Source organism: Corapipo altera, unplaced genomic scaffold, assembly GCF_003945725.1.
Source record: "Corapipo altera isolate COAL_440 unplaced genomic scaffold, ASM394572v1 267, whole genome shotgun sequence".
In the NCBI taxonomy this organism is placed as follows: Eukaryota; Metazoa; Chordata; class Aves; order Passeriformes; family Pipridae; genus Corapipo; species Corapipo altera.
In genome coordinates, this window is record NW_020884970.1 from 1,378,135 (window position 1) to 1,450,223 (window position 72,089).

Consider the following 72,089-nt stretch of genomic DNA (forward strand, 5'->3'; position numbering starts at 1 on the left):
AAACAACAGAGGTTGTCTTTTCAAGAAAAGATTAAATGAATAGTTCCCACCTTGGAATATATATTTACAGAGGCTTGTAAGAAACTGTACCCACATTCCAAGATCTGGCAACTATTCTCATTCTCATATGTAAACAGTAGCTCAACTGTTTAACAAGATCACAACCTGAGTATGTGTAATGGATTAATCACTGAGAACAACTCAGATCAAAGGGCAACACACCAGAGACAAACACAAATTATTTTGGCTGCATTAAAAATAAATTTCCTGCATCAGAAATAAGAATAGGAATAGAAATAGAAATAAGAATAGAAATGGGAGTGGAAATAGAATTAGAAATAGGAATCTAGAACAGAGAAAATGTCACCTAAATTTTGGGAATTGTTCCTGATGGGAATCTGAAGACCACAGAGTATCTTCACTGGAGAAGCAGTGGCAGTGTAACCACTTGGGAAAATGAAACAGGAGAGGACCTGCTCTTGAGAGCAACAGGGAGGTGACAGGAAAGCACAGACTGACCTAAAGGGTCTTTTCTCCCCAGTGCAACCACAGCTCTATGGAACAGACTTGCCAGCTGCTCAAAAGCAAAGCATGAGCTGAATCCATCTCAAAAAGCACCAACAACAGGGATGGCAAAACATCAAAGCCCCATTTCAAGGTGATATAAGTAGGAATGACAAAACGGGGTGAGTGCTGGCAGAGCTTCATGGGATGGAATACAGACCATAAAATGAGCAGCTGACTTGCACAGTAGTGTCACAGCAGTGTCACAGCAGTGTCACAGCAGTGTCACAGCAGTGTCACAGCCACCTTCTCCTGGGCTGCTGGGTGTGTGGAGAGTCATACCAGCAACAGCAGCATGACAGGGTGCTTAGCTCAGTATACCTTCCTCCAGGATAGTAGTAATAATAATAATAACAACAACAGCAATAATGACAGCTATAAAGATTAACAGGGGGTTTCACTCGATTGTGCCACTGCCGTTGCTCAAGGCAGCCTGATCTACCATCACCCCGCATGGTGTCAGTGGCACCGGGCAGGATGTAGTGGCAATGGTCTCTAATCTTACTTGGACATAGAGAATAAACATATTTTAACATGTCCAGTACAAAAAGAAATACATTGTTCAGCATTTTCCAAACAATGCCATTTAAATTCATTCAGATATGGAGGTGACCTAAAGAAGAGGGAAAAAAAAAAATAGCTGTATTTCAATTTCAGTCACAAAACTTCTGTTGCCTTTGCTGACAAAGAGGGAGAAATATGCCTTTGGTACATCCTGTAATTCCTTTCTTTATCTGAATAGAAACCAAAGACTAAGAGAACAATTCTGGTCCTATAAAATGCCCCTGTCTTCACTAGCAATTGAACTTGTCTCTCTAAATATTTTACAAGACATAACTTTTTCCTTTAATTTCTCTTCATCTTTCAGTTTCCTTCATTATTTTTCTACTGGGAACAAATGCCAGATTTGTTAGAAGTTATTACTTTCCCTGTGGGTCACCTCTAAGCTTTTTTATTGTGTACTTTTTCCTTATTCTGACAGAATATGAGACATTATCAGATATGCCCTCTGCTTATTGAGTTCTGCCTGGGACTGTAATTGTGATATACATGAGCTGGTACTTCATGCTTACATTGTGCCTCACATTCAAAGATCTCATAGTAATTCAGAAAGAGGTATAAAGTATTAATGACCTGTATAAAAGAAGGGGAAATATAAAATGAAGAAAAGAGTGGAAAAGGAAGTAAATTTTCTACCATGTTTTATTTTGGTTCTTCAGAAAGAAGAGAGTATTTCAGTTCAGTGGAAAAGAAAATAAAAATATGATTTTACTTTTAATAAAAAAAAAGGCAATTTTAAACTTGAAGGACTTTTATGAAATTTTTAATTTTAAGGTACTACTTGTTGGAAAGTCTGCAACCATCTGTATTTACACATATCATCCAATTCATGCACAAAAGAACATTGTCAGACAGTGTTATTCCTCAGGTTGCACAGATTTTGAAGACTGAATATATCAGAGAATGCACTAAGTCACACATTAAATTTGAGGCAAAAGCTGAACAAAGAATGTAGGACTCCTGAATACAAAAATCAATCTTCTCTCTATGCTACATCCAAGCTGACACACACATTGTTTGCTGCAGCCCCAAGAGATAATTCCAGTTATAGAGTGAAACTCGGTAGCCAATTTTGGAATTTGCTACTTGCAGTCCATTACCTGATATCTCCTTGAAAAAAAAAAGCACTTAAATAATGACTTGAGATAAAAAATAAAGCAAACATTCTGGCCTATTAATATCAACTTTTAAAATCTCTCTGGAAGTCTGTAAGTAAAAAGAATACTACATTTACAAAACTTTGTAATTGTTCCATTATCTACTATTTATAATATTCTGGAGGGTAAAAATGAATATCGATATCCATCAATGTGTTTGTCACCATGTAGGAGTTTCCCTTGATTTGGACTCCAAATAAAATGCCTGGTGGACAATGCAAGTGTTTTTCAATGCAAAAACATGTTGATTTCTAAAGCCATCAACTGATAAACTCTGGCTTTTTCTACAAAGTCTTACCACAGAGATGAAAATGTTTAGTACCACACAGGTATTGTTGAAGTGATTTTGACAGCATTTCACACCTCATTTGCTACCACAGTTATTAGATTTTAGTCAATGATCAAAGAGTAAATTGACTCTAAAGGGCTCCTTTAAAGCACTGAGGCATGAGATTAGAACAATTTAGAAATTATCTTGATCTTTACTTCATCTTGTGCTCAAAGTCGAGGTGCCCAACCCTTCTTCCTACCTTCCTACTCATTTAAAAGGAAACACTTAAGGTTAATGTAAGCCTTGAAATGATTTCATTTGTGTGTGACTTCTGGCAGTTGGATTATTCAGAGAGGGCACTTTGGCAAAGCAACTGTTTGAATGTAGATTGTCTGTCATTACTTCCAATGACAGAAACCTTGGCCAATCTGGAATGAAGGTTGATGAGCAAAAACTGCCTTTCCCAAGGATGAAATCATCAACACTCATACAACTTATAATAACAGTGAAAACAGAGTTCAGGAAGACACATCCTGAAGACCATCCTGTTATCGCCATGAACTGACGTACCCAGGAAATACCCTCTCACATTTTACACCAAGTACTATTGTGTTCTCACAGCTCATGTCAACTAATGCTACAAGTATATAAAATTTCTGCTTCAAAGCCCAAAGTACTTTCAGGATATTCACATCAGCTCCTACCAGGTTTAGGGTTAAAAACAAAAGATACTTCAACAGGTTACTGAGTGTTCTGAACTTTGAATGCATCCAGAGGCAAGACTGGAAAGGGCATAATTTATCTCTAGGCACCCACAATACATATGCTGTGTCTTTAGGTGATTTGGGATTGAATCATGGAATCATGGAATCATGAAGTTTGGAAAAGACCTCTCAGATCATTGAGTCCAGCCATTAACCCGGTTGCTGGGCCATCACTGAATCATATCCCTCAGCACTGCATCTGTATTTATTTGAACGCTTCCAGGGATGGTGATTCCACCACTTCCCTGTGAAGCCAGTTCCAATGCTTGATCACCATTTCAATGAAAAAAATTTTTCTGATATCTGATCCAAACCTCCCCTGGTACAACTCGAGGTTATTTCCTCTTATCCTGTCATTTGTTACCTGTGAGAAGAGAATGACACGCACCTCGTTACACTCCCCTTTCAGGCTGTTGTAGAGAGCAATAAGGTCCTCCCTGAAGCCTTCTTTTCTCCAGACTGAGCCCCCCCAACTTCCTCAGCTGCTCCTCATCAGACTTGTGCTCCAGACCCTTCCCCAGCTCCGTTTCCTTCTCTGGACACACTTCAGCCCCTCAATTTGTTTCTTATCGTGAGAGGCCCCAAACAGAACCCAGAACCTGGGGTGTGGCCTCACCAGTGCTGACAGGGGGACAATCCCTGCCCTGGTCCTGCTGGCCACTCTGTTTCTGATTCAGGATGGAAGTGAAAGTGTCACATGTCTGCTACTTGATTCCTTTCTGAAAGACTCACTCTTTCCTTCACAGTGAGGACACACAGCAGTATCAGTCTGGCTCCCATAAATTGAGGGAGGCATGTTTGTTTAAACTGTCTACACAAGGGGACAATTAGACCTCTAGTTTTCTTGCCTGTCTCCCTGTAGATATTTTATATTTCCTGGAGGAATTCCTGCAACTCGGGGCACTTTGTGTCAGCAATGACAAACTCCAGGCTCAAGTCACTGAGCCTCAGGGAAGTTGTCTCAACACCTAACCTGGTTTCATGAATTTGTGTTACCTGAAAATAAAGAACTCCAAAGTAGCTAAAAATGGTATGGGAACCCCATTTATCTTCTTTGTAGCACTGATTTGGCATTTGAGGACACATTTGTTCACATACAATCCCAAGCCACTTTCTAGGAAAAGTATTTCCATTCCTGATGGTTTGCTTATGGCAAAATATCTTTGATTTATTCTGTAAAAACTTCCCAGTCGAACTATTAGTTCTTTTCCTTGGAATGTAGAAACCATTGGAAAAGCATGGTTTTCATTGTAAAAGCAAAAAAAAATCAAATAAATCCCTTTTTTCACTCTTACAGATTTGCAGGAAACTCTTTAGTTAAATCAATTGCTGGTAATTAGAGCACTACTTCTAACTGTGCCTAAATCAGATTTGATTGGGGCTGTTGTGTTAGCTCTTGCCATGAACTGTATTTCATTGCATCTGAATTATTCTGAGTGATCCTCTAATCCCCTCACTTTCCTTCACTTCAGAGATGAAACTTTGCTTTCCACTACTGTATTATCAAAACCTCCTCTCCAGACTAATGCGTTAGCAAGAGTCATTTTTCATTGAATGTTAGGCCTGACAAAGAATTATTATTCTAATGTGTTGGGGAGATTAGCTCATTTTCACTCTCCTTCTGCCTTCCCATTCATCACTCTCCTGCTGTTGGGACTTCCAAAATGATTTATTCAGGCAGAAAACTTAAGTATTGTAGAGGAGAGCTGAAAATACACAAATGGCACAGGAAATGCTGTTTCTTTCCACCCCACTCCAATGAATGTGACTCATAAGTGTGTCTCTCTGAATTGCTATAAACTGGGACATTAGGGAGGTCTCTCTTCTTATTCCTTCTCATTTTACTACTAGCATTTCCATAATATATATAAAAGAGATCCTCTCTTCTCTGTCAGGTCAATCAAAACCATCTCTTTACTGTCATATGTTGTCAGCATCAGCCCAAATTGCTGATAACTCACTGTCCTCTAATTAGATTTTAGTTTCTTTAGAGCTGTAATAGAGCTTAAAATATGGCCCTGTTTATCCCATGAGTCATCTGGACAACAATGCTATGAAGACCTTAGAACTATGAATAAAACTGATGTGTTTATGATGACTTGGAATGGCTAATGGAAATCCCTGGGTTGTATTTAGTTGCCCTGGTCAGTGGTGCTGTGGGACTCTTTACTAACAAGGAGCTCAGGACTGGAAGCTCTGTCATGAAATCAAATGGAAAAGAAGTCATTCAGGATGATCCAGAGGGACTGGGATGCTATCCACAGGGACCTGGACAAGCTGAAGAAGTGGGCCACGGGGATCTCATGAGGTTTAAAAAAACCCAGTGCAACTGGGGGCAACCCCCCATATCGACCCAGGCTGGGAATGAGCAGAGGCAGAGAAGCTCTGAGGAGAAGGACCTGGGGTGCTGGTGGATGAGAGGCTGGACATGAGGTGACAACGTGCCCTCACAGCCCAGGAACCACCCGTGTCCTGGGCTGCATCCAAAGCTGTGTGGGCAGCAGGAGAGGGAGAGGATTCTACCCCCCTACTCTTCCCTTGTGAGACCTCACCTGGAGCACTGCATTCAGCCCTGGGGTCCCCAGCAGAGGAAGTACATGGAGCTGTTGGAGAAAGTCCAGAGGAGGCCACCAAGCTGATTAGAGGGATGGAGTAGCTCTACTGTGAGGAAAGGCTGAGAGAATTGGGATTGTTCAACCTGGACAAGAGAAGGTTTAGGATTGATTTAACTGTAGCCTTCCAGTACCTGGAGGGACCCTATGAGAAAGATGAAGATAGACTATTTACAAAGGCCTGGAGTGATAGGACAAGGGGGAATGGCTTCGAATTGTCAGAGAGTAGATTTAGATTGGATATTAGGAAGAAACTATTTTCTCTGAGGGTGGTGAGGCCCTGGAACAGGTGTGGTTCTACAGAGAAGCTGTGGCTGCCCCATCCCTGGAAGTGTTCAAGGCCAGGTTGGATGGGGCTCTGAGCAACCTGGTCTAGTGGAAGATGTTCCCATGGCAGGCAGGTTGGAATGACATGTTCTTTAAGGTCCCTTCCAACACAAACCATTCTGTGGTTCTCTGATACAGGAGTGTAAGATAAAAAGGCAAAATGTTGACACAGTATGATCTGAACTCACAAGACAGAGGGCATGAGACAAAGTGAGAGCAGAATGAGCCAGGTTGAACTGCAAAGAGTTTGGGAGGTTATGATAAAAGTAGTGAAGGAGACCAAAAAAAATCTTCAGATTCAGTGAAATTTGATCAATGAACAAGAGGAAGTCATCAGCAGTTGGTCAAAAAGGGCTTATTTAAGGAAAGAAGACTAGCAAAAAGCTAGCAAATATTCTGTAAAACGTGGATCTTAAAATTTTGTCAAGCAGAGAAAGGAAGCACAGCTTATATACAGACCAAGATATTTCTTGATATTCTATCCAGGTATAGTCTAAGTTCAATATTATTATTATTTTATTAGTTCCCAATATAAGGATCTGTCTCTGCAGTGTCAAGTTGTCCAGTACTGTTCTTGGTGGCAGGATTTGTGCTACTTAGGCTTCAAATGACCAAGTGTAAATGTCCCTGTGAGGTGACACAAATCACATAATAAATTCCATTTATTCTATTGATTGCACTCTTATTGACTGTCAAGGGAGCCCAAGGTGAGCTGTTCAAGTCTGTGCCATCAGTGCCTTCATTAAGGTGAATCTCAACCCTGAAGTAAGAGATGAACCCCATTCCTTGTACTAGAGTTCTTTCATCATCATCTTGAGAATTTCTGATGTTCTTCACCTCCCACAGTAGCTGAACCATGTTTTTATGCACAAACATTTTCACATCCTCATGTTTTGGGATAGGCTGTAAAGTTCAACTTTCTGCTACTCACTTGCTTCCTATTTTCTTCCAAATAAGACACATACCCTACCTCTTGCTCCACTGGTTTAAGTGCAATGTTGTCACCTTTCATTAAGGTGTTTGTGTAGGAGAGGACAAAGTATTCATAAATTAATTGTGAGGAAAAGGCTCCTTTAGAAAAAACCTCTATGGCTTTTTTTCAACTTTGCTTTCCTGATTAACTCTGGTGACCTCCTTATCATAACCCACTGGCTTCTGTGACCTGAGTAGAAAGTCCTGCCACAAGAATGCATTATTAGGATGGTAGGATCTGTATATTTTGGAAGAGGTTGTAAAGCTCAACTTTCTGATACTCTTCTTGAGGCACAGACTGGCTTGGAGGTATTTTTAAAGGATTGACAAGGTAAATCCAGTTCAGTGTAGTGTTGTAAATCCAAAGTTGCTCACATTTTGAGAAGACATTAACCTAATTCACCTCCAACCTAAATAGAATAAGGAATGAAGTCCTACATCTCCAAGGTAAGGGGGGAAAAAAGGAGAAAACCCTGCGGATTAGCACTTTTCAGGAAATTACAGAATCTGGTCATCTAAGAGTTACAGAGAAATTCTTCATGAGTACAAAGGTCTCTCTTCTCTCAGGGAACACTCTTTTGGCATTTGTACATTAGCTTCTGCATTCAGTATTAGAGTCCTACCAGTTTTCTTCCAGAGGCCTCTCTATTGCCACCAGCTGACATCAGAGTGTAGACAACCTTCTTAAATATTTTCTGTAGAGCAAGAAGAGAGGATTTCTGTAAGATATTCCAATATCCAGAAGAAAAAACCTGAGGACAATATCTTCTTCTTGAATATTTACAACTTACAAGAAGTTAGTGTAAGCATGGCAGTCAGCACAGAACATGAATATGCTGACCTTTCCCCACATACTTTTTTCTTCTGCTGAGTGATAGACCAACACAGAATAAAGGTGAGCTCCTGTGTTCACTAGATGGTGCTCCAACATTCAGATCCAGGTTTTCTGGGTCTTCCTGGGACATTCAGTTCTCCTGTTCACAAGACTGTTTCTGTGCCTGTCACTGTTTGTAATCACAAAGTTTCTGTGGGTTGGACATGCTCAGTCTTTACTGTAGCACAAGCAGTACCCAGAGCATGGCACAGGAGTCTTCTGCAGAGATGCTCTCCAACATCAGCATTAGCAATTTCTCTCAGTTTATCCTGTTCAGGTGAGCTTACTAGTGGTAAAATGTGGTCTTTCAATGCAAGATTTTGGGTTCTCTCCCAATAAAATAAGTCCTAGACATGCAGACAAGTGTCTCTTCTGAGCCTCAGGTGGTGATGAACCTCTAGTGGTGATGTAGAACGATAAAGTTCTTGTGTTTTCCCCACTTGAAGTGTCTGAAATAGTGTAAAGGATGTCACAACCCACCAGAGAGACATTATTAAAGCATAACATAAAAAGTTCTAAGGTGTTGCCTTAGAGCAGGGCATGAAGGCATCTGTTGGGTATTTGGGAGTCCAGCAGGAGGATTTTACAAGGTTCTGTGAGTTACAGCTGGTACAACCTTTACCATAATGCCTGTGGAGCTGCCTATTCCCACAATCAGTAGGAATTTTGTGGGAATTTCCCCCTCTTCTTTTGGGGGAAAATTATTTACTGCTGAGTGAACTCACATACAGGATGTGTATCTGGTGAGGGGACCAAGACCTGAGTGGGGAAAAAATAGTGTGGATGTATACTCAAACTTCTGCAGCATGTTGATCAAATATTTGGGAGGTGTGTCCCCTTCCATGCAAAAAAAAAGCTAATGGTATGGTGTTAATGATGAGGCCCATGAGGTTCATGCTGAGGTATTAAAGGATGTGAGCTGATGCAATCAGTGCTTACCTGAAGGAAGAGATACATGTCTGAGACTTCATTTCCTCTTTACTTATGGAACCTATACAAATAAACTACTGTTAAATGTTGTAAATGACATGTTCAACCCAGAATATCCTTATTTTCTTCCAGTTATGACTAATGTAAAATAGCAAATATCAGACTGGGAGTTCATCGTGGTCTTCTCAGGCAAAGACTGTGATCCCAGCTCTGCTGGATACAGGATCATAGAATTGTTTCAGTTGGAAAAGACCTCTGAGATCAGAAGTCCACCTTTAAACTCAGCACCACCATGTTCACCACTAAACCATGTCCCCAAGTGCTACATTTACATGTTTTGAACATTTCCAAGAATGGTGATTCCAACACTTCCCTGGGAAAGCTGTTCCATTGCCTGAACACCCTCTCAGTAAATAAATTTTTCCTAATACCCAATCTAAAACTCACCTGGTGGGTGGGTTCCATATGGAATGGAAACCACATCAATTCCACCAGACATCATAGGGACCAAAATTCCCCTGAACTGAGCTCTGAATCAGTATGAGTCTGGGTTGCTTCTAATGGTTGGACATGAGATTCTCTGAGAACTCTGCTTTACAAAGATGAAAATAGGAGCAAGATCTGTTTTACCACAACCTGAACAGACACCTCAGTATCTTCTGAATTCTAGAAAATAAGATTGCAGTCAAGTACTGAGGACTCTCACAGGGTATTCCTTATCTGCCTCATGTTTCCATTCATTCTGCCCCATTCCTCTCTTTCCCCCTCAAAATGAGGCCAAAGGAAACTAAAGCCTTGCAATGACAACATGCATCCTGGCATCTGGAAAAGTCCTGATCAGTTCAGAGAACATCCTTGCTGGCTGAGAGAAAGTGGAGGAGTTCACCAATTGAGTGTTTGTGGCAGGGATGTTTTCCTTCCCCTTGCCTGGATTCGGCTGATTAGATCAGAGCACAAACAGAAGAAAGGGAGCACATATAAACTGACCTTGTCATCCTAAGTGGTTGTGGCATTTCCAGGAATGCTCACCCCACTCCAGCTCTTTGTTTCAAGCTGCTTTCACTTCTTCTCTGGCAAAAGGTTTCTGTAACAGTAAACAAACAAAGAAACAAATAAATCCTATGGGAAAAGCTCCTTCAATTACCACACAACTCCCCAATAACCCTGTTCTCGTACCTGTCTTGTTTTAACGAACAAATAAGTATTTCACTACCTGGCTGAAATGTTTCTACTTCACGGAAAAAAAGGTCACAATCATGTAGAGGTTATAACTTACGACCCTGAACCCAAACCCACAGTAAGTGAGAGAGCAGAGTTGAGGTCACAGATCACAACAAGGTCACATGCCACACTCTGGAGGCAGTATCTGTGTCAATGTGTCTTTAATGAACTTAAATATTGTATATTTATTTGCACTGAGTTGGGAAAACTTGGTTATGTGTACAAAGAAAAACAGAGCAAGTAGTTCTGGTCACCCTTCTAGTTGTTACTTGGTTTTTAGGGAATTAAACCTTTCCCTTGTGTCTGCTTTAGCCACTTTTAAAATGAGTATCTTAAATAGCAAAGTTGTGGGATTCCTTAAATATATGTCCTCTGTGACTCCTACAAATCACACAGCCACAGGAATAATTCACCTGTTTTACTGGAAATACTAGTTTAATTTCTATTTTTCCTTAAGCAACTAGAAATTTATATTCTGTGTCTTAGTTCCTCCAAGAAATTAACGTGAGTGCCAAAACACTGTTTTTTGGTGCCATTTGAAATGTCTCAGTGTATCCTGCCTGACATCCACTTGCAAACTCAAACTCAAGGCAGCACTGCAGTTTCCATACTCATGTCTATGAGCAGATACCAAGGGCTTTTAAATTGCCTCTAGACATTTCTGTGTAGGCATCTGAATTCCACCCCAGATATGGATGAAGTTTCTTGGAACTTTCAGGGAACTCCAAGACATTGTTTTCAGATTAACATAAAACAAAACCAAAACTAAAAAGAAACAAACAAATAATCAAAACACCAAAACAAAGCAGTTAAATTTTCTGGGATATGAGAGCAAGACCTGGATAGACTGGAGAGAGACCATCTTTGCAGCCATTCAGAAAATGCAAGGTTTAGTTAAATTAGAATGTGAAGTGTGTTAACAGTCAGCAAGTCCCAATCCCATTCACAAATCTTGTTTACCCTCTGTGTCCTCATCTACACTCAAGAAGAAACAACAACAAAGCTTGTTTTAAACTGCAGAGAGAAAGAGTGCAAACACTCTCCACACCTCAGTCCAGAGATAAATTCTGGTTCGAATAATTTTCGTAGAAAGGGAACAGAAGGATTACTCATGGAAAGGAAAGGGTCAGATCCCAAACAGGACTTGTGCACCCCAGAGTTCCTCAGAACACAGCTGAGACACAGTAAAGACCAGGTCCTCACTAAATGCAGTCATGAGCTCTTTTTAAAAACACATTCAAATGCAAACTCCATGCTGCTACTGCTGCTCTGTGCCAGAGCACTCCCCCAGGCTCCTGTCTGTATCCTCCTGTTAGTTTATGGGCTTAAAACTCATATCCCCCACTCCAGAAGGTCAGCTAACAGCCAAGGTGGGAAATGCTGTGTTTTCTTCCCTTTGAATCCTTGCCTTTTTGGAGGAGTTCTCAGAGTACTCAGCAGGTAGTGCTCTGGAGCCTCAGCATTAAGACCACTCTGAAGGCCTTGCAAAGTCTCCACTCTCATAATATCATCTATTTGTTCTCTGAGGCCAGTCTTGATTGTTTAAATGCTCCCCCTCTGAGCAGACAATACATGAAGTCACAATTCAGATCTTAATCAAGCTCAAGGACATCAACTGAAATAATTGGACTGACTTAAGTACCTGATTCTCGTGATTGATGTACCCAGCAAAGGGCTGAGAGACCTGAGCTGCATGCTTGAAATTGCTTAGAAATTTAACTCCCTGCTCTCCACTGCTGCTAAAAAGGGAAATTTTCATTTCTCAGTGAGTCCTCAGGTGATCTCCCTTCAGGGCTGTCACCTGAGCACAGCCCTGGAAGTGCTGCTCTCCTCTCTGATGTCCCTGAGCTCTCCCACCCATGCAACAAGTTGCCCACATGAAACAGATAAAGAAGTTCCAGTTCAAATGGTTTATTTGATCCTTAGATTTTTTTTTTCTTTCTTTCTTCTCATCACAAATGGTGATTTAATTGTCTCAGAGGTATTCTACGCTTGGAACAATGTTCTTTAGTAAGATTTGTAATATTGCACTTGGTTCGCTGGGGAGTAATACTGCGAGGGCTTCATGTTCAACATCGTGATGTCTGAATTCCTGATGAGACAGGGGTCACTCGTGGCATTTCTGTGCTCTAATTATGTGTGAGAATTGCAGATGTACACCCAAAGTAAAGCAAGTCCTGCTTAAAATTCCTTGTTCTTGTTTTTTTTTTTTACGAGTTAAGCTTTAATATGAGCTGAACGTGGCATCAGCTCATAGAGAACGGGTTCAATGCTTGGAGATAATACTTATACAGCATTTACCATGTTATTTTCCCTCAGGCACTCTCAAATGATCCATGACTTTATAATGTATGTAAAGTGGTTGGAACACATACACAGAGCAAACTATGATTGCTGCCTTGTTATTAAATTTGGGTTATTATTACCACAAGTGCCTGTATTAGCGTTATTAGTAGTAGATGATGGGATTTATTACGAAAAATTGGTACAAGTTTTAGTAATTGTTAAAACTGCTCCCATAAGATGGTTTGTTCATCTGTCCGTTCATGCCAGGTCACAGAATATTTCAAGTCATATTTCATGTATGGGTTTTGTTTTCTACCAAGAAAAAAAAAAGAAGGAAAATAAAAAAGGAAGATATCACTTATTCACACTTTGAGGGATGATAAAGATGCTGAGGTGTTATAGAAGATTTTGACCAAACACAGATGTGAAATTTTCCCGTGAACACACCTGCCTTTGCATTTTCATGCTCCCATAGAGTTGGAAAGCAGTATTCTCAAACATTTTCAGAGGGAGGAGGGTGTCAAATAAGATGAGAGAAATGGTTTATGTCCAAACACCTCTCGCAGTGAATAAACCCGTATTTAAAATTTCATTTAAATTGTGTCAGTTCGCATTTCTCACCACCATTTAATTCCTAATGCTCTTCAATTTGCCACCACTGTGCTCCCAATATTTATCATTTTTTTCATCACTGTGTTTTTATACCAAGTATGGAAATATAACTTTGGTTCAGAGATTGCTTGTCGCTTGTCTTACAAAGAACAATCTCTCCATTGCTGTGCTTGATTACTTCTGATGAGACTTGGGCTGGAGTGAAGCAACCCCACTAACATCCACTACAGGATATTAGGTTTACATTTGTCTAGGATTAAATTGAGTGATTTTTTTAACCAGTATCAAACTCCAAGAGACACTTGACCCTGGCAGGAGTAGCCTTGGCCTTTCAAAGAGGTCAGGTGAGAGTTAGATCAATTACAAGAAGTAGAGTCATATATATACCTTACTAAAGAGACTTACATTATTTTATTAATTAATAACTCAATTATGAGGAAAAAAACCCAATATTTATCCTGTTATTTGTTATGACATTCATTCACTAAATTACCAATTAGGCATTTGCCTGATTCTGCTGGATTTCCAGAGTGGCCTTAAACATGGACTGGAAGAGGAATTCTTTCCTGAATCAATTTGTATCTCCACCTTTAAAAGAAATCCGAATTGGTTGTACTTCACTTCTCCAGGGCCAAGGACAGAAACATGTTCAGATCCGCACATTTCATGGAAGTTGTATTTACCTTCTCCTATCTCTCTCTGTACATGTTACTTGAATCTTCAAATTCCTGCTATTTTTTAAACTCCTCCCAGGTAAAGTCTCTGTGTAACACTGGCAGCCCGTGGCTTGGACAGGGGCACTCTGTGCTGGGCTAAGAACTGATTGGAGGGCCAGGTCCAGAGAGTGGTGGGGAACAGAGCTGCATCCAGCTGGGATCCGGTCACTAGTGGTGTCCCCAAGGGATCAGTGTTGGGCTCAGTTCTATTTAATATCTTTATTGATGATCTGGATGAGGGGATTGAGTCCAACATCAGCAAATTTGCAGATGACACTAAGCTGGGGGGGAGTGTCGATCAGCTGGAAGGCAGGAGGGCTCTGCAGAGGGACCTGGACAAGCTGGAGAGATGGTCTGATTCCAATGAGATGAGGTTCAACAAGGCCAAGTGCCGGATCCTGCACTTTGGCCACAACAACCCCCGGCAGCTCCATGGGCTGGGGACAGAGTGGCTGGAGAGCAGCAAGGCAGGAAGGGACTTGGGAGTTTGGATGGACAGAAAGCTGAACATGAACCAGAGTGTGCCCAGGTGGCCAAGAAGGCCAATGGATCCTGGCCTGGATCGGGAACGGTGTGGCCAACAGGTCCAGGGAAGTGATTCTACCCCTATACTGAACTCTGGTGAGGCCACACCTGGAGTACTGTGTCCAGTTCTGGGCCCTCAGCTCAGGAAGGACATGGAGGGGCTGGAGCAGGTCCAGAGAAGAGCAACAAGGCTGGGGAAGGGTCTGGAGTACAAGTGATGTGAGGCTGATGGAGCTGGAGTTGTTCAGCCTGGAGAGGAGGAGGCTCTAGGGAGACCTCATCACTCTCTGCAACTCCCTGAAAGGAGGGGGAAGTCGGGGGGGGGGGGGGGGGTTTCTGCTGCCAGAAACCAGCAGTAAGACAAGAAGACTCAGTCTTAAGCTGTACCAGGGGAGATTTAGGTTGGATATTAGGAAGAAATTTTTTACAGAGAGAGTGATCAGACATTCCCTGCTACCCAGGGAAGTAGTGGATTATCTGTCCCTGGAGATTTTTAAGATGAGACTGAATGTGGCATCTGGGAACCATGGCAGTGTTGGATGAAGGGTTGGACTTTATGATCTCAGAGGTCTTTTCCAACCTTGTTGATTCTATGATTCTAGGATTCTATAATTCTATGATCTACCAAACCACTCCAAGGGTTCCTATGGAAATTCCCTGACAGCCTTGTGGGTTGCCACTGTGATTGATAACTTCTTAGGCACAAATGACTCCTAAAGAGGGTTCTAGTAAAGAATTACATAGAATCATAGATTCATAGACTCTTGAGTTAGAAGAGACCCACAAGGATCATCGAGTCCAGCTCTTGGCCCTGCACAGGACCATCCCCAAAAGTCACACCGTGTACCTGAGAGCATTGTCCAAATTGCTTCTTGAGCTCTGTCAGGCTTGGGGCTGTGACCACTTCCCTGGGGAGCCTGTTCCAGTGCTCAACCACCTTCTGGGTGAAGATCTTTTCCTTAATATCCAGCCTAAACCTCTCTGACACAGTTTCATGCCACTCCCTCAAGTTCTGTCACCAGAGAGAGCTCTTTGTATGGTTTCCCCTCTAGACCCTTCACCATCTTCATACAGAAGCGCTTTCCATGTAGAAGTGTCTAACATTCATCTCTTCTGGTCTATTCATCTAAACTTTTAGGAAGTTTAGATGAGTAGACAAGCAAAGACTGATTTCCAAAATTATGCCCCACTTCAGTGGTCTCTGTCCTTTATTATGTTGTGTGGAAATGGCAAAAAGAGAAGCAGAAAAATACAAACCTGAGATTAGGAAGAACTGAACCTCCCTGCTTTTTCTGTATGAATTTTACCAACTCATTTTTTGATTTTGCTCGTGAGATTGTTCATTTTCTTCCACAAGACACTACAGAGCATTTTACTCTTGCGTATTAGTTGGTTGCAAAGTTTTGTGCTGATCTTACAAGACGGTAGTAATTAAGAGAAAGAGCAAAGGAAAAAGTGGAAGAGAAATTATGAGGAAGAAATAAAGGGAGAGGAGGAGAAGGAGGAGAAGGAAGAGAAGGAGACAAGAAGGCAGGAAGGGAAGAACTTTCATAATGAAGTTCTTCAGTAATTTACTTCTGAAATGATTTTTCCTTCTGAAATTTACTTAAAGACTCACCAACTCTAAACCAACACTAAACCAGATGCTTCTATTGGAGTCAAATAAAAATGTTCTGTGAAACCAGGAAGCTCATTTTGTGAGACTATTTAACAGCAAAGCCTTTTCTTTTCATGAGTCTATTTCAATATGTTTCCCCATTTTCCAATATTTTAATCTTGACTGGCGAATTAAGAACATTTGTTCTCACTGAACTCTATGAAATCTTTGAGGCACCCAGGCAGAAAAATAAGGCTCTATAAGTCAGCTTTCTCCTTATGTCTTACCTCTCAATACAACCTGCACATTAAATTGTCAGAGGTCTCTGAAAATATTCCCAGTTAGAGTCTGGGAAAGTGTTTATTTTTGTTCCAGGTGCAAGATGAGTCCCTTTTGCCTTAATTCAACTGAAGCCTGTATTACTGTCCAGGTGCCTCACTTTGTTTCAGCAAATCTCATCCACCCAGAAGAAACTTTTCATGGTGAAACACTACTTTTCATAGGATGAATCACTACACGATAAACTGTAGGAAGACTTTAAGCTTCCGCAGGATTATTTTTGCAGAGAGTAAATCAGTGCTTTCCAGTCTGTTTTAATTTCCCATCCCCAGCTGTATGTGTGACACGTGCCCACCATACCACTTCAGAAAGTGCTGTATTTTCTGCCCCAGTGCCTTTTTAACATTTTTCATCCCAGCAAAGTCAGTGACTGTCCAACAGATACTGCATCAGGGAGAACTTGAAACCTTTATTTGTTTCTTATAAACCAATAGTCTGGAAATCACAAGAGTTCCAAATAAGGATTGATGTGCTGTACAGGTTGGCACAGAAAGAAAAATGGTCTTGTATCAGGAACGGGAAAACATGGAATGAAGCAGAGAAGCAGAGGAGACACTTTTCAGAGAACTGGGACTGAAACACAATGTTATATCCCTCCCAAATTCTTTCATTGGCCTGGAGCTCTGACCACTTGAAATTTTGCCAATGAGATTTTACAAAGAAAAAAAAATTTTTTTTTTATAGTTATCAGCAAATATGAAGGAGACATGGGGGTGAAGGAGAAGTTTCTTTTTTAGTAAAATATGCTTACTTAAAAAAAAATAGTCTAATGTCTAGCTCTTGCAGGAACAGAGAGGTTTCAAAGCTTTAACTGTTTCTCCTTTTCTTATCTGTTGATCAAAGGAAAAGAGGTTTTCCAGGGAGAGATTTAATGGAATCATAGAATGCTTTGGATTGGAAGGGACTTTAAAGGTCGTAAGGGGTTTGGAACCTTCCACTATCCCAGGTTGCTCAGAGTCCCAGCCAAACTGGCCTTGGACACTTTCAGGAATGGGGCACTCACAACTTCTCTGGGCAAGCTGGTTGAGTGTTTTCACCTGCAGGAAAGTGAAAATAATAGTAATTATAACTAAAAAAATACTACCTGTTATCCTGATCCACCTGAAGATGAAGAAAGAGTTCTTAATACTGGAAAATCAGGAATTTATCCCAACGATCCCTTTCAGATTGAATCATGGAATCATGCTATTGCTAAGGTTAGAAAAGACCTTTAAGTTCATCAAGTCTAACCATTAGCCCTCACCCTGTTCCCTGCTAAACTGTGTCCACCACTAAGCTGTGTCCTCAGATATCATCTCCACACATTTTTTGAACACTCCTGAGGATGATGACTCCACTCCTTCCACGTGCAGCCTGTTCCAATGCTTTCCATGAAAACAATCTCCCCTGGCACAAAGTGAGGGATCAGGGTTTAAGAAGTGTTGTAACTCTCAAGCCTGGAATTGTTGTAACTCTCAAGCCTGGAAGTGTGAACTACCCTGGTCCTGAGGACTCCAGGATGCTCAAACACTCAGCTGTGAAGGTTGCAGAAGTGAACAGAGGTAGAGCTCGTCATGGGGACCTCATTTCTGTGTTGGAGGAGACGGGAAGGATATTTAATAATTAATGTTATAATATTAAGGGGAAGAACCCAGAAAGAGGTAAAGCCAAGGTTGTGTAGGAGAAATTAAAGTCTCTCCATCTACCATGGCAGCTAGGACAAAAAAAAACAAATCCAAATTACATGTATTACATAAAAATCTAACAGTAGACTTATACATAAAACAGTTACCTTGTTTTCATGGATTTCTCCAGTAGAGCTTGGTATCTTCCAGATCTCATGTAGAATCAGAGAATCATTAAGGTTGGTAAAGACTTTGAAGATCATCCAGTCCAACCATTAACCCAGCACTGCCAAGGCCACCACTAAACCATGTCCCCAAGTGTCACACCTTCTGAACACTTCCAGGAATAGTGGTTTCCCCACTTCCCTGGGCAGCCTATTCCGATGCTTGACCACACTTTCAGCCAAGATATTTTTGCTAATATCCAATCTAAACCTCCACTGATGCAACTTGAGGCTTTTTCCTCTCATCCTGTCACTTGTTACCTGAAAGAAGAGACCGACATTCCCCTCTCTACACCCTCCTTTCAGGTAGTTATAGAAAGTGAGAAGGTCCCCTCTGAGCCTCCTTTTCTCCAGGCTGAACCACTCCAGCTCCCTCAGACTTGTGCTCCAGACCCTTCCCCAGCTCCATTGCCCTTCTCTGGACACATTCTAGCCCCTCAATGTCCTTCTTGTAGTGAGGGTCCCAAAACTTAAATCAAGATTAGAGGTGTGGCCTCACCAGTACCCAGCACAGGGAGACAATCACTTCATGCAGCAAACACAAAATACAGCGAGGTATTTCCAATCAACTTGAAAATGTCCTGTAAGGACGATGCCTGCCCTCCACAGCCTTGTTTGGTAGAATTCTAGCAAGTAACTGCAAATAAAGCCAGTTTTGAGTTTTAAACACGTTCTTGTGTTTAAAACACAGACTCACACGCACATACCATTGGGCAGGAGGCCATGAATCTTGTTTAGTGGGTGGTTATAGTTGTATGTAAAGAGAGGAGATTAAATTAAGCATTGGAGGAAGGTAGTGCATCTTTTCTGGGCAATTACACATACCTTGTATAATCTAATGAGCTGTTACTGGACCCTAATGGAACATTTAAATAGAGTTATTGTATTTTTTCACAGTTTGGTGGATTGGAGAAGTTAATTGATTTACCAGGGAAAATGCCTCTCCCTTTCCCTGGACCCCACCTTCTTTTAAAACATACAGAAGTAGAAACACAGGAAGGAGAAAGACTAGAATGGGTATTAATTGAGTACAACATCATAAAAAAGGATCAGTTCCATAATATCTTCCCTGGTAGCAACCCACAGTGACAACAGCAATACTCAGTTCTGCAGTAGCTCTCTAAATCCATAGATTACAAAGTGCTTTGCAAGGAGGAAGATACAGAGCTTTGTCTTCTTTCAGCCTGTCATTAAAAATGTAAAAAAGGCCCCTGTAATATTCAAATGCAATGATCCCAAAGGTTTTTCTTTTATTATTCCACTGCTACTGGAGGACTTATTAAGCCCCAGAAAACTTTCAAGCACTATTTAAACTAAGAAGTTTTGGAAGTACATTTTCCCAATAATTTTGTGCATCATGTGTACAATATATGGAGCCCCAGAGTTCTTTTGGGACCAGGATTTGGGCTCAGATTAATAAAGATTGATAACTCCTTGGACCACTTACTTTTACATAAATATAAGCAATAACTTCCCTTGAGTTTAGTGGAGAAAACTAGAGCTGAACCCTCACGTGAAAGCAGAAAAAAGTCATTTCCCCAGATTGTGCTCAATCTTCTCCAGTCAAAATTGCTGTTTCTAGGACAATTAATCAGACTGATAATTTCAATCAGATGTTTTGTGTGGTGGCTTCTGCATGTTATCCAGGTGGGATTCAGGTTCTTCCAGGGCTCCACTGAGCCTGAGGGTGTCCTCTCTCAGTACAGACAGTGCAAACCTGTGTGGTGTCACTGGCTCAGCTCCTGTTTTGTGGGCAAACAAAGGAGTTCACATTCAAAGTTACCAGTGAAGTGCTTTTATCTTGTCTTTTCTTTCTTTTGCTTGCTGTGATTTCATTAAATCAGTAGGACAGGGGCTGACAGCAGAGGTGTGACAGCTTTCAAGCACTACTGCAAAGGGGATCTGTCAGCGGCTCCAAGGACAGTTGGGATCACTCCAGACCACTGTGAGTGGCTCTACAGAGAAACACCTCCCAGAGGGGCTGCCAGCACCTCAAAGCAAGTCTAGAAATCACAAAGTGGATGCCAAAGACAAACATGTTCTTTAGAAAAACTGTTGTCCCTGAGAAAGCCCTGAATGTCAGTGCTGGAAACCAGCAGGTGAAGTGACTCATTTCTTTCCGGTTCCTTTTCACTGTGTAGGTTAAAGCAGGGAGGTATTTCCAGTGTGACACCTCAGAGGCTGAAATGTTGAGTTTGAAGTGACTTTACTCCTTACAGGAGTCAGAATGACAACTGGTTTGGGGAAGGGCGGGAGAAAATCCTTCTATCTGTCCTTGTGTCATCCTTGGTTTTGCTTCTTCCCTTTCACCACAAATTGTTCTAAGAAATTGTGAAGATTGTTAAGTTCAAGAAGTTACCATTTCCCCTAGAAAATTATAATTCTACTTATAATAAGGCAGCTTGTCTTGTTCCATTTTAAGTTGCATTTTAGATTGCTGGTATTTTGTCTAACTTTCTCACTTGGGAAACATTTTTCTTACAACTTATCTACCTTTAATATTCCTAGAAAATTTGTACATAACTGTTCATGTATTTCTGAGACACTTGTTCAAGTCAGGAAAAAGGACATTTCATGGGACACCAATGACATGCTTCTCATGTTCTCTTGATATTTGTCCTCCCACATTTCCATGAAATACAGGGAATAGACATAGAAAGGAGGAAACTTGGTTATATAGGAGTGGGGAAAACAAACAAACAAACAAACACACAAAACAAACAAGGATGAGAAAGACTGGGAAGAATTAAACTGAATACATCCAACAGTATGATGATGAAGGGGATGGTGAGCTGGGTGGAGACATAAAGCTGGAACACACTGGAAGTGAACCCAGTTTTGGAAAGGATAAGTTGCAAATAAGAGGTCCAACAGAGGCTAATTATCAGGGTGAAATAGCATCTAGTAGGACAGAGGGGACTAAGACAGGCAGATAACAGGATGAGGGATGTTGGGGAGGAAGAGGAATGAAAAACTGAGAAAATTCACTGGGAAGAGAAAAAACAGATTAAGCATTGATACGGAAATGGGACATTGAATTTAGCAGGGGGATAGGAGAGAGACCAGGAACTGAGCCAGAAAGGAGAGATGAGGACTAATTAGGAAAAAAAGACAAAAATGACAAATAACAAATCTGACAAAAATAGGAGCATCACCAAACCCCAAGATCAGGGAGATGCAGGACAGATGTTCAATATGTGTTTGTTCTGCAATTCTGTATTGCTTCAAAAACAAACCAGGGATTCACATTCTAAAAAGACATGAAATGACTATAAATGAGGCACCCTAAAGCCATGCCACAGATATCTTAATGAGATGGATCTCATTTGTTGATGCTGTGAGGGATGTCCATGTGATCAAGACATGCTCCTCCAATATATCTTCACTTTTGGCCTGTGCAGAAGTTCTGTCCTGCAGGCATTTTAGGAGTTTGGTTATTTGAGTATTTCCAGATGTTCATCAGTGTGTCTGATAACCAGGGAACAGTCCATCCAGCTCACTTTGAGTGCAGCAAGTTCCCTCTTATCACAGAAACATAGAGTAGTTTGGGTTGGGAGGGACCTTAAAGATCATCTGGTTCCAACCCCCTGCCATTGGCAGGGACACCTTCCACTAGAACAGGTTGCTCAAAGCCCCATCCAGCCTGGCCTTGAACACTTCCAGGGATGGGGCATCCACAACCTCTCTGGGCAACCTGGGCCACTGCATTGACACCCCTATAGTAAATAATTACTCTCTAATTTCTAATCTAAATCTACCCTCCTTCAGTTTAAAGCCACTCCCACTTCTCCTATAACTACATGCCCTTGGGAAAAGTCTCTCTCTAGCCCTCTTGTAAATCCTCTGGACGTGCTGGAAGGTGCTATAAGGGTGTCTCTCTTCAGGTGTTACTCAGTGAACATCCACACACACCCTTTCTCAGGCAGAAATGCGGTGCCTCCATCCATTCCTCAATACACAAAACCACTGAAGTCTGGAATTCCATAAAGGATATTCTTCTTTATCCTATACAGTTGTCTTATCCTCAAATCAACTCTATTCATTGCATTAACTAAGGCAGCAGTCCCCTGGAAATGGAAAACATGAGCATATGAGTGAAGACAGTATCTCACTGAACGCAGCCTGCAAGGGGAAGATAAAATATAATGAGCAACCTTAGATTAATTCAGGCATTTCCAAACTTCAGGGTACTAATTTTAAACTTTAAAAATGTTATTTTGTTATTGATTTTTTCTTTTTTTCTTTTTTTGCTTGGGGGAGGGCGTGGTTTGTGTTTTCTTTTTGGTTGGTTTATTTGATTTGTTTTTTTTCTCCCTGTGTAGAACACATGAAAAAGGAGATGCAGCTGCATTTCTGGGTGTGTTTGTCAGTAGTTCATAGAAACAGTGCCATCTACTGACATCAGAACAGGTCACTCTCTCCTTCAACTACTTAGGATCACTGCTGATGGATCCCTTGGAGGAATTTTTGACTATTCTGTTCTCAGGAACAGACTACCTGCTTCAGAGAGTGGGAGGCAGAATGACTGTTCCACTTGAACCTTCTCATAGCTATGGAGATCCCTGATTCAGATTCCAAAATCTCTGTCCTGCTTCACAAGAAACTTTAATTCTCTCTCTTCTGGCTTTGTGTCCAAAGTTTTGAGTTGTTTCAACAGGCTCTGGAGACATAACTCAGCTTCCACTGGTTGGCGACTTCAAAAAAGGGGATTAGATGTGGCATTTTGTGATGATTTAGTGGACATGGAGATATTTGGTAGAAGATTGGACTTGTTGATCTTGTAGGTTTTTCCATCCTCAATGATTTTATGGAACATACTCTGCACAGTTGTTTGTTTGGGTCCTTTCCAGAGATATTCCTATTTCCAAGAAAGCAGGGAAAGAGAAGAGAGAAGTAGGCCATAAAATAATGGTACCAGACCCTTCAGCTCTGAGGACAGAGTATACAACCTCAATGGTAGTTTCTGCCTTTGCCTGGCCAGCATTTTTCATGGAAACATAGAATGGTTTGGGTTGAAAGGGACCTTAACATTCATCCAGTTCCAACCCCCTGCGCTGGGCAGGAACACCTTCCACTATCCCGGGTTTCTCCAAGCCCTGTCTAATCTGACCTTGGACACTTCCAGGAATGAGAAATCCACATCTACCAGCAACAGTGAAGTCAGTCCTTAAACACAAGCTGGTAACTCCAGGGGATTCCAACTTTGCTTTATGGTTGTTGCCTGCAAAGACAACAATTCTTAGAGTGACAATTCAATCCAAGCTTGGATCACCACGCACCAGTGAGGATGTCTGCACTCCTGACATGAACTCTTCCACAAGGACTTGGAAAAGGGGCCAGTTCTCCCACACTGAGGATAATTGAACAGGAAGAAGTTCCAGTGCGTTGAGTGCAGGCACTGAGTAGAGAAACGCGCCCAAACTGTCCTTGTTACTGACCCTGGTTTGCCATACAAATGAGCAGCATTTGCATAAGCAATTAAAATGTAATTAAAAGCCAGCAACACATTAAACTCACATCGAAATCCTCAGGAATGTTGCTGCCATTGGGCAAACAGGAAAATATTCTAACAAGATACCAGTAGTTAAAAGCCAATTAAGCATGCCTATTAGTTGTCCATTATAAGCACTGAGTTCTGTAAATAAAAAATATTAATTGCCACAGGCCATGTTGTTGACTGTCAAATAAATTCATAAATATTTTTTACAGCATTCAATGGTAGTTAAGCATGCAGTTCATGTATTTACTCTGTTAAAAATAAAAATAAATTTAGAAAGAAGAAAGAGAAAAGAAGCTTCTGAATACCTTTGGTTTGAAATTATTATAGAAAACCAAATTCCATTGTGTTGTTATCATTAACTTTGAGTCTGATTTGAAATAATTATATTTCCTGGACCTGAACTAGTATCTGTGTATTGCTGAAATTTAGTTTAATTTCCTCTATCACTCCCACCCTGTATCTATTTTTCCTTTTTTTTTAAACTCACCCTCTGTGGAATAATTCATTCTCTACTAATTAAAACTGGAGAATTTTGAGGGTGATAATTACCTGTGGTATCTTTGGTGGGTTTTAAATGTGACCTTTCCTTTTGCATGTCTGACTTGGAACACCTTAAAAAGACCTGATTTTCTTAGGGTTACTGTGTGGTACCTTTCAGAATTCAAACTCCTTTGTCACATCTCTGTTTGAATAACCCACTTTACAATGGAGGGACACAAAAATCACTCATGGCTTCCAGAAATCCTGGTTTCATTGATCCTTCAAAACCAATGTAAATCCTGACAAACAAATGATCTCATTTCCCAAGGTACGGAGGATTCAGAAGTTCATTTAACCAGCAGTGGTGAAAGCCCTGTTCTTTCAAAACCAGGACACGTATTTTAGGTGACTGCATATAGATTTCAGAACTATTGAAGGAAATTTGGGCAAAATACCCTCCCCATTGAAAAAACAGCCTTTAGGACTTGTAGTACACTGCTATTGAACTAGATCTGGGAAAGCTCTAATTATCTCTACCGGAACTTAGGGCTTTAAAAACTCAAACCATTAAAAAAGCAGTGATCACAGATACAATAAAACCCCCTTTCACAACCCTTCTAACCCAGACATTTGCAAAATCTGCCAGATATTATCCCTTCTCATTAACTGGGGAAAATGAATGACAAAAAGTCTGAAGAATTTGTGCAAGATGACACAAAGAATCCTACAAGTGGCATTACTTGCCTTGTTATCCCTCAGCCTCCAAGACACCTGGTAGTCTGAGCAAACCACAGAGGATCCTGCCTCTGTCAGGTGACAGTACCAAGCACTCCCCAAAGTAGGGGACTCTCACTTCCCATCCCTGGAAGTGTCTAAGGCCAGTTTGGACAGGGCTTGGAGCAACCTGGGACAGTGGAAGGTGTCCCTACCCATGGCAGGGATTTGGAACAAGATGATCTTGAAGGCCCCTTCCAACCCAAACCATCCCATGAGTCCATGATTTAAGGTGAGTGTCCAAGGTACATAGAATGAGATGTTTGTCCTCACCTCAGTTGTAGCTCAGCTAAGGACTTTCCAAGGCCTAGCCTCCAGCCCTGATATCCCCTCAAACAGTCTTACCACACACACACTATTAAACTCTCCAAGCCTTCAACATGGTGCCTACATCCAAGCTCCCAAATAGTCCTGGACTGGGTTGACTCTGGAGCTCTGCCTTGCTGTTATTTAGAAGACTGCAAGGTAGATGAGACCCAAAGGTTGCCAAGGACTATTGAGATCAACAGTGTCAATGATATATTTCACCTGCTTGGGTCAGTGCCCAAACTGTTAAATTTCCACAGCCTTTGTGTCGTGACCGGTGTTATCCTTAAGACTTCATAAATCCTAAATCCTTTTAGACTGCAGTGACAATAAAAACCTAATAAATGTGTTACTGGATATAAATTTCTATATCTTGATTGTTCCAAATATTAGAAGGAGTTTTAGCCTATATAATTTTGAAGCAGACCACCAGTTCAGTGCTGTAATATGCTGAAATGACAGGGTGTATGATTTTCCTTTACACTTGTGACTTTGCAAATCTAAAGCCAATGTGGATTTCATAGTTCCAAAAGATCTCTGGCCTAACAACAATAGAACAAATGTGGCAGTGTTGGTGATTTGAGCTTGCTTCATTTTGGAGAGATGTCTCTATTAAAGTTGGTGTTATTTTCTTTACATAATTTATGAGGAAGAAAATGTATTTAATACCCTGGGTACATCTGCAATTTCCTAAAACCAGGTGAAGTTAATCCATGGCATACACAAATAGTTTCCTGTATGTCGTAGTTTATTCATCTCTAAATGTTTCTGACAACTTTGGTTTAGACATTCACTTCTACATTATTCAGAGCAGAGAACAAATGACAGGTTTGAAAGGCTTTGTAGAGTACACAGAATAAGAGGACAAGAAGACAAGGCAGAGGTATTGTCATTCCTGACAAATAATTCAGAGGAGTCACTGTGCAGTGATGTCTTGGTGATTTAAGAAGCTGTTCTTAACAAAGGTGTGGTAGATACCCACCCAAGGCATTCACTTCTTTAGTACTGGCTATGAGCAGTGAGTTATTATGGACTTTGCCCGTGGTCTTTTCCAGTATATTTATTCTCTACTCATTGGCATTTATCATCCCATTGACTTTTCCTTCCCTTTAGAAAGATCTTTTATGAGCAATTCATATCCATTCATATACATATTTTGCTCATAAAATTAGGAAGGTGGACTACCAGTATATTTTAAACCTGACTTTGAACTCCGTGAAATCCTCGTGTTCTTCACTGCAGGGTATGTACACCAAATGCCATATTACAGCTCCAGTAACATCCACTAGTGAAATTAGAATGCGCCTAACTGGGAATGATCCTGCTAAAAGAAGCCAGAGGTGCTGCATTCACAGCTATGGTTGGAGATTTAGGCCTTCATTTCTTCCTCCTATAATTGAATTTCTTTCCATTTATTACACAGCCAAGAGATTCCCAAGAAGAGCAAACAGGCCTGCTGATAGCATCTCATGATATGTGTGTTTTCTGTCAAGATAATAATAAAAAAAATTACTGTGTTAATTTCTCTTCAAACATCCTATCTCACCTCTAATTGAAAATGAAGATGTGTTCGCACGTATCTGGAGTAATTAAAACCCTTCGGCTTTTCTTTATCTAATTAATGAAGAAAGGGGAAATCAGAAATTGCAAATTGGGCATGAAAACAAACAAAATTTAATTAGGGTTTTGCGTGTGTGTGTGTTTGTGAAGATCATATAAGAGAATATGGTTAAAGGGAAATTTTAGTAACTGCTTGCAGGTGTTTGAACTATAATTAAATTTGTGAATTAAAACGTTGCAAAGAAATTTTTAACAGTTGTGTTGCGAAAAGGAAAGTCAACTGAAGAAACAACAACAGAAAATAAACCAAATGTCAATGTTTGGCAGTATTTGACCTTTGAGAGGAGTCCAATCAATTGCAGCCATCGTTTCATATTTCCCAATTTAGAGAGATGCATTATTTTACCATGATGACATTTATTTAATTGCAGACTGTTTCTCAGCCCTCCTGAAGGCAGCTAAACTCAAATATATGCAAAAACTAATCCCCCTATTCAATAGTTTCCTGAACAAGGATTTAAGCTTTTATTGAAGAGTTTTCCTTTCATTTTATAAAACATTTCCCAGGTAAGCAGCTGCAACAGGCACATATTTATATACTAAGGAATTCGGACACTCTTTTGTTTCTTCTGCTTAAGGTGCACAAGTTTTGTTGTGCTCCCTTTAGCACTGCAGTGCCAGACTGGTGTGTGTGCTGTACTATCACCTTTTTGTTACAATTAGTGACTAAAACATGTATGTGTAAATATTTATATATAAGGAGATATACAATATAAAACTGTGCCTTCAGGCCACGTGGAATTTGTACAGTCTTGGGGCTTCACGTGCAGTGCTGAAGGGAAAATCCAAAATGCACGACAGTCCAACTTCAGAAAGGTACTAAAGTTGTTCTGTTCAATCAGAAACCAGTCTGAACTGGTTATTCAGGTTATTTAGGCACATGATGGAACTCTTGAACTTGTCCTGTGCCGGGCAAGCAGCTGGACTTGGATTATTCTTGTGGGTCCCTTCCAGCTCAGGATATTCTACATCTCTATGACTTTATGGTTCCATTGATTGTTAAGGAATTGTAATAAGGTGCAAGGAGCCAATTGATTGCTCAAGTGTAAACACTGTGCTCGTCATTTAAAGTCTAATAATTTCCCCAATCAAAAAGCTCTCCTGTCTATAAATTATCCCACCATCTCTCACTGAAGAAAACAGATCCTTTCAAAAGTAAGTAAAAGAGTATTCATTATGAGTAGTCTGTATGTGCGAAATATTGCAGCAGAGGTATAATTACACTGCCTTTTTTAGATCTATTACATTATTATATCATCCCAGAGGTGTTCATATATTGTAGTGATGAGTGTGGGACTATTTAGGTGTATTTTGAGATAGGAAATAATATATTTGTATTGCAATTTTCATACTGAAGGAGTCCCATGAGCTTCACGTAATAATATATCCCAGCTCCTGCCTGGGTACTGGTATTTTTGGTGCAGATGGGAGAATGGAAATGAATCAATCCATTATCACTACTGGATTTTGCCAAATAAACCAGTCTGACATTGTCAAACAACTACTCATCAAAATAAGGGTTCCTTTCTTTTGGACATCTTGGGGAAGGCAGAGTGTTCAAAGACCTTCATACTCCTAAAGACATGGAACAGATTGGAAAGTGAGACTCTTATAATCAAAAATGATCCCAGATACTACATGACACTATCCTCAGGATCATGGAACAGAAGAAGGGCAGAGTCTGTCTGTAAGAGGTGCACAGGGGAGCAAATCTCATGTTCAGTGCATGAAACTTGATGAGTTTGAAAAAGAAAAGGATTCAGGGAGAGAAACAACTCCAGGCATCATTCTTGACGCTGCCTGGAGAAACTGCATGGAGAAAAGATGTTACTTCTCCAAGCAAGTGGGAGTAGTAATAGTAGGAACAAAAAAATATGTCATGACTTGTGGATCAAGGAAATAATAAAGGTGTGAAGATATTCAGTGCATCATATTGTAACATTCAAAAGAAATAAAATTTAATTTTCTCAGATAAAATCATCAGCAATGGAACTTGATCAGTCTGGACTGATCTAAGCTGTTCCCAGTGTGCAGCTTGAATATACATATTTTATTTTAAAGCTTAAGCCTCAGGGTACTTAATGCCAGTGGATTGCAGTGAATAAAATTGTCCCATAGGATCACAGAACTTATCCTGAAAGGGACAGGAATGCAATGAATGGGAGAGAGATAGGAAGAGAGGAGGCTGTTGGAGAGCTTTGCAGAGGAGGTGACAGCTGATCAGACTTAGACTGTCCACACGCTTTTGACCAGAAGAATTTGGGCAGGATTTAATTGAAAAGTCATCATGGGTATAGAAAAGAAGAATGGTGGAATCCACTCTTCAGCTTTTGAGCATGAAGTGCTGGGGTTTTAATTGTGGGTTCAAAATCAGGATAGTTTTTAAGCAAAGAGGAATTGTATAAGCCTCTTCTGGAAGGGAAGAGGAGGGCTGGATTCAAACCTAACAGGGCAATATCTGGTTCATATTAGGAGGGATTAGAGCAGAACCTGGCAAAATACAGGCAATTCAACAATTCTATCCCATTTGTGCAGCAAGGGACTTTAAGTGCTGCACCATCATATACCATTAATACCAACCTCTCTGCCTGTTGATGTTTTAAACAGTCCAGAATTATTTCGTGTGATTTAAACAAAATTGCGACAAAGGTAAAATCCATCAGGGAAGAAATTTCCAAAACATGTGTAGCCACTTCTTCTTAATTGTGGCTTTAGCTGATGTCAATATTTGACTGAATAAATGTCCTGTGCATTATAATTCTCTTCTCAAGAAAGAGAGTTAAAACTTGCTATTTTTTTATTCATTCTTCTAAATTAAGTAAATTAAAAATAGAGAAGAAAGACAGTAACTTCAAATATCAATAGGCTTTTCAAAAACTCGTATTGAGAGAAAAAGAATATTTCATTTTAACGAAAACACATCAGGTCAATTTTTTTTCAAAAAAAGAAAGGATTAAAAATATAGCAACACAATATACATACACAAAACTTCATAATTGCATATGAAAATTAAATTAAGGGGCAAGACTTTCAATTCATGCAAGTTTATTTATCTCTACTGACTTTAGTTAACTTTGAAGGTTCATACCATTTCTATTAGTACCTTTCTCAGAGCATCACTGAGATTAAACCCAACAACAATAACAACTAAAAACCCTCTGTAAGCAAACAGGTCCTGCTCAAACCACGTCAGTGATGAGATCTGAACTGGCTTCTCAGGGTTTTGAGCAGCGAAAATCTTCAATGGAGACTGCAAAACCTCTTTTAGCAACTTGTTCTTCTGCTCGATGGTCTTCATTGTGGAAAAAAAAGGATTTTTCTCATATCCACGTCATTTTTTCTTTTAGTGCTAGAGCACTTGGATTTGAATTATAATAATGCTTCAAACAAGTAACCACAGCTCAACAAGTTTCTGGATGTCAATTGAGCCTGGATAGCTGATAAATCACACTCCTTGCTCCATGTAAAGAGTGTCATGACTCACTCTGTTTGATTCTCTCTCACTGAGGTTCAAACCAAGGTGTTTTATTTCAGATTTCCTGGGTGCTGAGAACGTGCACGTGGTCAGTGCCTGCACTGAGGTAACAACTGCTGACTGTTGAAACCCTCAGAACGGGGCTGTGTCTGGGTCAAACAAAATTATACAAGAATGACTTGTACATTGAGGCTTTGTGGAGACAAGAAAGTTTCCTGGATCATAATTGCTAAAGATCATCCACCTAGTTCCCACTGTCTCCTCCCAGTACTTGCTCTCCTTGGGAATATTTATCACAGGAAAAGGAGTGTGGTTTTTTTGCTTGATTTGTTGATAAAAATTTTTGAAAGAAAGAGAAGAGTTATGACAAATAAACACTAGACTGTCTTAATCTCTTATAAGTTCATTGATTTTCTTGTTAAGCCTGCTTACATTGGAGACATCAAATCAGTATTTCAACTTCTAACAGAGCACTTAAATGTCCTCTTGCATTTTTGTTCAATCCCCACAGCTTGTAAAAGCAAATGCTTAAATCCCTCAAAAACCATGACTGGAAGAGCAAAGGTCTTGTGTTACCTCTTTGTAAAGAGATATATTTTATCTGGGATACTACATACTGGCTTTAAAACTGGGAAACATAACATGAGTTTTTGTGGTAAGAACATACACACATACACACACTATGTATTATTATTTATTTATGGCAATTTAAAAACTTTAGAGCTCAGGAGCCAACACAAAAATTACTCAAAGAAATAGGAGCTTACTGAAACATCAATATGAGAGTTATATATGTGTATATATATATATATATATATATATATATATAAAATTCAGTCTAATAAGCTTTTAATTTTGCACTCTGAAGTGTAAATTTTTTACTCAAGAAGATTCGTAATAACAAAAATTCAAAAGCAGTGGTAGGAAAATATCACTTGATATTTTGGATATTTTCCACTTTCAGAGCCCAGAGGCAAGTCCATGCTATTTTCAGGCAAGAAGAAAATTCAGCATTTAGACTGTTTGCCTGGTTACTGCCTGCTCTGCATTGAGATAATGGTCATGCCATCAGGCAGGCTGGGGACTAATGTGACTTCATGGCCTGATCCAGTATGGAAAATCCCATGTTCCAGATATTTGAACATTACATTTGATGCTACAATACCTATTCCTTGAAGCTCAGGAGTTAGGAAGCGCATCAGAAGCTGAAAGATATTAAAAGAAAGTTAAGCCGGGGGAAACTTAAATGATTTAATCAATATCTTTAAGAGTGAAATGTTGTCAGCACAATTCTGATAGGGAGGAAGAGCTGACAGAGGCCCTGCATCCTCTGTGCTCTCATCTACAGAAAATTTTTTACTGGAGGGGAAGAAAGCAGCACTTGTACCCTCCTCTCCTTCTCTGAAAGCCTGTTTGTAAGGCAGGGACACAGATTTAGGATTAAGCTGACCTTTCCCTTTCTTTCATGCTCTGAAATTGCAACAAGTGGACCTCAAGATGCCTGTTAGACACAGGGCTCTGCCCCTGCTCCCCCACCTAATTCTGATTTCTCTGCTCCTGAAGGATGTGCTGTCTTTGAAAAATAAAGCAGGTCTAGAGGGTTTTTAAACACAGGATGAGGCATCCAAACACTTGCAGTTTTTGCAGGAACCCAGAGGAGCTTATTTCAGCTTTGCAGTGCTGGGTTAACAGTTGGACTTGATGATCTTAGAGGTCTTCTCCAACCTTAATGGTTCTAGTTTTTCATTAGAGAAGGTTAAGACTGTGCTCTCACTCCTCAGTCTCTCACTGTCTTGATTTCACTGGAATTATGCAGATTTAAATCAGCTTAAAAACTGCTCCCTTGGAAACAGCTTTTCCATATATACTCTGGTGTGGGTCTTGCTACTGGTAACTTGCTCTTGGAGCTTTGCATTCATTGAAATATAGTCCTTGGGGGTCAGTAAATATTATTATCTTCTTCTGTCCAGGCTTCTGTCTCACAACACCATCACCAAAGTCTTTTCTGCTTAATTTTTAATTTTTCCTGTGTCCCTATTTTGTGTATTTTGTGTATGTTTGGGACTTCTGGGAATGCTAAGTAATAATCCCCACTGACTATTTCCACATAGAAAAAAATCCCTCCTATTTCCTTGCCAGGAACCAAAAAACTTTGAAAGAGGCAGGACATGGTCACACAAACATGTTTGTGGCCACTCCCATGTCCCCCAAATCCTCTTTCATTGCTGAAACAATTCAGGAAATGCTCTGTGAGGTGGTAACTTCTGAAGATTAAAAAGAGAGAAAGGACTGAAATGACAGAAGCAGAAATCCTGTCTCAATGTCAGCCTGAGATTTAGGCCAGCAAGTAAAGCAGAATGGGAGATTTTTGTTCTAATTTTCTAGAAAACAAACAGGAAGAAGTCATAGAATTGTAGAATCATAGAATGGTTTAGGTTAGAAGAGACCATTAAAGATGGAATCAGAGAATTGCAGAATAATTTAAGCTGGACATTTAGATCATTGTGTCCAACCATAAATCCAGCACTGTCCAGTGCACCACTGAACCATATTCCTGTGTGCCACATATACACATACTGATCCACCACTGCACCGGCCAGGCTGTCCTAGTGTTTAACTAAAATTAGTTAAAGTGCCTTTCAGTGAAGAAAACTTTCCTAATATGCAGTCTAAACCTCCCCTGGTACAGCTTAAATCCATCTACTTTTGTCCCACTACTTGTTACCTGGGAGAAGAGACCAATCCCCACCTGGCTACAACCTCCTTTCAGGCAGCTGCGGAGGTCAATAAGATCTCCCTTGAGCCTCCTTTTCTGCAGACAGAGCCCCCCCAGCTCCCTCAGCTGCTCCTTGTAATACTGTTTCTCTAAAGCCTTTACCAGACTCAAAGCTCTTTTTTGGACATGAAGACCATCTAGTCCAACCCCCCTGCCTCGGGCAGGGACATCTTCTACTAGACCAGGTTGCTCCAACTCCCACCCAGCCTGACCTTGAACACTTCCAGGGATGGGGCTTCCACAACATCTCTGGGCAATCTGTTTCAGTGTCTTACCAATCCTCATCAAAAAATGAATTTCTTTCTTGTGTCCAATCTAAACTTGCCTTCTTTCAGCTGAAAACCATTTCCTCTTGTCCTGTCACTACAGAATTTGGTAAAAAGTCCTCCAAGCAGAGATCAAGTTTACTGTGTCTTTAACTCAACTAAAATAACTCATTATTACCAGCTCTGCAACACAGAAGAATCTCCCTGCTCCTTCCCAGAGAAGCTGCAGTCCGGTGGCACTTTGTGTTATTGAATGTGTTGTAATTAAAGACACTCAAACAAACATGGCTAGGAGAAACAAGAAATGTTATTGTTATTATCTCAGCTTCACATTCAGGAAATTAAGCCCCACCACAGAGAAGGACATTTCTCTGAAGTCATGCACACATTCCTTGAATGGGCCAGAGACAATCCTTCCCTTGAGGACAGGTGTGATGTCTTCATAGCCAGGATCAGTTTCCCATCCACTGAGAGTTTCATGTTGAACATTTTCTATTTTTCTGATTTTCATAGTATTCTCATTTTCCCCGACTACCAGATCTTCATTGATCTGTCTGACACTCCTGTCTCTTTTTAAGCTTGCCTTTCCTTAAATCTGATTCAGCTCTGGATTTGAATCACTGATTATCTGTGAATACCTTTAAAGAAGAGGTATCTGGCGTTTTTGTGTTTCTACCAAGAACCAGCCTGGGGGTTTGGACAGTGAGAGAAAACAGTCAATGAAAATACTCAAAAGTAGCCACCACATGCAGGAAAAAAGCCACTGCTTAAATCAGAACTTTAGACTGGGAGATGTAATCTATTTAAACCCTGACTTTCTGATGGCTAAAAGAATGAAAAAGAAAGCACTTTCATTAAAGTTTTGTGTCCTTGTCATTTTCAATCAAACTCCACATTGCTTTTTAAAGGGATCATAAATGACAAAAAGGTTTGAATTGGGCCTTGGATTCAAAATTACCTGTAATGTTGCATGTATAAAGCATGTAATGAAATTCTATGCACACCAAGAGTGTGCAGAAATGTCATTATATTCCACACAACAATTTTGGGACAAATAACCTAAATTGGCTTATAAGGCAAATTAATGTAATCTGAGAGTTAAAAAAAAAATTAAAAGGAGTTATGAGATTGAAAAGGAAAGAAAGAAACAGGTCAAGTCCAAAAGAAAAGAATTTGAAAGGAAGTACAGAAAAGCAGATCCAGCACCCCTATTTCTGTAGCTACACAGTTTGTTTAGAGATGCAGAGAGAGGAATGAGGCCCCATCCACTTTTTAGTGTTTTCTAAAAGTTATGGGTTAACATTTTTCTTTCCTGGAACTGTGTGCAGTTTTCAAGGCTGTAAGAGGAGCTGGTATTACAGACAGAGAGATAAGAAAAATATTAGTAATAACACTCCATAAACTCTCTGTAAAATATTTCAAAAAGCAAGGCAGGTATCTAAAGAGCAAATATAGGCAGAAACTTAGGGATGTGACTTTATAGCACCTCTCCACCCTCCACGGAGAAGTGAGGAGCCTGTTCACCCCTAGGGTGGATGGTAAAATCCAGGGAGGTTTTCAGTTCCCCCCGTCCCACATACAATATTCTTAGTAACCCAGAAGAAAAATCAAGGGTGCAGGTTAAAATGGAGCTGTTGCAGTGACACACAAGGCCCCCCAGTCTTAAATTAATGGGGAACTGTCTCTAAATGTTGTCTCGGACTTTGTCTGGGACTCAACAGTTCTGAGCACTTTTCATACTCACACCTGAGTCGAGACTGAGGAGTAATTCCATTCTCACATGGGTGTGACAGTCTGGAGGGTCTGTTCTTCTCTGCTCGAGCTTCCACCCCTGACATGGTCCTGGGGTAGTCAAGGCACAGAAAGTTTCACAGTGTTGGAGTAATACCAGGAATTCCTAGGAAGACTGCGGATGTACCCAATCTAATCTCCAGGCAGACTTAGCTGCTTACTTTTAGAAAGTGAGTATAAGCAGAGGGCACACGTGGAGAGATCCTTCCTTAGCAAAATTTTCCAGTCCTTTACAATAGTTTCAACAAATTTCAGAGTTTACCTTTTAATCCAAGCAGTTGTCTTAGTAAATAATTACTTATTTTGGTGCCTTTTTCCTTCATACAGAGCTGTAGCTCAAACTGAGAGGCCAGATAATCTGTGCTTTACTTGGATTCATGGAAATTTTCACAGGAAAGGAGAAGTTTGATGTGTGGTATCTGGTCCAGCACAGAGTAGTCATTCTTTCACTTACCATCACAAACAGCCATTAAGTATTTCCTTGCTCCTAAGAAATTCAGAGATCACTTAGGGGTACCACAATCTGGACATTTTCTTAGTGTACTAGGGAAGGTTAAATATCTCCTTTTCATTTTTTTTAAACATTGTTCCACAGAGATTTATCCATGCATTCATATTTCAATTAATTATCTTAACACAGTCAAAGGTTAATGCTAATAAAAGCTAACAGGTTTTAGTTAAATTAAGCTGAATTAAGCTTGTATCAAGGGCTACCAGCTTAGTCTCTTTTCAATATAAAAATTTAAGCTAGAACAATCCTCAGGTGTTAAGTACTTTGGAATAAGAGGCAAATTACCTGTTTTTTGCAAGGTGAGTCGGTGTTAGAATTTATATCTTCATTTATGTCTCTGACCTATTTAACCAGTTCAAGTTGTAATAAAATACATTTCTGTCCTACAATAAAAAATTGAATAAGAGACGGTGGTAAGCCTTGGAAGAAAGAAGGGCGTGCAATGGATAGATGATGGAAAGAAAGAAACAGGAGAAAAATGGAATATAAAAGATGGGTTTTGACTTGTTTTTGCACAGTGTGATCTTTCTCCATTTCCTGGTTGATCATGGCTAGTTCCTCTCTCAATTTGCATGGTGTACACATTACATTACCCATTGCTTGTCTGCATTAAAGTCTGATTTTCCCTCAGTATTTTCATTAAATCCTTAATCATCAGCTCCTTCAAGTGCTCAGGACATAGAATCCTGTTGGTTTGGCACTGGAATTAAAGAAATGGATGAAAATTCAAATAATCTCGATTTCCAAAACATTTTGGTCTGCTCTGGGAGCACCTTCAAGATTAGACACACCTAAGGAAAGGCTGATTTCTGTGGATAAGACTGTTCATGTGTTAACCTTATCTGGCTGCCAGGTATCCAGCAAGTCTCTCCCTCATTTGAGCTCCTCAACAGAACAGAGGGAGGAAATAAATGAAGAAACTTATTGGTCAAAATAACGAGAGGGAGATCCCTCACCAGTTACTGCCATGGTCAAAGCAGTCTGACTTTGGGAAAGATTCATTTATTGCCGATTAAAAGTAGAGTAAAGAAAAACTAAAGCCACCTTCATCTCATTTCCACTGCTTCCCAGGGTCAACTTGACTCCTTCATTCCAGACTCTTCATTTACTGACTAATGGTGACTCGGGGGATGTGGTCAATTCATATCTACTGTTCTTTCCTCTTCGTGCTCTTCCCCTGCTCCTGTGTGGGGTCCCTCCCATGGGATATAGGCCTTCATGAACTTCTTCAACTCTGGTCCTTCCCACAAGCCTCAGTTCCTCAAGAACTATCCCAGTGTGGGTAATCTCCATAGGGTACAGTCCTTCTGGAACAAACTGCCCACGGGGTCACAGGTGCTGCCATAAATCCTGCTTCCACATGGGCTCCTCTCTGCGAGACACTGACAGGAGCCTTTGTGTGCTCTCCATGGACTGCAGCTTCCACCGGGGCACATCCACCTCCATGGGGTGCCCAAGAATTGCAGAGCAGATATTTCCTACACCATGGTTCTCCATGGGCTGCAGGGGGACAACCTGCATCGGGATGTCTTCAATATTGGGGAATCTCCCATCTGTTCCCTGGAGCACTCTCTCCCTCTCTTTCTTCTGTCAATCTCTGATTCTTATCTGAGTATCTCAGTGAAGCTGAGGCAAGCACAGAGAATGGTAGATGAAATGATAAAGGGAATGAAGCCTTACAGAGAGAGATGCCTTAAAAAGAGAAACTATAAAGCCTGGAATCCTTCACTTTATGAAAGACAAGGCAGATAAGGGAAATGAGGGAGACATTACAACGCTGTGAAGATGGTGGATAAGCTGAATGTGACAAATCCCACAGCGTTAGAGCTGGGGACACTCAATAAAACAAGGTAAACTTGGTAAAACAAAGTACTTTTTTATACAATGGATAGTGAAATTCTGTAGTTTGTTGCCACAGAATAGAGGCAGACAGGATTGGAAGTTCAAACTGAAATTAAATAAATTGAGGGACAGCAGGTCCATAAATAGATACTAAAAAGATTAGGCAGACCCTCCAGCATCCTTAATACATCATGTTCAGAGAATTCAAGGGGAATGAATGACAAAAAGTAGCCAGACATGTTCGCTTTTCCTAAATATCATTTTCTATTGCCCCTGTCACAGAGAATATGGGATTAGACAGAATATTGATATGAGCCACAAGATGCTCTTGGGTGCATCTGCACTGGCACTGCATCACTCAAGCACCTGGCACTGTACCTCTCAGTCAAAAAATATGAGTTGAAGTTCACCCTTTTAAGCAACCCCTGAGTGCTAAAAGGTCAGAAATTTAAAAAAAAATTTGGGAATGTAGCTTGAGGCAGGAAGGTATAATCGCAGGAGGAGACCAGGAATATTTTAAGTTGTGATAGGAAAATGGAAAGACTCACTACCTGATGTTCATCTCTTTGAGCCTAGAAGAAAAAATCTGGCCAGAAAAACAGGAAAAGGGAAACTGATGTAGCCAGAAAAACAAGGGTTTTTTTCTAGATGAGGAAACAATGGTTTGTCAGCACTAGACAGAGAAGAAAAGCATTGCCCCCCAAAGGGGTTCCAGTCTAGAGTGTCCATGCAGAGCAGGGAAGTCTGGACAGACACCCATATGGCTATTAAGTTTCTGCTATTAAGTTGTTTCTCTCTAGCAGACTAATTAATGCTTTAATTAAAGCCAGTTCAAACAGACCCTGACAATATTAGGGCTTCTAAACTGCAGTTTTTCAACTAGTGAAGAGACAGTCTTAAAAATGTAGGGAAAAGTAAAAAGAAATCCAAGGCAATGTAGAGGAGAGCTGTGAAGTCACATCCCTGACACAACTCCACTGCTAGAAACACTTGTCCATGTCCACTTTCTCCATAGTTGCCCTGTTTTTTCCAGATATGGGAACAGTAAGAGTATGAGAATTGTCTTTTGTTTTTTTGGGTTTTTTTGCAATCCCAAGCTTTTCTTTCCTCACTTTCACCTAAGCTTTTATAATGTAAAATAAAATAAAATTTAAAAACCACAAACAAACAAAAAACCAAAAACAATCATAAAAAAAGAAAACAAACAAACAAAAAACCCACAAACAAACAATAAACCAACCAACCAAACAAAAATTTTTCTGACACAAGTGATAATTTCATTTTCACATGGACTATGTATTTCAGCATTATAAGCAAACACATAAAGTATCTGGCAACTGTATCCAAAAGTTTGGATATTATGACAACTATGCATCTTTATAACTTTGTGTGTAAAGCTCCAAATATCTCTTCCCTAAATTAAGCAATGTGTGCCTGTCAGAACTCTTGATGTCACGGGCTATGAAGGTCTAATTCCAGAATGAGTTCTTAGTAAAATCTTTTTGAACACAGTGTTTTAGGCTGATCAAGAAGTCCACTTTGCCCAACAGGCAGTGCTTTTAAGCAAAGGTATAAATTTCTAATATACAGAATTCTAAAATAATTCCAGTTGCACAGACTTCTGGACATGACTGAACCAACCCTCTACTGAAAGCCTGGTTAAATTCATACGTCAGATCATTCAGGTCCTCGTGAGCTCGGTTTTGAAAGTCTCCAAGGAAAATGGCATCCCAGCCTTCTGGGTCCCTGTTCCAACACTTGACTATGTGTTTTGTGCAGAATTTTTCCCTTATATCAAACAGAAATTTCTCCTGTGACCACTTGTGTTCCTTATCTCTGGTTCTTTCTCAGAACAGCCCTGAGAAGTCTGGGTCCATCCTCTCTGTCTTAGAATCACAGAATGGTTTGCGTTGGAGGAGACCTTTAAGTTCATCTGGTTCTGACCCCCTGCCATGGGCAGGGACACCTTCCACTAGACCAGATTGCTTCAGGTCCTGCCCAACCTGGCCTTGAACACTTCCAGGGATGGGGCAGCTACGGCTTCTATTGGCAACCTGTTCCTTAATACTTCATAATATTATATTATTAATTCCTAATTTCCTAATATAATATTACAAATATGTCCAAGGGGGTGGCTACACATAAAGCTGAAACCCTAGAGGCCTTGCTTTCAGTCTGGTGTTGTAACTGCTCAGTCCAGTGCCCTTTCATTTACCAGTTCAACTAAATAAATTCACTCAGAAGCAAAACCATCCCTGTTCTCCTCCAAGCACAGCTCAGCTCATCCTTTGAGTCCAAGCAGAACAGATGTTTCCAAGCGTGAATGAACAGAAACCATTGCATGTCAGAAGCATGAATTCCCTGAACTTCAGCCTCAAACAGAGGTAAGGAAAATGTGTGTCAAAGTGAGAATGAGCCTGGACATGCACTGCATACTCCAGCACCTTTTTTTTTCCATTTTTCTTGTGTTTTTTGTTTGTTTGGTTGGTTTGGTTTGGGTTTTTTTTTTTTTTTTTATTTCTTAGCAGTTGCAGGAACATGAAAGTGAATTGCTGTGTTTGTTCAAATGGCACAGAATCTAAAAGCAATTTGTAGTGACAAGGTCACAAGGGGCAAGCGGAGGTTTTTTGTAACTCTACAGAGAGCTGGGGAATATATCTATATTGTATATACACAGAGAGAAATACAAAATATTTTACTGTTAATGATACAGTCACAGAAAAAGAAATGGATTCAGCTCTACAGAGGGTAATGTGTGAAATAATACTGAATTTTCTAGGCAACTTCACTATTTCCAGACCTTTTAAATGGGGGTAAGAAGAGGAAGAACATGGATTCCTCCCTTCCAAGGGGGGTCTAGATTGGATATTGGGAAAAATTTCTCCACCACCAAAAGTGTGGTCAGGCATTGGAATAGGCTGCCCAGGGAAGTGGTGGAGTCATCATCCCTGGAGGGATTTAAAAGTAATGTAAATGTGGCACTTTGGGACATGGTTTAGTGGTGGACCAGGCAGTGTTGCATTAATGGTTGGTCTCATGATCTCTTTTCCAACACTGATGATTCCAGGATTCTGTAAGAGCAGAACAAGAACAAGACACATGAGAAGGGTTTTATGCCTGATTGAATCATAAACTCTAAATCAAAGAGAAGAAATACAGAAGGATTAGCCAAAAACATTTTTAGGCTTTTTAATACTTAATTAAAAGATGCTAGATTTGAGTTTGGTTGTTAATAATAACAATTTGCATACACATTTATTCACTGCTAAAATAAAGTGGCACGAAGTCTATTAAGATCTACAGAGTGGTTCATAATTATTTTTTAGGGATTATTTTGGTCAGACACCTGTTTAGTTAAACATATATTGCACAAGCAGGATAAACTGCTGGAGTTAAACTGGGACAGAGGGGAAACCTGAAGGAATGACACTAAGATGGTCCCTTAACTCTAAAATGTCCCCCTCACACAGCAGAAACCAGACTCCAATGAGTGTTTTCTTTAGCAAAGCACTCCACAGATTCCAGGCCAAAAATTGTTTTGCTTCAGGAAGATGAAACTCTCAGTAAATGCAACAGCTTCTGAACACATCATTCCAATACATGCAGGTATCACGAGCCTGAATTTTCCAGTATTCCTCTTTCCTCAAGAGATCTGCTCCCCATGTAGTGACCATTAGCCCAGTTATGGTTAACAATCAACAATTAAAATTCTGGTCTTCTCAAGGGATGCTCATCAGTAGTTGCAGCTTGTCCCTGAGTTATTTAAAGGTGATTCTAGACATAAATCAAACTCTTTGGAACCATGTTGCTTGTGTTGTTAATTTGTCCTTCATATGTAAATTGTATGGAAGATTGGGCTATATCTGAGGTTTTATTTTAAACCGACATCCTGTGAGCACAGTTGTGTCCTGGGCTGGGTCTAATTCTTCTGGTTTGTAGCAACATATGGTCTTAAACTATTCTTATCACCTTCTTCTAGAAATCTATGCAGAGACCAAACCCAGCTGAAAATTTATGCTGAAATCCAACACAATCTGGATCACATCTTGTAATGAGAGATTAAATTCCTTTCTCTGGATGGGAAAACTCCCCACATCGAAGGAAAGTGGCACAGGGGAAAGAAAACTAAAGAGACAAGTAAAAAATAGAATAGAAAAAAAACAAATCCCCAATTCTGTGATTGTGGCATGCTGAGAATGAATATCCCAAAACACCAGAGGTGCTGGTTTTTATGTATTCTCTGGAGACTGTCAGGAACAAATACCACAGTCACCTACTTCCATCTATTAGGGGTAATAAAGCACAGAGATCCACTTTGGGGTTCAAACACCCACTCTGGAGTGTGGGAAGGTGTTAATAGTAATGCAGAGAGACCAGACATGTTCAGAAAAGTTTGGACCCCATCTGTGGTACAGAGAAGAGAACTTCAGTAGGTGTAAATCAGTAGAGCACGACTGAAACCTCCACCAGCTCCAAGTCTGCCCCAGTGGTTCCATTTGTCATCCATTAACACAAATTGGCAGGTTTGAAGGCTTTGTTTTGAAGCTGTGTCATAAAGAGCAGGTAGTGATTTTATGTGATGCTTTGCAATTATTGACTAATTTGAGGAGCGAGAAGGTTTTTAGAGCAGATATGAGCGCCACTATTTCGCACAGAGCTTTCCTAATTTCAAAGTTTGGAAAGGCACTAAGGCTTCAGCATATTGGAAGTTTATTTTTAAAAGTGTCTCAGAGTATATGATTCCTCCTCCTCAGAACAGGATGAATTAAATGAAGAACCTGCTGGGGATCCATCATTAGAATGTCTTACAGGGAACAGTCAGTGCAGTACGTCATTGATCCCTAATGCTGCAATATTTGCATTCTCAAAATGTTCCAACGCAGGGTGGGAGAGCTTTCAGATACTGAGGAACTTGAGTACTTGGTTCACTGAAACGAACACATAATGATGTCTATTAAATGAATTAAAATTTAGATATTTATCATCTGTTCCTCTTCACTGGTCATAGACTAACAGATAAGAACAGTGGCTTTAAGATTAAGGAGGACAAGTTTAGGTGAGATATTAGGAAGAAATTCTTTACTGTGAAGGTGGTGAGGCACTGGAACGGGTTGCCCAGAGAAGTTATGGCTGCTCCATCCCTGGAAGTGTTCAAGGCCAGGTTGAATGGGGCTCTGAGCAACCTGGGCTAGTGGAAGGTGTCCCTACCCATGGCAGGAGGGTGGAACTGGATGGTCTTTAATGTCCCTTCCAACCCAAACCATTCTGTGAGTCTATGAAATGATAAGAAATTATTAACAGGTATGTTCACCAAAAATAGAGTAGGTCTTCTCTGGAACAGAAAGGTTGGGATTTTATTAGTTCCTGTTTGTTAAGGTCCTGGCCTGTTCAGGAACTGAATCAACTCAATCCTATTTGGAAAGCCCTAAAACAAAACAGAAATCATTTCTCAGAACTGGGTCCTGCTGTAAAGCTCAACTGTCCTGATATTAGACACAGCAACTCTGCTGACATTTCACAGTTACTATTCAGTATCTTACATACCCTCTCTTTAGCAAATTTGTTGTCTCTTTGGGAGAATCCCAGTATCACAGACTTTGCCAATGCCAAGGTATTTAAGGGTAGAGTTATGGGATCACAGAATGGTTTGGTTGGAACGGACCTTACAGATCATCTCATTCCACCCCCTGCCATGGGCAGGGACACCCTCCACTAGACCAGGTTGCTCAGATTCCCATCCAACCTGGCCTTGAACACTTGCAGGGATGTGGTAGCCACAACTTCTCTGGTGTTCTAGGACCTTATCACTCTCAACCTAAAAAATTCTTATTCATCTCCAATTTAATTCTACCCTCTTTCAGTTTAAAACTATTGTCCCCTGCTCTGCTGCCTAAGGCCTGGTAAAAAATCTCAGTCTTTCTCACAAGCCCTCACAATATAACTTTGTACAATACATTTCTTACCTACCAGGATTATGTACTCAAGAACCACATTTGGTTTTTGTGGTTTTCAGGTTGTCCAGCACACATATGAAGAAGGAAAAACAGTTTCTATAATCTTTTTCAAGACAGATTTCTCTCTCAAGACAGCAGATGGTCACTTCCCTCTGGTGCTGATACTGCTTTTAACTAATTTTTTCAGCTGTGCTCACACATACATTAAAAAACACAAAATACAGACAAGTTGCTCGAAAATCAGAGATGCTGCCATGCTGCATCTGAACCTGGATAAGTGGTTATCAGTTTCACTCCAGCCAACTGAGCCTCAATGCACAGTTAGATTAGATATTAGAAAAAATTTCCTTCTTGAAAGGGTGACCAAGAATTGGAACATGCCCAGGGAAGTGATGGATCACTGTCCCTGGAAGTGTTCAAAAAATATATGGATGTGGTGCTTAGGGACATAGGTTAGTGATGGACCTGGCAGTGCTGGGTTGATGTTTGGACTCAATGATCTTAAAGATCTTTTCCAATGTAAATGGTTCTCTGATTCAATAATTTTAATTACTGGGGTTTCTGAGCTGGGCCTTTTTGACAGAACTGGTCAGAGAGTGACTCCATGGGAAGTTTCACAGGCAGGGCTGAAGGTGCAATAAATCCTTGCAGAGAAGGACATTAAGAAGGACATGATGTTAAGAAAGTAGTATAGAAGGAGGGATACAACCTTTTACCCAGGCTCAGCCAGGACAGTATCAGTCCTGGATCAGTCCATCATAGTCTACAGTCCATTTTTGGTGCAGTAGCCATGCAGCAGCACTCACTGTCCACCATCTCCACATTGAACTGGACATCTCAGAGTGAAGGGAATATCTCAAGTTTTGGTGTCTCCACAACTCCTCTTCTATTCTAGGACAGCTGAAGTCCAGCAGCCCATGAAAGCCACAGAAATCAACCCCCAGAGCTGTCAGACACAATGGAAAATTTGATCTCACTGCTCTTAATAATTGTGCAAATTTCTACACCTGAATCTTAGTCTCTCTTCTACAGCCCATGGAACAAAACAGGCCTGTTGAGAGTTCTAATCTGATCTATTTCATATATCTATTTTAAGATGAGATGAAACATGTCTTAGACTTCACTTGGTTGACTCACTCTCCATTAACTTTTTAGACAGCTTTGGAAGGACATAGTTCAGATATAACCACCTACACTGGAAATATCTACATTTCAGTAAATGTCTCCTCCATCTGGTTATGAAATCAATAAGAACTAGTCACTATATAATGAAACCTCTTTCACAGGTATTATGACTTGTTTTCAGTTCTGCCTGTATCACAGACCTGGATCAGGCAAACCAAGGGTATTCTTTCACAGGACTCACTTTTTCCCTGGCCTGGAGAAACAGAGCAACCTTTAGTCTGCACCCTCATCCTTACCAAAACCTTTGTGTACCATTCATATGTATGCAGTCTTATACCACCTTTCCTTTCACTCACTTATTATCCAGGTTAAAGACACCTAATCTGCTCAATTATTCCTCAGATCCAAGTTGTTTCTGAGGTTTTATCATCTTGTTGCTCTACTCTGGACCTTTTCTTACACACAATTCTTTCTAAAATCATTGGTCTCTGCTCCCTTTATTCTGGTATTTGGAGACTCTTGAAGCATCTACTTGCCCACAGCCCATGAGGTAATTTTACAGGGAGTAGAAAGTGGCAAAAAGCCAATCTACATCTTGGATTTTGTCACACAAACAGAAATGTGGTTGGACAGCATAATACATGGATTCATGTTTCTGTACTTGCATTATTTCAGTAGCTTTGTTACCTTGTCAGATTATACCCAGTCAATACAGGCTCCCAGTCAGAGACAGGGATGATAAATTGGAGAGCCATTTCAGGAACAGCTTGTTTGTGAGTGTTTGTCCCTGAATATTCCCTTCCTGATGATCAGGTTAATGGCTTTGGAATGGAGGTTTTTCCTACAATAATAGGAGGATTTAAAGGAGGTATTTCATAAAAATAGATCCATGGCATCAAGCTTTAATCACTGATTCTTCACTGGGAACAGGTTCTGGGATGACAGGCTCCAAAGCTGTTGAACTTCTTGCATGAGAAAAGCAAAAGAGCAGATTAAGGGAAAAATATCAGGGTATGAGATCATTTGCACATCCCTGATGTTTGTATGTGAAGAACCAGTGAAACTGGGGAGGACTTGTGATTGAAAAAGGATCAGCACATGCCCAGGAGGAGATCTTCATGGGAAATGACAAAAAGGGTGCAGAGGGAGGCAGGCTATTCAATGGCATCTTTGGATCCAGGGATCAATGGGAGTCAGAGCAGGTTCCCGCTGACAGTTGAAATTACAAGTTCAGTTCATTACTCAGTGTGAGACCAGAGCTCTCAAACCAGCCTTCTCCCCAAAGGCATCATGAAATGAGAAAGGCAAGAAGCTGCAGCTTCTCTGAAATGAGTGAGTTACATTTTAAAAGTTTTCCTGCTTTGCTGCAAACTTTGTGAACACAAACATTGGTGAGGAAAAAAAAAAGAAGAGAAACAAAAAAAAAGAAGTTGTGGGTGGTGGCTAATATGAAAACAAAGCGATGTGTCTTCCCACTGCATCCTCTCTTCCCTTTCAACCTTGTGCTCACCATTCCATCTCAGTACCAAACCTGTCCCACACGCCCTGCTAGAAGACAGAAAGCCACTCTGAGAGGCAGTTGACTCTGTTGGAAGATCTACAGCCTCCCAGGAAACATAGTTCATTCTACTGGAAGACAGATAACACTCCAGAGGAGGTAGTTACTGAGAAAAGATTGCACCACACATGAATCTGTGGCCTAAGGGTGTTTCCTGGCAGACTGAAGTGGGGAGAAACTTTATCCTGAGCCAGAATTGACGACATGGACATTGTTCCCAGGTCAAAAAAAGCAGATCAATGAACAGGCAGAGTTTTAGGACAAGTTGAACAGTGCAGAGCCAAAGAAAGAGAAAAATAGTGTGGGATACAGGATGTGGATTAGGGGGATATTTGGGATTTTTTTATATCTTCTTGTGTGCTGGCAGACCCAAGTGTTTCTGTAACTAAAGGCGTGACCAGTCGCATACTGTGAAGGGTTGCTCTGGCAAGCAAGGAGGAGGCAAAGACTCACCTACCTGGTTCCTTCTCACTGAATAGACTTGTGTGGATTCCTACTCCATTCATTTCCACTCAGCAGCTTCCCAGAGCTATTCCTGACTTAACCTTCCCAGATCACTTGTGGGCATGGGGGAGGAGAGTAGTGGGGAGGGTGTCATTAATGTCACACTTATAAATACACAACACTGTTCTGTCACAGTGAGCCTGAGACACTGACACTTTGGTTTTCCAGAGTTTTTAGCAGCCTGGTAAATGCAAAGGCAAATTCCAATTAGTTTCTGTTGTAGCAGGGATCTTGTGGAAGAAATTGCAAAGCCATCTGATTACAGAAAAGATCTTAAAGCATATTTGAGCTCCCAGCACAACTAGAGACCTACTGATACATGTCCATGGGCTGGATCTGACATCCATTCCTCTGGTGGCAAAGGAATGGTAGTTGAGGACACCTCTATCCAGTGCCAGGTAGGTGATGTCCCAAAACCTTCTCAGATTATAGGATTTTCCTACCCCAGTATCTAAATTATTTCTACCCCCTTACACTCTCTCCTTTCTCTCAGCCTTTGCTCTACCTTTTTTCCTATTTTTTAACCAATTCTTTTGCAGTTCTGTTTTTCCCACTCATGTCTTTTCCTCCTTTTTCTAAGAGCTGAGTACCATCAAACTATTGGACAAGCCACTGGAAAAATAGTCCTTTCCGGTTTACTAGGAATTTACTAGTAGGAATTATGTGAAAAGGGCACCTGAGACCTCACTGATTCAATGAGGGGATTGTGGGGATTTACTGACTCAGTGGAAATGGAGCACCTGGTAGATTCCTTCTGCTCATGGGGAGCTAAGAAATTGTCTGAACATAATTAATTTTCTGTGGAATTTCAGGTAAAAGCTACATATTTGAAACCAGCAAGACTCCTGCCAAATTCCACACCCCTACAGAGACTGTAAGAACCTGTTAGTGGTGAAACAAAGCTTTATTTTTCTTTTAATGTTGAAAAATAATGCATTTTCCCGTTACCTCCCTGATGAAAATTGTTACCATTTTCAGAGGTGAAAATCTGAAAAGACAATCAAATAAGATGAAACTGTTCATCTTGAGGCAGAGACCTGGAGAACAAAAACAGCAACCAAACAAAAACAAACCAACAGACCCCAAACAAAGCAAAACAAAATCCCAAAACATTCGCACTAAGCATAGAAAGCTTAAAAAGACACTAAGAATCTCAAATGCAGTACATGTTGTAAAGTATTTAATTACCTTAATCATGTTTCCTATAAATTGATCCATTAGACTTCTCTCAAATGTCTGCAGCATACACTGTTTTCTCTAATTACCCTCCTCAATAGCTACTTAAAATATATGAAATTTTCAGTTACCCAATTTTATAAAGCAAAATTACAGTCCTTGTTTCTCAAAACTTAGGAAAAAAACACGGTAGTGGAATATATATGAGCTCTGACTGAATTATGGAGTAACCTGGAACCAAGCACAGAGCTGTTTGAAGCAAACTGGCACTTTGTTCAGGATGTCTGTCAAATTTCTGGGGGAAAATATATTTTTGGGAAAGGAAATCAGAAAACTTCCATTAGGAATTAAGACACTGGAATTAATAGCAGGGATCAGTAATGTATCTTTGGTTTCATTTACTTAGCAAGGAGTAACAGCTTCTATTTCATTCCATCACAGTAGGCTCATTAATAGCATCTTTTTAACTTTACTTAGATTCCTTTTTGTTTGTTGTGGCACCTCAGGGATTCCTGGTTATTTTCAAAATGATTTTGACTAATTGCATTAGGCCCCATGTTGGAATCTTAAATATACTGTAAATAGTTGGAGTTTTCATGTCAAGGTGTAACACACCATGGTTTTCAGACCTTATCTAATGACACCTAGTTGTTGATGTTTCATTAATAACAGCAACTGCAGCAGTAATTCGCTGATTCATTAGGATTTCAAGGGAGATACCTGGTGTCTGAGAGCTCTGCCCTCATCACTGGGCTGATGCCAACACTGTCAGTGAACATATTCCCACCCTCAAACCTTGATCCATGCCCTCGCTGGTGCTGCCAGTGCCCAGGCACAGAGGACAGGTGTATGTAAAGAGCTTCCAACCCTCCTCACGACCCTGTTCAGCCTCTCACTTATGCACCCCAGATGGGTCATCACAAGGTGGTTTTGCCATCCACCTCTCCCAGAAGAAAGTGTATCCATTTTTCCCAGAGTGAATCATAGAATCATTAAGGTTGGAAAAGACCTTTGAGATCATCAACCCAGCACCATGTTCACCATTAAACTATGTCCTCAAGTGCCATATATGTACATTCTTTGAACACTTCCAGGGATGGTGACTCCAGCACTTTCCTGAACAGCTTGTTCCAATGCCTGACCACCCTTTCAATGATAAAACTTTCCCTAATATCTAATATAAACCTCCCCTGGTGCAACTTGAAGCCATTTCCTCTCATCCTGTCACTTGTTATGTGGGAGAAGATCCTGACCTCCAACTGGCCCCAACCTTCTTTCAGGGAGCAATAAGGTCTGCCCTGAGCCTCTTTTTCTCCAGGCTGAGACCCTCCAGCTCCCTCAGCTGCTCCTCATCAGACTTGTGCTCCAGCCCTTCCAATCCATTGGACTGGAGTTCCAGCAAGGCAATGAGATGAGCATGATCATCATGAGCTCAGGATGCCCAAATCTACACTGATAGTTATTCTCCTGTCAGATGGAAAAGGTTTTCTGAATTCTTTTCAGAATAGCAGAGAGGACAGTGATTAGGTACTGGAACAGGCTCCCCAAGGAAGTGGTCACAGCATCAATCCTGCCAGAGTTCAAGAAGCATCTAGGCAATGCTTTCAGGCCCATGATGTAATTCTTGGGCCTGTCCTGTCCAGGGCCAAAAGCTGGACTTTGATGTTCCTTGTGGGTCAATTCCATCTCAGGGGATTCTGATTCTACAATTCTGTGAACCACTTTCTTTCTCCTTCTGTCCCACATTTGTTTTGGAGTAGGTGCCCTAACAGCCACAATATCCTGAAATGGGGAATTGTTCCACAGCACAGTGTATGAGTTGGGTTTTCATCACAGCTATGTCACCCATGTTCTTCTGAAATGTATTGAAGAACAGTGTTGGTCACCTTTATGAGCTGTGTGTTGGAAGAGAAGTGATTAGCCCCTGACTGGATCACTGGGGTGCTTTCTGTGTTAATACAAATACACACACCCCAAAAATAAAGTGCATTGCAATAGCTAAACCCCAGAGCACACACCAGCTCTGCACATGCACAGTACACCTGCACAGGACTCTGTCCTGAATCTTTCTTTCTCCTGAAACTCTATAAATGGGGAAAACTGCCAATGCAATTAAAACTTTGGCTCCTGTGTCCCTCTTGCTCCTTTTCCAAGGGGCAAACCGCTACCCTAATCAGAATTCTGCCTGCTCCTGCTATTGAAAACATAATTTCATAAACAAGTCTCCCTCCCAGGAGAAACGAGAAAAGGCTGATGGGCTGCAGATATGTAAGGTCATCTCAATCAGCATTCCAGTGCATATGGGAAGCAGGGAGCTTTTCAATAAGTCAAGGACTTTGAAAACTGCTTTGCCATGCACAGGGAAGGGAGTAAGCGTTTGAAGCACAGATGCCTTGGCTATTCAGAACAAAATGAAAATCTTTCTGTAAAAGCATTCCAGCTAAGCTTAAAAGCCCATTTCAGAAAGTCCTGCTGGTTAAACAAAAGTGGAAATTCCTGACTTTCTGATCCCCTGACTTGGTGCCACTTAAAGCTATTGGAGAATATGGCTTTTATTTCAGAGAGTGATCAGCCTCAGTGGTGCTTAAGTTGGGACAAGGCCTCATATTCATGATGGAAGGCTTTTTGTGTACCTGAAAATCCTCCTTACTCATCATGCATGGTGTTATAAATTTCTTCTGAGTGGTTCTTTCATCACTCAAAGGTTCCAATTCTGTCTAAGGATATTCTGTATGTTCTATATATATATATACATATACCTGTCACTCAGAGTTCAAGACCTGAAAGGCAGAGCTGTAATGCTTTAAGAGGCACAGGAATGCCTAATCCTGCAAAAACTGGGTGATATACCTTGAGATTTCAGTGTGTCCTGCACTTCATTCTGACACTGTGCCCATGAAACGTGGAGTTTCTCAATTCAAATAATAATCACTCTGGTATCACTAAGACTTCTTTCACTACAATGATATTAAGGTCTTTATTCTAGTGCCAAATAGCCAGAGTTTCACTGCATTTAGAGGAAGATCCAACTTTATAAAATAATACTTTTTTTTCTCATTAAGGACTTGAATTTCATCTCGTTGCCACTGCCACAAACAATCCAGTGGTCAGACTTTGGGCTGAGAGGCACAAAAGGACCTGAAGTGATTGCAGAGATCACCCAGACCTTAGAGGGGAAGGTTGTCATCCCACTGCCTCAATTGGCTTTGGACGAAATTCCCCTTCACAAACTCACATCTCCGCAGAGATGCTCGTTGTCTTCTCAGGATATGTGCTACATGTAGGAAAATGTTGTATTGCTTGAAGCCTCACAAAATAAATAATGTTAGTAACTCCATGGAGCCTCAGGGAAGTGAAGGATTATGCCAAAATACATCAAGGTTTGTAGGGAAAAAAAGACTCAATTTTCATATCATTGAAAACCATCATCTTAAATTTATGTTTAATCATGTTAAAAAATGTATTTCATTGTGTAATTTATGCGGGCCTGGAGCAAGAAAGTTTGGGCAAATTCTGGTTTTTTCCTACTGTATAAAAGGCACTGAAATTCCAGCTGGTAGAGTTTTTCCATTCCTACTTTCCAAGGCTTGAGAAGGACTCTCACTTGTGAACCTGTTGACATGTTTCTAGCAATGTAAATGATGACTGTGGCTTCCTCTTCTACTGCTCTTTCAAAACAATCTGCTGGAATTCACATGCTGCTGGAAGCACAGACCTCTGGTGATGAGTCACCTGCTAAAGGTTGTCATGAGGGGACACTCAAAAAAATAAATACTTTGGTAGTTCTCTAAAATAACCATTTTCAGTTTAGGTTCAGAAAGTCATTTCATAAAGTTCTTCTTCTTTGTATATATATCTTCATTTAAAAGAGAGCATCAGCAGCTGCCATTTTGTAGAAAGAGGAAAAACCAGAAAACTTTCCTAATTTATTACATATTTTGCCATTTAATTGTATGCTCAATGTGCTGGTTTTGCCTCTTTCCAGAACTTGGAGTCTACACAGTAACATTTGAGTCCCAATGAGTGGGCTACTTTAAATGTTAGGAGAGAGGTTTTTGCTAATAGACTTCAAATCCCCAAATTTGTCAAAGCAGTTCCTGGTTACATATCATCATGAAAATGTAAAAATAAGAAATAAATTTTAAAAAAAAGCCACAAAAATCCACAAAAAAAACCCAAACCAAACCAAACCAAACCAAACCAAACCAAAACAAAACAAAAAAAAAAAAACAAAACCAACCAAACAAACAAACAGAGACAGCAAATACCACCTCTCAGTGAAACATAGATTTATAGATGTAAGAGTTCAGATATGTGTGTCAAGATTCCCCTTCAGCATTTTAGGACTTTACAGAGACAAGAGATGGAAAATACTCTTTTTAAGGCTATCTTTTTTCTTTCTCTCCCACACTGCAGATCTATATCCAGCAATCACTTCAACCCAGCTTCCAGAACTGGTTGTAGGAGGTGAGCCTGATCTTTTTACTCAGGTCCAGCTTCCACGCAGGGGGTGAAGAAAAGCGGTGTGAGGGTTCAGCATCACCACAAAGCCACACCGTGGGACAAGTAGTTTTATTCCAAGTTCATCTCTTCCTCAACACAGCATGGATGCTTTTATGCCAAGGAACAGGCAGTCTGAGGAACAGCAGTAGGGACAGCACAGCAGAGAGCAGAGGGGGACACAGCACAATGCTGTCAGAGCTCTGCTCACCCCATGGACCTACTCTCAGAGTGGTTTGGTGTTTGAAGGTAAAGATAAATTTGATAATGATGTGGCCACCTGTGTGTGTCCCCTGACTTCTCTCTCCTGCAAAGCCCCATTGTGGCACTGTAGCTGTTTTGACACAGCATGCTGAGGTCACCCAGACATGATTTTTGTAGTGTTCCTCCCTCTGCCTCTCGAGGAAATATTCTCGTACAGAGCAAAGCTTCACTCCTCTCATACAGAAAGCTGGTGATTTTGGCCTCTGGAGGTACAGCTATAGAGAAGTATCCACTCCAGTGCAGGAAACAAGGCAAAGGAAGTGGTAATTTTCCATATGTAAACCAGAACATCAGGTACAACACTGGGCCTTCCATCCCACCAGAAGATCACTTTTCTCAAAGTGGTTTGTGATGATGGGCAGCAGGTCCCAGATTTTATCACTTGAATAGCAAGCAGCTTTCTTGGAAAACTGGTCCATCCCCTCAGGAAACTGCCATGAAGGTGTGCACCTCCTCTGTTCTGTGAAGAGCAGCTCTCACTGATTTCATCAGCTACTGAGCTACCAGAGTAATGACTAGACAGAGATGACATTCTCCACTACTGAAGCAGAGCTGAAAATTCCCAAAGGATTGCCAAGCAGTATAGTCAGAAATGCTCTAAGCAATGGAAATGCCTTTGAATATAAAAGAATAATAGTCTAATGGTTTTCTCTTCTGAGAACTAACCTCCTATTCATCCCTCAGTAATTTGTTTTCAGGTGTCTTTCAATGTGAAATGAGGACTGTACTCTTCAACAAATATTTAGATAAAGTTTCAAAACTATAATTATGGGATTTTTTGTTTTCTTTTTTTTTTTTTTAATGCAAGTGAGAAATCACTAATAAGTTCATCTGTTATTAGAATTTTACCAGCCAGCCTGATTTTATTTTGGAAAATAATGTCATACTGGCTCCAGAACTTTAACAAATTAGATCTTATAATTAGATTTCAAGATAATTTCTAGAGAAATAATTAAGAAGTTATTCTGGGACAACTGCTGGAAATCAATGAGGTATAGAGATATTGTTATATTTTCAATATATGTAGCTGGTTAACTCTTTGAAGGTAAAACTCTAATGTGCATAAAACCACTTTAGTCTAAACTGAGAAAAAAATACAAAAGACACAGGACACTGAGGATCAACACTGCATGAATTTAAAGCACTAATATTATTGCATTGTTGTAACAATCATTGGAATAAAATCTTCACTGAAATTTTAACTAAGTAGTCCTAAAGCAGTTCACATTGAAGAGAGGAAATACTGATTTTCTTGGGTAGGTGAGGATGGGAAAAAAGGTATTTGACTATGTAGATATTTAGGAAAATGTACAAAAAAAAACCCCTGTGTTTTATATCAGCATATGAGGTAAAAAACCCCAAACAAACAGGATACTTACAGTGTGTCAATTATTAAACTCAATTCCAGTATCCCTGAAGTGTGTTGATTCATGGACTCCATACCCTGTGGCACAGAAGAAACCTCTGGCTGTGATAAATTGAATCAAAAATGGAAAACCTTGTTAAATGAAGGATGTCAAGTGGCCACCACTGGAAAATATAGTCTGAAAACTGTGTTTAGAAGGACAATGATTTGGAAAAGTGAATGTGCTACACAGTCAAAGTAGCCCTGCATGTCCCAGGCATTTGTGGAATAATTTCATGCTCTACTGTTCTCGGACTTTATTTTTACCTCTGGGCATTTTTTGATCTAAATATTGGCTTGTGGAGTTCAAGAATCACAGAATAAATCACAGAATGGCCTGGAGTGGAAGGGTCCTTAGAGAACATCTTGTTCCAACACCCTGCCATGAGCAGGGACTCCTTCCACTAGACCAGGTAGTTCAATGACCCATCCAAGCTGGCCTTAAAAGCAACCTGAGTTTGAAAACCCGACCTTGAAAACGTGGCCTACTACGATGGAGAACATCAATCACAGTCACTTCAAAAGCAATGAAGAAGTTTTTGCTATGCAGTTGTGGAAGGCACTCAAATATGAATTATTTCCCATCTCCTTGAAGTGTGGCTGTGTCCTGTGTGTGCCTTGGCTGTACCTCAAATAACTTGCTTAAGATGAGAGTGAAATAGTGAAGCTGTAGACAAGAACTGATGCAATGCATGGGGACGTATGGCTTTCCTGAGAAAATGTTGTGGAACAAGATGCAAATGTGTTCCATACCTCTTACAGACTTGTTCTTTATCAGATACATTGTGCCCATTTTTTTCCTGTGCCATGGGAACAGCACAGACATAAAAGGAGCAAATTAATACTTATAAATCTTCTATTTATTGATGAGGAAATTAAGAAGCTATAAGCTAATGTTTGTTCTCTGTGTTTGATGAGTTGAGAATATTGTTTCCCAGCCAAGGATTGAGCTCTGTTGGTTAAAGGAAAAACAGAAACTTCACAATTTTTCACAACCCTTTAATTGACAAACATCTGTGACCACAAATCAAGCAGTAGCTCTCAACAGCGATAAGAGTTCCTCCCTTTAGATTTCAGATGCTATAAAATATGAAGTTTGCAAGAAATTAGATAATTTATCCCCCTTTTGTTTGTTTAGATTGGAGGTAATTCAAGGCCCTTCATCTCGAGAAAGCTCAGCTGGACAAGACTTTTTTCCTCTTTCTTCTACCAAACCAAAACTAGAAAGGAGTAGAAGTTGGTGTGTTACAGGAGTCATCCAATGCCTGCAAAGAAGGTTGCAGAAAATAGAAATTGTGGATTTAATCCACCTGTTGCTGAAAGGATGTGTGCTCAGATCCCTGTGAAATTGCAAGGAAACTAATCCGTGGTCTCTATAACGTTCTCCACAGAAAAATGTTCCCCAAATTTAAATTTGACAAATAATTCATCCCTTCCTTCCTGTGAATTCATAGTAAATGGCAATGCCCTACCAGCATCTGGTGGTACAATATCACATCTCCTGCTTTCAGATCACAAGTTTAACTGCTCTGAATCATGTTGACCAAGACAGATTGTGATCTTGCCTTCTTTTTGCCCCTTGTCTGTTGACATCACTGTTCTTTAACTGGATTAATGCAGATCCCTATAACCCAAAAAAAATCCCTCTTTGATTAGTAACACACAGCCTAAGTCTCTTGTATCAGTGCCAAATGTTGGGAAAACAAGTAAATGTACTTGAGAAAGAGAGAAGGGTGTTTGGATAAGGAAGTGATGGAAAGAAATTTTGATACAGTGACCACCAAGAAGGAGATGGGACTTTCCTTTATATGTCTCTCCTTTTCATTTGAGTGAGGGGAATAAACCTAATGCCCATTCCAGTACAAGAGAACAGTGCAGTCAGCAGCTCCACTCTGGAACAGGTCTAGTTATGATACAGAATTCACTGGACAGAGAAATGCAAGAACAGATCTGAATTCAGGTGGGAGAACTCTGAAAAACATGTTTTATACCTGATTTTACTCTAAAAGATAAAAAAAGAGGGGGGGGGGGATGATGGAATACACTTGTGAATATTACACAGAAGGCAGACAATGAAAGTTTAGTGTTTCTACTTCAACATATGGAACAGGAAATCTTCCAGGAGGCTGAAAGCTATAAAATTTAGAACCGATCAAATAGAGTTGTTATTCAATGCACAGCTGAACTGTGAATTTCATTGTATGAGATACTGTCAGGGTAATTTGCTTATTAAGACTTAAGAAGAATTTGGGATACTCTTATCACACATACATATATGTATATAAATTATTTTATAACATTGCATGTGAACAGAGCACAAACAGTTTTGCTGTCAGAGTTGTTGAATTCACACGATAACCATGGAATCACAGAATGGTTTGGGTTGGAAAGGACTTTCAAAGGTCATCCAGTCCCAACTTCCCTGCCACGGACAGGGACATCTTCTACTATAACAGGTTTTTCCAAGCCCTGTCCAACCTGGCCCTGAACACTTCCAGGGTTGGGGCAGCCACAGCTTCTCTGGACAACCTGTTCCAGTGCTTCACTACTTCACAGTAAGGAATTTCTTCCTAATAAGGAATCTAAACCTACCCTCTTTCAGTTTGAAGCCATTCCCCCTTGATGTCTCACTCCAAACCCATGTCCAAAGTCCCTCTCCAGTTCTCTTGGAGCCCCTTTAGGTACTGGAAGGTGCTCTAAGTTCTCCCTAGAACCTTCTCCTCTCCGAGCTGAAAAACCTCAACTCTCTCAGCATGTCTCCAGAGTAGAGGTGCTCCAGCCCTCTGGTCATCTTTATGGCCTCCTCTGGACTCATTCCAACAGACCCACATCCTTATGCTGGAGAACCCAGAACTGGATGCAGCACTCCAAGTAGAGTTTCAAGAGAACAGCAGAGAGGGGGAGAACCACCTCCTTTGACCTGTTGCCCACACTGCTTTGGACGCAGTCCAGGACATGCTTGGTTTTCTGTGCTGTCAGGGTACATGTCTGGGTCATGTTGAGCTTCTCAAAAACAAACACCCCCAAGTCCATCTCCTCAGGGCTGCTCTTCCTCCATTCTTTGCCCAGCCTGTGTTTGTGCTTGAGATTGCCCTGATTTAGGTGAAGGACCTTGCACTTGGCCTTGTTGAACTTCCTGAGGTTTTCACAGTCCCACCTCTCAGGCCTATCAAGGTCCCTCTGGATACCATCCCTTCCCTCCAGTGTGTTGACTGCACCACACAGCTTGGTGACATCAATGTCACTGTCCATGTCCCTGACAAAGATGTTAAGCAGTGCCAGTCCCAGCCCTGACCTATGAGGAAACCACTTGTCCCTGTTCTCCAACTGGACACTGAGCCACTGACCACAACTCTCTGAGTGCAACCACCCAGTCAATTCCTTATCCACTGGGTGGTCCATCCATCGAATCTATGTCTCTCCAGACAAGGATGTTGTGCAGGACAGTGTCAAAACTTTACACAAGTCCAGACAGATTTGTAGCTCATGTGTTTAACACACAAATATGCAGGAAAAGCTTCTATCCTTCCCTTGGTTTAGAACAAAATTTGAGGCAAGATATTTGAACAGATGAACTGATCTAATCCTAATCAACGATTCCTCGTTTTCACATAACTCTGTATATAAGTAAATATTTGAAGGTATTGATCTCCTGCTTTGCGTAAGAGGATAATGATTCTGAAACTCCCAGAGACAAATCTATATTCTAAGTTTTAGAAGAATAGAGTCTGGCTGAAAATATCACAGTTTTGGGGAATACTATGACAAAATTAAATATAGATTCGATAAATATAGATTGGACAACACCATTAACCCAATGAGAATAATATAACTTTTTCTTTACGGGGATGATGTAGACATCATGAGAAGGCAAAGTGAAATAGAAGAAAGGACAGGTGGATGTTTCCTCCAAGACAGGTGCTGTCGTTTTGTTTTGCTTAGTTTTTCATTACTGTTTCACAGCCCTGTGCTTAAGGATAAATATTTGTCAGATACATCAGCACAACAGATAAAAAGTGTCCAGTTTAAAGTATTCCTAAATTAATACTATCACTTTTCTATAGATTTTCCTGCTCTTTGGACAAGATAGTTCAGCTGCATACACAGACCTCTTAAATAACCCCATGACCTAACAGTTGTTAAACACCTTTCATAATTTTCCACAAACTTTTCAGGATTTTTTAAATATTTCAGAAAATCACTCCATCTGAAATTATATATCCCTTTGTTCAGAACTGTCTTTTCACACTTCTAATACACATCATCTCTAATACCACCAGATGCTGGTAGGGCATTGCCATTTACAATGTTGAACAATGTTCTCAATCTAAATGATGCAAGGAAATACAATTAAGTTTTAAGAACATTTATTTAGGGAAGAAAAAGATTCAATATCTTCTTAAATTACATGTACATTTAGGATGTTAAAATTCACCAGGCTGATAAATTGCATTGCTATTGTTACTGTGATTTGATCTACACTAAGGACAGGGATCCTTCTAATAGACTGGGAAAGGAAGAGCTGATACGAAAAAAAGTGTATTTTTGCTGATGAAGTCTAAGTTGTATCAATTTAGAGTGTGGTTTCTAGGCTCTATCTGAAGATAAAGATAAATACTTCCAGATGGCAACTTGTTCCAGTCCCAGACAAGGTGTCTGTCTCTCCTCATTGACTGCAAAGAGAGTTTGAAGGTAGGGTTAGTGTGGGTGTTCTCCCTATGGGCATCACCTTTGAAGCAAGTTCCTTTTTATAGTTGAGGAGAGATAATCATAAAGTCATTAGTGTAGATGCAATTTGTCTTATCTCACAGGGGATGCCCACATTTGGTCACAGGAATCAGTCTCAGCTTGTAGATCACATTGATGTCCTGGGTCACCTTGCCAAGATTCCCATCTTCTCCACAAGGATGTGGGTTCCCAAAGATCCAGGTCATATCTACTTTCTCTGAGAAGATGCCCTGGATACAGTAGAGTATTTCCAGTGGCACTGGGTGTCCAGTGGAGCTGATCTCTTCTAGGAGGATTCAGGTGAAGATTAAGGGACCTAAATTTAATACTCTACTTTTGTACTATGTGTTTAAGGTAATAGAATTATAGAATGGTTTGGGTTGGAAGGGAGCCTCAAAGCTTCTCTTGTTCCAACCCCCCTGCCATGGGCAGGGATACCTTCTACTAGACCAGGCTTCTGAAAGCCCCATCCCACCCGGTTTTGAACACTTCTCTTCTCTGAGCTGCACAATCTCAGTTCTCTCAGCCTTTCCTCATAGGAAGGGTGTTCCATCCCTCTAATCTCCTTCATAGATCTTTTGTAAAAAGTGGTGATACAGCCAAAAGAGTCCAGGGGTCACTTCAGCTCTGCTCAGAGCAGACAGTCACACCCTGGTCACCTGCACTGTTTTCTGAGCTTGCCTGATGCACTGACAGAGCTTCTGAGGTGAGGGAACAGAGCTCTAACCTGTATTTGTATTTCACTCATCACTGAGACAGGCTCACCCTGAGTTGAGAGAACTCCTTAAATTATCCAAGACATGCCAGCCTTTGTGAAGCCATTTCGACCAAGTGGTCGTGGAGAAAACCATCTGCAATATTTGTCAGCAAATAGAAGGTTGAAAGCAGCATCAGAGTCCTGGTTGATTTTGACTGCAGGGGCTGCATGAGAATTTATATAAATAGGCAACAGACCTGATAGTTCGAGGATGGCACTTAGGATAAAAGTCATAATTCTTCCTAAGTGTGGGCACAATCTGTGCAGGGCACACAGAAACTACAAGTACCGGATGAGCACAAAGAATTACGAGTTTTATACAAGTTCAATTCTCTGCTTCAGCCCGAACCTCAGGTACCAAGAGGACAAGCTGCCATTCAGGTTAGCCCAAAGGCCACCAAGGAGCATCCTGAGATCAATTGGAACATCTTTTAATGCTCACTGGAGGGGAAGGGAGTCAGTAAATTGTGGATTCCTGTGCTGCCTGGGACATCACACATTGCTGCCAATAAACATGTTGTGGTGTGAAATACGGTGCAGCGTGAGAATAATAATAACTTGGAGCAGAAGAAAGGCTATAAAAAGAGGGAGGTTGCTGTTGGAGAAATGGCTCAAAAAACTAAGTTTTCTGCTTTTGGCATGAACTTTTTTTCAGGTGGATAAATGGGTGCCATGTGTTTGAGCAAGTGAGAATTTGTGTCTCAAAGATAGGTCATTTTGTTGAGGGCAACAGTGACCATTATCATAAATGGCCACACTCTGGTATATCATCCAGCAAAAAAATACTACACATTAAAAAAATAAAATGCTGTAGTTCTTGACTATAATTCACCAATATGGGTTTAAGGTTGAAGACATATTTTTAAACAGAAAGACATACAATCTGTGTTTAAGGGCACAGAATGATACTGAAACCCATAGATTTTGGAAATTATACTTACCAATGCTGCTGAAAGCCAGCAACATGCATTTGACTTTCATTTGCCTTGTACTGCTTCAATTTTCTTGTTGTTGATGTCCATTCAGTGCACTGGTTTTGCTGCATTCTGTTAGGTTAAAGTGTGCTCTAACATTACGGATTTCCTCCTTGTGAATGTGCTCAAAGATCATGATAAGCCATATCCTAAATCCTTTAAAGCTAAATGACATCTGTCTATTTATACCAGGAATAATACTCAGAGAGAATAAAAGAGTACCAGGTTTGTTTATTAAACTTATTCAACATGGATTTTGACTACCACAAGGATTAGGGCATTTTCAAATTTAGTTCCATGCAAGTAATCTGTTGAAAAATCAAAATCTTATGACTCCAAAGAAAACTATTTCAATATTTTAACTGCTTTATTGTTGTGGTAGGATAGAACTTGGGTATATGTATTAACTCAGGTTACACAAGAGCTCGTGAGGTCACCTGTTCCAATCCACAAGGAAAAACAGGGTTAACCAATATTAGGTTGGGATCCTTGACACCTCTATTATAGTCAAAGCACCAATTGTGTTACAAAGTGTGTAGGTAATAACCTCTAAAAAATAGCTATAATGGTTACAGTTCCCTATATGTGTTGTTGTACTGGTATTTTCAAATGGAAAAAATTGTTCTGTCAGGAAATTGCAAACCCTTTTTATTCACTTTCTGTCTTTTAACTGAATAAATTCTGAAAGAAAAAACAGAAGATAGAAAATTAAAAAAGAAATTGGGGAAAAAAGAGAAAAGGAATGGTTTAAATGTCTGAAATTTTGGGGGAGTCAATGAAAATATCTATGCTGAAAAATTGTCTCTTCTGGGACAGTTATCTTGTTATAAACATGTAGTTTAGGTGTTCAAAGGAAGGCAACCAAGCAAAGTCCTGGTACTGCAGCTTAAACTTAATGTGTACTATGGGTATGAAATTAGGAAGAGTAAATGCCAATCTTTTCTCACAGCAGCATCCTGCTGTGCTATTAGTAGGTGTAGATTAGTGATTTTATTTCCTATCTGTACTTTTAGGAATGCTGTAATCCTACAGAATGATACTCAGTTGCAACAGGAACACAATTCATAGTCGTTACCTGAATGTGGCACAGAAAAGACTTAAAAAAATTGAGGCTTTCACTTCTGTGCCCAAGAGAACACACAAAATGACACAAAGAGTCATATGGAAAAGTCAATTATAAGAATGATGAATTTTTTCTGTAAGTATCACATGTTCCCAGCACTCAATTAAGCCATTAGCTAGGAAATGGGGAACAACTGACTGTAATTACCCTGCTAAAGGCTTCAAATCTGTTTACAGGATTCAGTGCCATGGGCTTCACTGCACTGATGGTTGTATTTAGCTTATTTAGAGGAAAAACGTGTGCTGGAATTTAAGGTCAGTGTTAATAATATTTATTTTTATATACACCTAAATAAACATTATAAAATTCCGTAAGGGAAATTGTTCAGAATCTAATAGACAATAAACTAATAAAAATATACCATGATTCTTTAAAAATAAATATATAATATTTAAACAACACTTACTTAAAATATTTGTATAATATAATACATTATATATATTAATATCACATTTATATTTAAAATATAAAATATTATCTAATGTGTATGTGTGCTTACATGTAATGCATATACTTTTATATATGATTATATATGTAATATATAAAATTATATAGCATCTAAAATATGTACACGTATATGTAACTCACAAAATTAATCCTACATTTTTAACCCTCTATTATATTTCAGGAAGTGTGTGAGGATGTGTCATGTGGGACAGACACTTGATCTAGTTCTGATTAATTGTGGCAAAGTTTCTGAATAAATTGCTTTATGGACTTGAAGCAGGAATGTCTTACCCAGCTTAAATAGTGAAGTGACTGTAATACTTTGGAAATCACAATGGATTTTTTCCAGAGCTTGTCTGGGCATTGAGAGTTACAAAGATCCATGCAACAGGATGTGCTTGAATTCGTTCTTTCTCCATTTGGGTTCTCCTCCACTTTTCCAGCATCATGGAGGGACCATAAAAACACTCAGTGATCTTGGTTTTACATGGAGAAATTTTTAATTCAAGAAATTCTCTATTCTGATTTATGAGTCCGTGTGGAGGAAGAACAGAAGGAAGAGAAAGGAATCACTGACTGACTGTAATTATTGCATTTTCAGTCAGCGCACAAGCCTTAATCCTGATAGCACTCCCCCTCAGAAGTATTCACTAAAGGAAAAAGTAGATGTGATAGCTTTGAAAAGTGTCTTTAAAGCAACGTTTCCTGCAGATAAAAATCTGTGCATATCTGAGCATTGAGGACATTTTGAGGTCAACTGGGAAGTGGAAAAAAAAACGTGTTTAATTCAGTGGTAAATGGGTAACTGAACATAAAATACATCCAAGCAGAAATCTCTGAACATTTACAGACGAAGGACCAGTTTGCTAAAATTCATCTTAAATCTGCAAGTTTCAAGCAGTAAATTAAGGGTTATTTTTCCATCATCCAGGTATTGCTGTCATCTGGAGCAGGATTGATTGATCATCAAGATATTATCACTCTGTGTGTGTGATAGGGTAAATTTTCTGTTTCTCTCCCCACTTAAAAGCTCTACTAGAAGAGAATAGCTGGAATTATGCCACTTGAAAACATATTTGAGGAAGTCTGAGGAAAACAAGCTGACCTTTTTTGTGCCACTGAAAGCAACAGGATGATTTTCCCCTTCAGAGCAGAAACAGCTTACAGCAAAGTCAAATAAAATTAATTCCTTAAGCCACAAGTCCCAGAAGGTGCCTGACCACTCTCTCCATGGATCAAGTACCCTTAGAGGAAGAAACATGGAAGGAAACTTGGATATTTAAGATTGTTCTACTACCTTAGAAAGAAGGAATGGGCATTGATATTTCTCCTACATCAACTTTCCCTACTCAAACAGATCCTTGCTAATTTGCTGTGGTACAATGGAGAGGTTCTGAAGTGGGTTGCATTAATCACAGTTTTTTGAATTATTTGGCAATACCCATAAAATATAAATAATAGCTGAACAACTGGGCCTCGATTTATTGCCTGAAATCCAGATCCACAAAGTGACTTGTTCTCTGCTAAAATCCAGGCTGCTATTGCCTCATAAAATGGGGCATCTATCGCCTCTCTGTAATTTACTGACTACCTAAAAATGAATAATAGAACAACACTGACCTGTGACTGCTGCCTGTGGGCCCAGCTTTGCAGCTCTTCCCACGGCAGAGCTGCAATGGGAGCCAGGATTAAGTATTCCAGGAGAAGACTTCAGTAGTGCTAAAATGAGATTTATTGTCATATGACTGGTTTAAAATACATACATTTGACAGTGCTGAGGCCATTATTTTCCCCATTAAAGGAATATCATTGTTTATGGAGTGCTTAAATCCATGTTTATGATATTCATCCTCCCCTGTGCCACAAGAGTCAACTGCAAGGAGACAGAGAGAGGGGAGAGCAAAGGCATTTCTAGGGTATATCCTGGGAAATCACCCTTTGTTTCTTGTGTGATCAGCTCAGAGAAATGTTCCCCTCCCTTCAGAACCCTTTGTGAAGCTGCTGCAGAGTGAAAAAAGGGAGCAGTGACTCTTTATCCAAATGAAAGGATGGATGCTGTAGTCGTCTACTGGGTCTGTCAGTTAACATTGTGCATTTCTTCTGTTGGCTGCTTAAAAATGGAGTTTGTTTCCTAAGCTCAGGGGCAATGCCAGGCTAGAAATACTTCAGAGACCAAGATTAGAATTCAAAATCACCTTTATGAACTAGTACAAGAAAGAAAGAAAGAAAAAGAAAGTGATTCAGTGAGACAAGAACAAAACAATACAGTTGAGTTTGGACTTACTCTGACCTTGTGTGAATCACCAAAGCATGAAGTCTCAGGTCTGATTTGGTCATCTGGATCCCTCACAGTTAATGAATACTGACTCCTCAAGGAAGAAACAACCTTCCCACGTAAGATACCTGTCAGAGGAAGGAGTAGTATTGCCCTTTAAAATAGATAAGTCTTTCCAGGATGACCACTGAGACCAACAAGCTTATTATGCCACGTGCTGGATTCCAGCTACTCTACAGCTGATGATGACAGAGTGAATCATACCCATTGTTTTGTAACTTGGGGGATACAAGTAAAGAAGTGACACCCTGGGCAGCAGTTTGTCAGCAAAGGATTGGGGGGATTAGAGTGGATCAAGAACTTGACAGGAGTCAGAGTGTCACAAGGAAGGGAGGACATCAGACCTACTCCTTCCATTCCGCTTAGCCCTGGAAAGCTGTCAGGTGAACATCTGCATTCATTTCTGGGCATGGAATTTCAATAAAAATGTAAATCAACTGGAGAGGGCCCAGAAGGCAGCACTGGGGGTGATCAGAGATCTACAGCACACGGCCTTCAAGGGAACATTGACAGAGATGGAATCGGTTTTGCTAAAAATGGTGAAAATCGAGAGAAAAGATGTGATAGCAAAAGTTTAGTTGGACCTAAATAAAATCTTTCAGCTAGTGAGGATGGTTAAGTAGCAGGCAATGCTGCCTGTAACCTGCTTTAATCTTGACCTCTGGTGAATTTGATAAACATAATGTTTAGTTATAGATGAGATCATTACAGGAAGGGAAAGAGTTCAGTGACACCATTGGAGGATTATATTTTCTAGGGAGCGAAAAAGAGTTTGTTTTATACTGTGTTGCCAAAGGGGTTTATTCATCCACCTAATAAGGATGTGTTTATTACTGAAAGTTCATTCATTACTTTTAAGCCCTTTCCCTTCGATCTGCTTCCTCGCACACAGGAGGGTCTGCACTGGTGTTTAAACTGGTTGTGCTTGTTTTTCAGATCACCTTCCAATTAACAAAATTTTCTGAAGCCACAGTCCACGGGCCGAACAACATGACTGGACTACATGACCTCTTGAACCACCTTTTAGACCTGTCTTACTGCAAGGTCGGATTCAGTAAAAACACTCAAGAACCTCTTTCCACCAGCGGCATCACATAACTTCTTAACTTCAGCACATACTAAAGGGCTTCACTCAATAGGAGACTAAACCCACAGTAATTGGGTGGTGAATCAGCCTGCACATTTGATCTGTGTATGTAAAAAAGGTGAATGCAAAATTCCCTGCTCATGTTCAAAAAATGGCTATTTCTGAACTTATATTGCATTTTTAATCCCTCTAAATGTTTCATCTTTATAGATTGCATTATTTATATATTATGATCCTTGTCATCCCCTCAAGCTGTGTCAGGACACTACTTCTCCCTGTACAAAATAAATTGCTTATAAAATTTTCCTTCAGGGGAGTTCAGACACAAATAGTAATGTGCACTCCTTCCAAGTCACAGATAACAGGCTGATAAATTGTTGTTCTTAGTACCTGTATTGAATTTCTTGCCCTGAAGGATATGCATTCCTGTGCATAATAAGGTGGCTTGTTATAAAACAGAGACTGCTTGAGGAGAGAGTTATCTCACCTAACTTTGGACAACTAATTTTGACGTGCCTAGCCTAAATTAGTTACCAGGTTTCCCAAATACTCAGAGGAGAAAGAGAAGCACTTCCAGCAGGTGTTTTAGCACAGCTAAATTATCCTCTGGAGATGCCTGACAGAGATCACAACTAACTTAGACATCTTACTTTATTTCTTAGAGTGTGCTGGGAATACACCCAAATCTTAAAGAAAGATTGTTCCTTAGCTTTGTCAGATGGTTTGGCATGTGGGAGTTAGTAGTTATATTAAGGTTTCACAGCTAGCAGCTCCCAGACCATTGATTTTAATGGAACCATGTGAATCTATAACCTAAGGAATCCAGCTGTATTAGCTTTTTTCTTCCACGTCTGATTCCAGCTGGAACTCATGACCAGCTCATGTATCTGTTACATGAAGAAACATTTTTTTCAAAGATAGATCTTAACAGATCAGGAAATTCCAACAGGAAGGCTAGAAAAATACCCTTAATTCTTATCTTTCAGTCTTCTTGACCAATTTACTTTCACAATCATCAGTTTTAGCCAAACATATTTCATAGAGGGGTCAAAATCATAAGGGTTTAAAAATCATGAGAAGAGATGACAAGAGAGAACAGAGATCCCATCAATGCCCCTGTCCAGAGAAAGGTGCAATATCTGCTCATCCCTAATTAGAGAATTCATATATAGAAGGGGCTTTATAAAAATCCCAAACACTGGAAAAAGTCTTAATAAAGCCTTATGCTTTATTAGGTAACCAAGAATTTAGGACTCAAGTGAAGTAGAAAATAAGCTTCAACAGCTCCACTGCCCCAGGCATAGCCTGTTTGTGCATGTTTTCCATGTTTGTCTATGTATATAAAAAACATTAATTCATCTTGGAGGGAACCTGGCTTTCTGCACAGAGGCACAGATTCAGGTTTCTGCAGGCTTTGAGGTGGGAAAACTGCCTTTCTTCGAAAAATATTTTTCAGGAATTGGGATGCTGAGGCAAGTTAAAGCATGGGGCAGATAGAAGCTGAATAAGAGCGTAGAAAGAGTGAGGACCAGACAGAGAGACCATACAGTAAAAGAATAAAAAAAATAATTTCTGCTGTTTTTATTGCAGCATTAGCTTGATCCTGAGGGTGTAAAACATGCAAAAATTTAGGATACTGGTTACCAGTTTGGGTGGTTGGATATTCCTACCTGGTATGGTCTCTGAGCCCTCACAGTTCTGCTGCTTCATCAAGCCATTTTAGCTTTGAATCCCCTTTGCCACTCAACACTATTAATTTTACCCCTCTGATGTTCACTGTAAAACTCCATCTCAGCAGGAGTTCAGCACCTCTTGTGCTTCTTTGCTCATCCAGCATTAAGTAAAAAGTCCTGAACAAGTTCCTAAACCCTGAGATTCACTAAGAATTGCAATGAATGCCTTTGGCATTTCAGTGTGAATGGCTGCTGGGATGGCTTTTTTGGACTGCTGAATTTTGAAAAGTTTTAAAGAGTTTAGAAACTGTTAAAAATTTGTTCTCTCTTACCAACTGCTTTTTTCCAGCCACCTAGGAAATAAAAATCTTATCGGCTTTCTATTAAGGTTACTGCTGTTTGTGATTAAAACATCTACTCCCTTGCCTGCACCTCAAATAATAACAATTTCTTTTTACTGGAGAAACTCTATAGTACCACTTATATAAGGGAAAAAAAGGTAGCTGAGGGGATCAGTGGCTCTTTTGCAGAGTCAGTAGAATAAAATGTTTGGTCTGAACCTCCTTCATTTATTTAATTCTATTTGGGAGCCAAATGAGAGCCTGAGATATCCCAAAGGTCACTGAAAATAAAGACTTGCCAGAAAAAAATTTATAGCATAATGAGGGTCACTTACTGGAGTTCTCTAGAGAAGTCAACTGTTCCAAAACCCATCTGTAAAGAAAATGTGGATTAACACACCAGAGTCCTTTGGGGGCAGTGTTATGTTGGAAGGGAATTATGCAATACTCATTTCCCATGTCAATTGTCATAATGAGGTTTCCCTACTTTATTATTTAAAAGGGATTTTTCCCAAGCCGAGCCAATGACCATCATTGCTCTCTCTCTCTCCTCTGGCTGCCCAAAGTGGAAATTATATACATATCTTTGTGCAAGACAGTAGATTTTTATAATATTATTTGAATACATTATTTATTAACTTTCATAAACACTACAGCTTTTCTTATTACTGCTTCTTTCACTTCTTCACTGATTTTTAAAATGAAAGGGTCAAGTATGTCCTGAAGGCCAGGTTTTTAATTACTTCTGAGTTATGTAGTATAGAAATATTAACTAGGAATTAGGAAATATAGAGGACCTAATTAAGTGTTTGAACAGTTTTTGCTTTGGGACATTTTAACTACTGTCTCTGATTTCATCAACAATTATTGATGTATGGCTACAAACCAAACCAGAGGAGCTCAATATTAATTTTTTCATGTAAATATTTGAATGAAGTAATAACAAATTTACACTTCATGTCCCTCTCTAAATTAATGTTAGGAAAATATGCACAAATTTTTGAGACAACAGGAAGGTGATCAGAGATAACCAATCGTAAATATGACTCTAATTCAGCACATGAAGTCACCTCCCTTGCAAAAAAACCTCAACCTCCCACATGTGTATTAGAATCATAGAACCAGAGAATGGTTGGGGTTGGAGGATCTTAAAGAATATCTCATTTCAACCCCCTGTCATGGACAGGGACACCTTCCACTACCCCAGGTTGCTCCAAGGCCCATCCAACCTGGCCTTGGATGCTTCCAGGGATGGGTCAGCCACAGTTTCTCTGGACAATTTGTGCCAGTATCTCATCTCTTCATAAAAATGTATTCCTTATACCTAATCTAAATCTCTTTTAGTTTAAAATTGTTGCTTCTTTTCCAGTCTCTAGAGAACCTGGTAAAAGCCTCTGCCTTTCTTGTAACCCCCCTTTTTATATTGAAAGGTTGCAAATAAAAACTCTCTGGAGCCTCCTTGGGGCTACCAGACCAATTAATAGAATCACAGAATGGCTTGGGTTGAAAGGTATCTTGACAAACATCGAGTTCCAACCCCCCTGCCATGGGCAAGGACACCTTTCTCTCAACTTTTCTTCATAGGACATTTGTTCCAGTTGGATGCATCTATCCAGCCATTCCTTATCCAGAGAATAGTTCATCCACCAAACCTGTATCTCTCCAGCTTAAAGACAAGGATGTTGTGTGGGACTGTGGCAAAGGCCTTACAGTAATCAAGTAGATTAAATCCATTGCTCTTCCCTTGTCCCCCAGTGGTTCCATTAGAGAGGGAGACCAGATTACTCAGATATGATCTGTTCTTTGTGAACCCATTCTGCCTGTCTCTGATCACCTCCCTATTGTCTGGAAAAAATGACTATTTAATTTTGCATATTTCCGCAACATTCATTTAGAGAGGGATGTGAAGTGCAAATTTGTCAATACTTCACTGAGGTATTTACATGAAAAACAATATGTATATGATAGTTCTTTTGGTTTGGGTTGGGTTTTCCTATTTTATGCAAGAAAAAAACTCTATTTTGGGACAATGTGTGTTTTTTGGAGAGCAACTGTTTCACCAACTCATTTGATTGATTTTTTTTTTCCTCTTTAATTAGCTTCCTACTGAAATGTGAACATTTAGTTGCTAGAAAGCAAACAACAGAGCTCTTAATTTTCAGCTTTTTAGTGGAAAACATTTCACAATTGCTTGTAGTGCTGTCATGCTGCCTCTGCTCATAAAATTGTTTCTTTCTCTTAATTCCAAGGATTGCATTTGCAAATAAAACTGTGTGAGAACTGCTCAACTGGATCAGTCAGCAGTCCCTCTTGCCCAATATTCAAGCTCTGAAAGAAAAATGTAATAGATGTTGATGGAAATAGTATCAGAAAGAAAGCAGGTATAGGTTAATATTACTCAAAGAAGAGATTTGGACCTGCTCAAGAAGCTGATTGAATGTGAATCATCAGACTTCACAACTGCTGATACACCTTTTCTCTGTGAATTTGTCCCTTTTTGAGTCTATGTATACATTTGCCTTACATAAGAGCCTCTGGCAACGAATTCCATGACTGAATCATGCATTTTGTGTAAAACCATGTAAATTATTCATTTTCTGTAAAACTGTGTAAAATTCTTGAATTTATTTCAAGTCTGCTGCCTGATCACTTGGGAATTTATGCCAAAGTTAGGTACAAACTTGTACAGAAAATAAGGAGAACTGTGTCCAACTGCATCCAGAAATGCCTGTTGATTTTTTACCATTGCAAAATCTGCAATGGGATTTCCTATGAGTGCTTATACAGCTGCTGAGCACAAAATCTGTTTAAAATTAGGCCTTTATATTATCCTTTCTAACCACCTCTTGTGTCTTTGTGCCATTCATCTTCATTCTCTGAATATTCCAGGAAAACCAGAAATGATGTGTTAAGCTCTATAACCTACCTTTGGGGAACAAATGCGTTAGCTCCAATAGTCAGATATTTCTAACCTTTAGCAGTTCATTGACCACCAACCTTCATTTTCCTGTGGTTCATATCAAAACCATTTCCTGTGGTTCAATCAGAACATTTTCCTATGGTTCGATCAGAACCATTTGGACAGTGGTCTCAGGGACATGGTGTGATTCTTGGGGTTGTTCTGCACAGGGCCAGGAATTGAACTTGATGATCATCATGGGTCCCTTCAAACTCGGGGATTATATCATATGATAATATTATTATGATTCTATGATCATATATATGCCCATTGCATGGGGTTGGAGCAGAAAATCTTTAAAAGTCTCTTCCTACCCAAGCCATTCTGTGAGTTCATGTTCTTGCAATGTCATACTCTTATTCTGGCACATCGGGATGACTTTTAGTCAGCACAGTTCACCTTGTTTCCCTGGCCAGACAAATAATGATCTGCTTATGAACCTTTAACTCACCACAGTGAGGATACTTTGGGCTCAGCATGCACAGAGGGTGCTGCTCATGGCAAGATGTCATGAAATGAACTGGCATCCTGGTGAGTCTGGTGGAGCTGTAAATATTGGACAGGTCCTGGAGATTATTTGATACCCCCAAGGCTTCCTTAGCATTCCAACTTGTGAATGTTATTTGTAATACCAGGCAATTTTAGCCATACATTATTGTTTAACTTTATAGTTCAGTTTTAATTATACTCTTATGCAACTATGGAAATGCAAATATGACATTCCCGACTCTGAGGATTAACCAGCCTGTCTGCTGTATAAATAGAAGCAGCTGGGGAACTGTTTTGTCTTATGTGTTTTCAGTAAATGGTTCATAAAAAACCCAAAGTGCCAAAGGTTTCTTCTGGCCTTATGGATCCTGAAGGGATCCCTTGATGTCTGCAAAGCGTTCAGTTAATGGAGCAATTTCTCTCTGAGCAGGGACATTAACACTTCTCTCTCTTTCATTCAGTTATTTTCACAAAATATTTAAGAATATAATGTTTTTGACTCCTGCTTCTCTGTTAATTTGTCTGAAATTGGCCCATATTCCACATATGGCTGAAGTGGCTATAAACAACAATGTTATTTACAGATTATAATGGGCTTGAGCCAAAGGAGGGCAGGTTTACATGGGATATTAGGAAGAAATTCTTGACTGTGGGGGTGGTGAGGCACTAAAACAGGTTGCTCAGAGAAGCTGTGGCTTCCCCATCCCTGGAAGTGTCCAAGGCCAGGTTGAATGGGGCTGTGAGAAACCTGGGGTAGTGAAAGGTGTCTCTGCCCATGGCAGGGAGGTTGGGACTGGATGACCTTTAAGACCCTTTCCAACCCAAATTCTGTGTTTGTATGATTATTTTGAGACTGAGCTTCTGGTCCATATCAAGGCCCTATAAATTAGGGGTCTGAGTTGTTATATCTGTCCTGGGTTGGTTAAAATTTGATGAGTATGAGCATAGTGCAAATCTGTACTCACATAGTGTAATGTGCCATTATATGAGTAATGGTACTAAAAACTACTCCTCTTTCTCCCTGAAATGTATGTCCCAAAACTGGATAGTTTTATGCCGGAAGGATGGCTTGGGAAGCTTACACACATAAGACAAAAGGAGGAAAAGGAGCAGGAAAAGCAGTCACAAGTAAAATTGACAAGACAATTTTTCAGCAGAAAATGCAATTTAATCTAAACACTTCAAAGAAATGT

The 72,089-nt window shown here is 40.1% G+C and overlaps 1 long non-coding RNA gene across 2 annotated transcripts; it reads left to right on the forward strand.

The window, feature by feature from the left end:
- Positions 1-27,848: 27,848 nt before the first annotated feature.
- Positions 27,849-43,754, forward strand: LOC113957535. Of its 2 annotated transcripts, none has more exons than XR_003531201.1 (3): positions 27,849-27,991; positions 41,477-41,634; positions 43,511-43,754. It is a non-coding gene; the product is annotated as an uncharacterized LOC113957535 (long non-coding RNA). The 2 variants fall into 2 exon arrangements; XR_003531202.1 differs by having other exon boundaries at positions 41,477-41,602.
- The last annotated feature ends 28,335 nt before the right edge of the window (positions 43,755-72,089 follow it).